This window comes from Melanostigma gelatinosum (genome assembly GCF_949748355.1).
Source record: "Melanostigma gelatinosum genome assembly, chromosome: 22".
NCBI classification, from domain to species: domain Eukaryota; kingdom Metazoa; phylum Chordata; class Actinopteri; order Perciformes; family Zoarcidae; genus Melanostigma; species Melanostigma gelatinosum.
In genome coordinates, this window is record NC_136655.1 from 18,453,669 (window position 1) to 18,514,849 (window position 61,181).

Below are 61,181 nucleotides of genomic sequence, written 5' to 3' on the forward strand. Positions count from 1 at the left end.
CGCATAGTAATCCTAATGCTCATGCTAATTATAGCGATTAGCTGGAATGTAGCACAAAATGGAAGTGAAAGCAGTGCTCTGTTGATTTAATTTTGGGTAAAAAGTGTTGATACTATTTTATTTATATTATCCTTTGACGAGATGCACTGTGATCAGGACCAGTCTGATGCAAAGAGGTGTACATTAGCCTGAATGTAGCACAACAATGGAAGTGGAAGTGTTCTTGTTCATTTAAACGTGAAAGTGCAATAAAAAGATGTCCCTAAAATTAATGAATAATCGTGAAATGATCGTGATCGCAATATTGATCAAAATAATCGCGATTATGATTTTGGCCATCATCGTGCAGCCCTACATATTACCACCTCTAAGTTGTATGACGACTTCATTAGCAGACACGGAACTACATTTGAGTTCATTTGCGTCCACCTGATTAACATAATTCCAATGCTTTATCTCTTTTAGCTCTGGTTTTGGTCGCCACCAACTACTGACAAAAGTATCTGCCTCTCTCTGCGAGTCGCAGACTTTGTCTCGTCGGCCGTTTGGTGCTCGACAGGTGGTGTAGAGGTAACGGCTTCCTGCTGCTGGGAATGAGATTGATGAGAATAGGTACAGCGAATGCGAGAATGTCCTCCCGAGAAAAACGAGAGGACACTTTTAGCTGCTTGCTCAATCAAATATTGATTCATGCAGCTTTAAGAAATTGTACTTGTTTCTCAAGTGACATTGGAACCTTTCTTGAAAGGTGTTTTACTTGGTCTAATTTTGGAGAGAGAAAAAACAACTAAATGTGATCAATCAAGAATGTAAGAAGATTAATTTAACTCAAAACCCATTGAACTAAGAATGAACTATGATTCTATTTTAGAATCAGACTAAACTCAACTGAACCAGTTGATCAAGTCCTTACAGGTTTGGGCTCAGATATTCCTTCTCCATATCTGAGGAAGACAACTGAGGGGCGAGTTTAGCACCCCGTGCCTCTGGATTGGCCTCTGGGTGCCAGGACTGCAGAGATACAATTCAGATTCAGCAACCACCTCATCTGTCTGACCTCAGCGGACCTCTATCAGCGACTGGTGGAAACAGGGGGTCGCTCATGATTGAGTAGACTGGTACTCAGTCACAGGACTGGAAAAAGGCAGGTAGTGCACTGAGGGCTTGTCAACAATACGTTTTGTTTTTTGGATTAAATCCAAAGTGGCAGAAACGAGAAAACGACTCGCGCCCTCGCCTCTTCCTTATGAGATACTGTTATTTCAACTGGCTCTCAGAGTTTCAGCAATTTGGCTGAATTTTGTGTATTTTACCCTGCTGTTAGTTAGGAGTTGGCTTTTTTCTCAAATGTTTGATGACTGTATATTTAGATTGTATGGACCCAGTCGAAAAGGTGAAGTACTGCCCTCTATTTGTTTGGAGCAGGTGGCTATTAATTACACATTGCACCTTTAACCAAGACAAGATAACTGACCATATCTAGTCTCTTATGACGATAGCGATATAACATTGATGTATCCTAAGTGAAGTATTGCTTAAATTCTATATTTATCATTATTGATGAATGCCTCTCTCAGATATATTAGACTTGTTTCGTGTAGGGAGGCAATAACGATCCACCTGTCACTAACTACCATCTAACTAGCTCAGGGGTCAGCAACCTTTACCTTCCAAAGAGCCATTGTGCTCTATTTTTCACCAAATAAAATGTGTCTGGAGCCGCAAAAGCTATTCGATATCACAGCTTATGTAAGTTGTATATATAGTTATATTATATATACAAAAACTATAGTTTGTTGTATTTATGAAATAATAGAACAAGAATAAAGACAATTATTGGCATTTTATTGCTATTTTAACTTTCATGAAGAGGAGAAAAAAAATACACTGGCATGTGTAGGCCTACATTGAGGTCACAGAACTAAACACAGAACTATGCAGGCCTTGAGTCCTCCCCATAGTTGTGGGAAATAACTTAGAAATAAATATAACATATAGCTGCAGAAGTGAATCAAACACAGAACAAGTCAAGTCTATTTGGGTCCTCATGTTTGTGGAAAATAAATAAAATAACTTTGAAATAAATATAACATATAGCTGCAGAAGTGAATCAAACACAGAACAAGTCAAGTCTATTTGGGTCCTCCCAATTCCCTAACATGCGTTTATAAACCCAATTTGAAGAAATAACACAAGTGTGATATCCTTTAAAGAGGCCTTCTGGCTAAATGATCACATCCCGATGGTGGTGTCAGGGATGCACCTTGTATACGCAAGAGGAATATAACTTTCATTCCCAAAGACCATCAATCAATGAGGAGAGGGGGGGTCAGGTTTCCATGTCACCACTGCATTTCCTGGCCACACATGAAGCGATTTCCATAAATGTAATCTGGGAATTAGTTGAAGGGTCTGCTGGCACTTCCATTTAGCTTGTAATGGAATACTCCACCGCAAACCCATCACTCCCCACATGGGCAGAATGAGACTTCAGCCGGGGAGAGCTCACGCAGACTCGCCCATTGTAGGGTGAGGTTAGCTATAGAGAGCGGTGTATCAATGTTGAGTTATCAAGCGCTCTGTGCAGCAGTAGTGAATGTGTGCGGAGCTGCTGGGATTGAAGAGACGGTGAGGGTTTTGACGGCGTCGTTTGTGTTCGACTTTCCGGAACGTGATGTACAAGAAGCAAGATCCTTGTGACCTGCATGTGTGTGCGTATATATATATATATATTCCTGTGTCTTGCATGCCAGCCACCTGCTGATTCAAGTGACGGGGTTTAGCCCCGAAGTTAGGAACAAGCTCAGGCGCACTTAAGGCGGGCGGACCTTTTAGGGTGGACCAGCTATTTTTTATTTTAAATGTTAAACTGATAGCACAGTTGTACGGTTAATAATTAACATCCTTATTACAAACTGTGCTTGTTTGGTATCAGGAAAACACAATGTCAGCAACAGCATCATTTAATTAGTTACAGTCAGAATAGATTATTCTCAGGTTTATAGTTATCGCAGTAATCACTTTGTCATGAGTGTTTCTTGAGAGGAAAATCACAGTTTTAAACCGTGTTATGTTTTCCGATGGAAGTGGTAGATGTCAGGCTCGTTTGAAGCACAGAACAGGCAGCCACACGTTCTTGCTTCCAAACTTTTTCCCTGCTCGCCTCCAGTTGTGCGTTTTGATGATAATTTATGCATTATGAATATGTTGATGTAAAACACTCAGTGCTCTTTGTGTGGAACGCTGAAAATATGTGGAGCGTGCAATGCAAACTACTGAGCCACAGGGAGATTTAAAAGGCACCCATGTGACCATAAAGAGGCACATCGTTGACTTTGGTTCGTTATTTGCATTATTTGGCATGAACCAAAAACATGATTCCACTTCAACAAAACTAGACTTCTTTACAAATGAAAAAACAGATTTTTGGGAAACAAGGATCATAATACTAAAGTGTAATCTTTCTTACCTGCATTCCTTCTCCATGTGACAACCCTTCGCCGCGACTAAACTGCAGCTGCACTGAAGCTGTGAGGATTTCCCCACATTACAGATATGGAGCGTATTAATCTCACACTGGTGTCAGCCTGGCACTGATTTAATGAGCCAATTAACAGGAGTTGCACAGATTAGGAGCAATTCAAATGAAAAATGATTCCTTAATCGGGTTGAACCTACTGCGCGAGCTCATCTCCCTCACTGGAATGAATGGGGAGCGGTTACTTTGGTGGAAGACCATTGGACTGCAGTGGCGGCTGGTGGAACATGTTCTAGGTAGGGCCATCTTATCAATTTCAGCAAACATCCCAGTATGATTTAATGCAAAAAACATGTAAGTATCAAACACGCATTATTACTTGGCAGTTAAATATTTAACATGTATTCCAACACGAAAACAATCAGTAAATAACACTTATATAATATAATATAACATGTTCATTTATTGAGATGCCCCTATGGACCTTGTTATAGGAGGTAAAGATCAGGAGAAGTAAACATGAAGTGTAATTATGAATACTGATGTTAAATTAAGCTATGATGAGTTTTCACTGTTAATTTAACATCTCTATTACATGTTGATGCCTCCATGACCAAGTTAAGCAGATGAGACTGAGGACAGCTATGTAGAAGAAAAGATGTTCACTTTGCCTAATATGTAGCTTGACAGAGTTCTCCATGCGTGTCCTGGTGTTCTCATGTTTCCTTAACTCCTCATCCCTCACTCCCTACCCTGGTGTTCTCATGTTTCCTTACCTCCTCATCCCTCACTCCCTACCCTGGTGTTCTCATGTTTCCTTACCTCCTCATCCCTCACTCCCTACCCTGGTGTTCTCATGTTTCCTTACCTCCTCATCCCTCACTCCCTACCCTGGTGTTCTCATGTTTCCTTACCTCCTCATCCCTCACTCCCGTAACTGTCCGTGCTGGATCCGTCCCCGTTGTTTTAAAAAGCTAAATAAATGATTAGCATGACGTCATCCAGCTAGCCAAACCTGTCTGGTGTACAGCTAGTACAGAAGCTTCGCATGTACTGCTTCCCTTTCCCGCGAGTCTGCTGTCTGATTGTGAGGTCAGGCTGATCTGATATCAGCTCTTTGGCTGCAGAATCTCCGCCAAAGTTCTCCTCTCAAACGGGTCTTGGAGGAGGAGTGCTCGCCTGTAGAGACTTCTCCTGACGAGAACACGCAGCGAGGGGGGCCTGATCGTTCTGGCCCCAAGCTGAATCTATTTGAGGGCGCTGATTGGCTCAATTGTATGTCACTCATTTATATCTTGAATCAGCAATTGGCTAAACTGCTTCATAGACCCGCCTCTTTTGGGCCAAAACGATTAGGCCCCCCAAGCTGCGCGTTCTCAGAGTGTCGTGCACACAGACAGAGAGCACGAGCAGAGAGCACACAGGCAGAGAGGACGAGCAGGAAAAGCATATATTTTGCGCAGATATCATATTTTACACACATTACTGGGTACATTCCATAGTTCAAAAACACAAATATTGACAATTTGTATAATTTATGATTATTATATATATATATATATATATATATATATATATATATATATATATATATATATATATATATATATATATATATATATATATTGTTTTTTGTGTGGCTCATGGTGGGGCCATGCCCCATGCCCCTCTATTGACCAGCCGCCACTGTTGGACTGTCTATACCAGGGGTGCCCAATGCGTCGATCGCGATTGACCGGTTGATCGGAGGTAGTGCGGGTAGATCGCATGCCATTCAAAAACAATTAAATGTCCTCATGGCATTTGCCACTTGATTTTCTAACACACGCGTCACCACGTATACGCGGTCAACCGCGCGAGCTACTGCAAAACTCCGGCGAGCTAATTAGTTAGCCTTCCAATGTATTTCTACTGAAGAAGCTAAAGCTGCAGCGCCATGATTTGGGAAACTTCCAAAACCTCGCGTCAGAACTGGAGACTCAACGGAAGGCTTGACTCATTTATGTGAGTCAGCCTTTTCCCACATGAAGAACATTAAGTCCATACACCGTTCCACCATGACTGATGATCATATGAAGTCTGCTTGAGGCGGCTACCAGCAGCTACTGTCCGAACTATGCAACTCTGGCCAATTCCATTCAGTGCAAGTCATCAGAGTAAGGTAATGACCACAAATGTACAGAATTGTATTGTGCCATAAGGGTTCATGCAGTTATGCAAGGTACGCCAACATATACTTTAAATATAAAGTATACTCAGTATATATCTATTTATATATATATATATATATATATATATATATATATATATATATATATATATATATATATATATATATATATATATATATATATATATATATATATATATATATATATATATATAAATAGATATTCAGCATTTTTGACTTGGTCATTTTTGACTTGGTCATTTTAAAAGTAGCTCGCAAGCCGAAAAAGTGTGGGCCCCCCTGGTCTATACAATCTGATACCAGATGATGCACATCCGAGTTGACACTTTTCGCTTGCTTTTTTTCTGGGCTTTCAACTACGGCACATCTAATAGTCTTCATTAGCATGCTGGCTAAAGTGTAACCTGATACCAAGTGGTCAACCACATAACATCCGCTGAAGGCCACATGATACGGTTAAAAGCACTGAAAACAGTAAGTGGACCCTTGATTGGTAGTTATTTAGTCATATTTAGTATTACCACTTTTAAAGCAACTCATTAGTAAACAAAACATGTGAAGTGTAGAATATAGTTAACAGACTGTCTTCATCATGATACAAGAGGGGACATCATGCCTTTCCCAGAGCTGCATTGTATTAAATAAAAACTCAAAATGAAAGTTTGAACTAAATATGAACTCAAAGACCATTTACTAGCTTTCTGACGCATCTCACATTCAGTTTTAACTTTAAGGAATTTAAATGTCTGGATTCTGACCGAAATGCCTTGAAAATAGGACAGCTGGTTGATTTGGGTTACTGTGTGTATGGAGTTGTTGGGTTATTGTTTTATTGTTGACGCAACAAAGCTAACCTTTTTGCCCTGATTCCACTCTGTGCTAAGCTATGCTATCTCTGCTGTCTTTAGGCTACATGAAAGGTAGAATGTAATGTTCCAATTAGTCGTGGGTGATGTATATCCCACAACTTTCTGTTGACATGGAAGTGGCTTTAGTGGCTGCTAGGAGTAGTTAAGTGTGTTGTGTCAGTGGAAGATATATGCATATTGAACAATTGTTTAAGATTTCTGTAAGACTTACAAAGAACTGTAGTGCGTTGGCCTCATCCACTTGTTTTTCCATTTTCTATCTAGTCCTACTGAGCTCTGATTGACTCAGTTGTTTTTCCAACCAGGGAAACAACTGTTAACTAGAAAATGCATTTCCTGCTGAAAATGCGTTGGAATGCTGAAAGCTGAAATGAATCTCAAAAACATTGCTGAAAACAGATATCCAATTAAAGAAAATTGCAAAAAGCTGAATAATTCAAAAAGTTGAAAGATTACAAATATGAAGTTATGTCACCCCTCTCCTGAAAGAGCTGAACATTTTGATATTCGAACGGTTTCTGTAGCTTAAAAGAATTCCAGCAGTAGTGATATTTGTTGTAGTAGTAGTAGAAGTATTATTCGCAGTATAAGTATGAGTAGCATTTGAATAAGTACTAGTTGTAGCAGTAGTGATATTTGTAGTAGCAGTAGAAGTTGTCGTCGAAGTATTTGTAATTAGAAGAAGTAGTAGAAGTAGTAGTATCAGCAGTCGTACTAATAGCTGTAGTAGTATTAGTACTGGTTATTAGTACTGGTAGTAGCAGGAATAGCAGTATTAGCAGTTGTGGTATCAGTAATAATAGTAGTGGTAGTGGTAGTAATAGCAGTAGTGGTAGTAATAATATTTATGGCAGCAGTAATAGCAGTAGCAGTAGTAGTAATAGTAGCAACAGCAAAAGTTGTAGTAATAGTGGTAATACTAGAAATATTAGCAGTAGTAGTAGTTGTCGCAGTATTAGTAAGAGCATTCATTATTTCAACAAAAAAGCCTAATTTTGAGCGAAACGTTTAAATACAGTTAATCCATGAGGCTTTTATTTTGAAAGGGTGGGACTGGGTGGGGGAGGGAGGGGGAGAGGAGACATAATCATCATGTTTGACACATAAACAGAGGTTATTAAATAACAGGCTTCATCACAAGCAGTTCAGTTAGAATTCACTCTCTGGGGCTTTTATTTTGAAATGGGGTGTGGGGGAGAAGGGGAGAGGAGACAGAATCATAATGTTAGATAAACACAAACCGGTTATTAAATGACAGGCTCATCACAAGCATTTCAGTTAGGATTCACTCTGTGGGGCTTTTATTTTAAAATGGCATGTGTGTGTGTGTGTGGGGGGGGGGGTGGGGGGAAAGACCTCTAAAGATCCTTAAGACCTGAATGACTGTATGAGAGACACAGAGAGAGAGAGAGAGAGAGAGAGAGAGGAGTGTATGTGCGTGTGTGTGTCTGTGAGTCTGTGTGTTTATCAACATCACTAATTGGCTCAATCGCAAACACCTGTGTGCCTGAAGCCATTTCATGGAGATAAAACAGGAAAACACCTCTCAAACAAATCATCAAAACTCCCAAAACCGTAGCTCCTATTGCTCCGATATTAATAATTGAGGGGAAGAATGAGTTGAAGAACAGATTCTGTAAAAATTGTGTCTGTAGTGTAAAAAATGTGGCTTAACTGGCGATCTAGAAATGGGGTACCGTGTTCTGTGGAAGATATTTTTGAAGCAAAATTTAACATTAGTCTCTATGGAGCAGAAAGTTGGTTTTCCTCTCAATTAACGGCTTCCGTGTCAAATGTGGAAATCTGTGGGATTGCACAGTAATTTTTCTACGACAAGGACAATATTAGCTACTTCTACATCCAGAAATTATGCATGAAGAGTGAAGATTGTGGACACAGTGGCAAAATACAAATGTTTTTTGTACAAGAATCTCAAGCTGCTCTTCACTCTAGCGGTGACATCACACACTCTAAGCTGCGCAATACACACCCATTATAAAGTCAGAAAAGGGCTGAAAAATCATAAAAGTTAAATTGCTGCAGTTCAAAAAGTTTAAAAGATATCAAAAAGCTGAATCATGTTGGCAATAGTTGAGGGTGTTCTCAACATTTGAAAGTTGAAATGGTGTCTGTAGCTGAAAGTATGAGGAAGTTGAAGGATTTGAAAGTTGAAGAAGTTTAAGAGGATTTGTAAATATTCTCCATAGAGATCCCATTCAAAACAAAGTTGCTAAAAGCTTAATAATTCAAAAAGTTTAAAGGTTAGAAATAGAAAAAGTCATAGCAGACATGAGCTGAAGGAGCTGAACATTTTGATAGTTGAACGGTTTCTGTAGCTTAAAAAATGAAGAAGAAGCGTTGCGACGAAACGGGGGACGGACGAAATAGTGGAATAAAGAAACAGGATAACAACAGTTGGAATGCTTAACAGCATTCCAACAATGAGCACAACTGCTGACCGACTTAAATCACTGAAAACATCTGAGCTGTGGGCAGCGCTACAGATGTCTGGAGCCATGCTAGGCTACAGAACGCATAGAAAGAATATAAATATTCTCATTGGCTGTGGGTTTAATTTCAAACTGTGATTGAAACATTAATTTACATGAACATTTTAAAAAGACAGGCACCATTGTACAGGTCAAAGTCAACTCCAGAGGAGAAACCCAGAACGTTTCTTTTCCGATGCCTTCTCACAGTATGAATTATCAGCGACCTATTTTCTCACTGATGTCGGAGAGAAATGGGAGACATGTGCAGTGCCTAAAGCGTTACAGGGCCGTGATGGGACCAAAGCAATCCAAGTGGTCTGAGAGTCTGGGCGATTACACACCGGACCACACAATAGAAGCCCATTATGTGAGGCCAGAGAGGAATGACAGGGTTGGCGATGTCTCCCGGCAGATTAATGAGTTCGAGGACACCGCCACTTGGCCAAGCCAAAACATTTACCAGAGAGTGACCTGTAAAGAGAGATGTCAATAGACTGGACACTTAAACATGCTGTTAGAATGTGGTGGTGCTTTTATCACATATCAAAACGAAAAATAGAAACACCATTTTGGATTGCTTTGCTTCCATTCTTATTCTTATGCACACACAAAGGGATGAGTAGAGGAGACTCAGCGCAGGCAGAGGCGTGTGTCCACTGCACACCGGTCCATGCTGCATACTAACCGGGAGGTGTTGCTGCACTTGTTGCAGGTTGACTCGCACCCTCCTCGCCCCTTTCCCTTCCTCACAGCTCTGAATACTTGTATTTGAGACAGCCCTGCAAATGTAGCTACTGTAGCTGTCTCTCTGTCACCCCTCATTTGTCATCTGTCAACTGCCGATCGGTCATCAGTAGGGTTGGGTACTGTTCACATTGGAACCAGTATCGATACCCAATGCTACCTTTGTCTAGTACTTTACACTCTTTGCAATACAGTTTACTCATGATGATAAGGAATTCATTATCCTACATGTTTATACACCCTATGAGTGCAATCACAATGAGGATGAATATCTAAATAGGCTTGCCTTCATCAATTCCTTCATTCAAGATAATACTTCTAGTGTATATGTCATCAAATCATGGGCTCTAGCTGGTAGACCCAGACAAGGGCCAGAGCTTGAGTACAAGAAGCTCACCAATGCAAGATATAAGTATGCCATTCGCTTCATTTGCAAGAATGATCAAGCCATGAGGGCTGACTCCATGGCCAAGAAGCTGCTAAGCAACAACGTAGTTGATTTTTGGAAAGAAGTGAGAGCTCTTAACTGTAAAACATCTTTACCATGCACTATAGATGGAATTTCAGGAACAGACAACATTGCTGAGTTATGGCGACAGCATTATAGCACCTTATTTAACTGCATCAAAAGTGATTTGTACAGCCTGGACAGTTCTGAGAGTAATGAGTGAATGGTAATTACATCATATGAGCTGCACCAAGCTATCAACAAACTGTCTGAAGGCAAAGCAAGTGGCTTAGACCATATTACTGCTGAACACCTTAAATATGCTAGTCCGAGGTTAGCTCCTCTCCTCGCTATTTGTTTTACTGGCTTCATGATTCACGGCTTGTTACCAGACTCAATGCTGTCTGTTCTCTTTGTGCCAGTCATTAAAAACAAAGCTGGTAAAGTATGTAGCCTAGAGAATTACAGGCCCATTGCTTTGGCCAGCGTCCTGTCAAAAGTCCTAGAAAGAATTCTGCTGGACAGAATACAGGACTTCATCACCTCCACAGATAACCAGTTGGGCTTCAAAGCCAAACATGGCACTGACTTGTGTATATATGCCTTAAAGGAAATTGTAAACAAATACAGAGGTCAAAACTCATCACTTGTTATGTGTTTTATTGATGCCTCCAATGCTTTTGATCGTGTTAATCATAGTAAATTATTTTTTAAACTGAGCCAAAGAGGTGTCCCCACATACACAGTGAGAATTCTGGCTTACTGGTATGCGCACCAGACTATGCAAGTAAAATGGGGTAAAAGTGTGTCAGCCCCATTTGGGGTTAGCAATGGTGTCAGACAAGTTCTGTTTAATCTGTATGTTGATGATCTGTCCAAGCAACTGAAAGCCTGTAATCCTGGTGCATGATTGGAAATACTCTGGTTAATCACATCATGTCTGCAGATGATCTGCTGATCTTTAGTCCTTCTAGCGCTGGTCTTCAGCAGCTCCTCACTATATGTACTGTGTATGGTGTGGAACATGACATCAAATACAACGCCAGTAAGAGTGCTATCCTGATCTGTCCAACTAAAGAGGACAAATGTCTAAACTTCCCTGACTTCAAATTGTCTGACAATAATCTTGGTGTCTGTAGTGAAGTAAAATATCTTGGTCATTTTTTAACAGAACACATGTCTGATGATAACGACATTTCCAGGCAATGTGGTATGATGTCTGCACAAGCAAACAGTCTCTCACGCAAGTTTGGTCTGTGTACAGATGGAGTGAAGATGTCTCTGTTCAGAGCATATTGTACTCCACTCTACACTGCACACTTGTGGTCAAACTACAGAACAAAGAGTCTACAGAGACTTCAAGTCGCGTACAATGACGCCATGAGAATACTGTTAAAGAGACCGAGATGGAGTAGTGCCAGTGAAATGTTTGTGGCTGCACGAGTCAACACTTTCCAAACAGTTTTAAGAAATCTCATGTACAAATTCATCTGTAGACTGAATGACTCTGTAAATGGGATCATACTTGTTTTAACCAACATAAGGTTTAGCACCACACGCTACCAGTCCCAGCTGTGGAGACATTGGTACAGCTGTCTCTTTGTAAGGCATTGCTAGGCCTCCGTACTTTTATTGTTTGTGTCTGTCTTTTTATGTATCTGCCTGTATGGACCCCGAGTCTGAAATAAAGTCTATCTATCTATCTGTCTATCTATCTTTGTAATAACACAAATGTAATTTCACTTACAATAACATAAGAAAATAAACCTCTCAATTTAAACATTATTGTTATGTTATTCATTTAGAGAATTGTACACGCACAAAGTAAAATGCCTTTCTACCTCCCTCTTCCCTCCATCATTTCTGCCTCAGAGAAACATTTATCAATCTGCCGTTTCCTTTTGACTCCATGAGACACTCCTGTGTCCTTCAAGTAGAAAGAAAGTGACACAGTGACTGAGCTCTGAAATGGACAGTTAATGGTATTCTCGGGCCAATCTGTCACTCTGTGTACTTGGCTGTCTCAATCATTGACACGTCTGACCTGAACTGGTGCATCGGCGTGTCGAGTCTTTCACAGAGAAGTGATCCGATGTGTTTTGCAGCACTGATCACGGTGAGTGGTCTTTAGATCACCGGGAGAAGCTCACGCGCACATTCATACCCATTCCCCACCACCTCAACACACACATTATAAGAGCGTACAAAAACAAAAACTACCAGATACACAATGGCTGATGTGCAGCAGATGCAACTGCAACTGTTTAGAAAGTTTTCATTCTTGTTCATGTAATCATAATTCACTGATAAAAGCACTATGAACATGTCTACGGATTATACAAAGGCCAGTTCACTTTTGAAGAGCAAAAGGAGGTCTTACAATCTACATTTGAGTAAATATTATGCAGCCAAATCAAATAGTTTACAGAACATTTAACCTTAGTTTCTTCATAATGCATTTAATACTTGACTTGTTTCTTTACTGGGCTTGTACAAAGGCAATAAAGTAGTCCATGAATTTGAGATATGAGTTTACAGGTGATTACAATCCCTCCTCGACATTGTGGAGGTTCATGGCTTTTTGGCGGTTACACCTACAGTCTCTGGGCTATCTCTGGGTTACACTCGTCTTCTTGATTCTGCACATTTCATTTAGTATTTGTTGGTTTTGGAGAATAATGCAGCTCACAGCACACAGAGTATAAACGCCTCCGTTCATGCTCTGAGCTTGTGCACCACCTGCGGAGGCTCGTGCTACGGTGCCAAGCGTGAGTTTAACCAAAGCATAATCCAATCCAACACAACATCAAACTACAACTTTAGAAATGACTCTGTATAGTTAAACCAATGCCTCTCTGACTGGCAGACCGGGGTGGTGGTTCCCATTTTTAAAAGGGGGGACCAAATGACCCATTAGCGGGGTGTCACACTGCTCAGTGTGACACCCCGCAGGACCCATGCACATTTTGATAGTTTGTTTATTGGATGAAATCCAAAGTGGCAGAAATGAGGAAAACAACTTCTCTTTCTTTGTTTCGTCTCTCCCACAACCAGGAGACTACTTGGCCTGCTCGGCCAGTGCAGAACTATAATTCAGATCACATTTGCTTCCTTTGATCTCCTTTAACATTTGCAATGAGAACCACCACCAACAGCAACAAGCACGTTGCAGCTAATGGCAAACGCTGATATTGAGTTGTGCATAAACAGGGTTCTCACGCATCCTGGAAAACCAGGAAAACAGTCGACCAATTTGTATTCAATGATTAAGACATGTACTTTAATGTAAATAAGGTGCAGAGTGCATTTATAAAAAAACATTCAAATAGAGGTTGTTGTTTTTTTAATTCCCACGCGAGGATCCCCACCGACCCCCCTACAAAGGTCAGAGCTAAGCCCAGAATGTCTCAAATACTAAAATGCCCACATTGTTTGCATTATTCCATGATCAATTTGTCATAACTTCTCAGCATGAAGAGAGGATTTCATAGCTAAGTTATAGCCATAGACTGCATGTCTTTGAAATCAGACTTCCACAGTAAGAAACATATGAGTATATGGCGCTATCCCTGTCTGTCATACCAGCTAGATCATCACTGGAATAATGATCTCCAGAAAAAGAATGGCAGCCCTGATAAGCCATGCGCAAAATGTTGCTCAACAACAATAGGAGTCTGAGGACTAAAGTGACATCATCCCCAGAGCTGACATATTTTATGAATGTGATCCGTCGTCTCTTTCCTCCTCCCAACTGGGTCACCTTTGTTCAGGTGAAAGTGATGAGTCACTGCCTGTTCTCAGTGGTCCTCTGATGATGTTATCTAACTCACCTTTACTGCTGTTCTTCTGGGCCACTTGCAGTAGCTCAGATGAGACATGTTACTGTGAGAGAAACATTGAAAGGTACATCCTCTTTCGGGCCGGAGCATGGATCTGTTGTCTAATTGCGGTGGTGGTGCGTTGTTGCCTCCCTGTCAACGTCTCCCAGATTAGCTGTGATGGGTCAGCAGGAGTGCACCGATACGTTGAGATTTACTTCTGCTTGTGTGATCGTCAGAGGGAGGGAAGTCTTTGAACAGCGTCCTCTGATTTCCTGATTTGTGATACAGAGCCGTTCATCCATGAAACAGCCCGATGATGGTGGACGGATCCCAGAGAGCAGATGCTCAGAAGCGGTGTCTGACAAAAATAATGCTTATCGTAACAACAACAACAACAACAAGACATTACCATTCTGTTTGTTGACAATCTTTCTAAATGCTGACATCATGCAGCACCTCCCTCCCCTGACCAAAGAAACAAGTCTTTCAACCCTGGTCCTGTTTGATCCAATGGAAATAAGAAACAGCATGTTGTATCCAGGCAACAGGTTTGTTGCCAGGTGACAGATACAGAGGTCCCGAGACCAGAGACTGCGTGCAACAATTCCACATGAATAAGACAAGACAGAGAGCTCAAATAAAAACTAATTTTGTAAAGCAAATATTGGGTGTTAAACCGTATGCTAGTTTAGTGTTCCTGGTGTGCATGGAACATGAAAACTGCACTTATCCATAACTTTTAACAAATCACATAACTCCACATAATTGTGTGCAATGGGAAAGATACCCAGTAGTGACAAAGCGCCAGAAAGCTCGTTCTTTTGGATTTTACTCGGCTTTCATTAAGCAAAAAGCAAGTTCTGACAAGCCCATTGTATGCTGTCTGCCCAGCACCAAAGAAAAGAAAGACAATGTTGGCAACTAGCTGGCGAAGAAAGTCTGATGTTTCGAAGCCTAAGTCCCAGTTCATTTTCTCAGGAGTTGGTTGAGACCAAACAAGAGTGAATGTTGGACAATATTTCATCAGGTCACCAGAAACACGACTCCAAATACGCAACTGTTTGCTAACACGTCAGCCGCAACAACTGTATCGGGTGTTATGTCACATGTTGTGTTTACATGTTTCTGTGCCCAAAAAAATGTATTGATGCAGCTTTAAATTTTTTTTATTTAGCCGCAAACAACGATCATCTATGTAAAGATATAGTGGAGTGATGTCTAGCCCAGCAGAGAACGAAGTCACTCTTCCTCTGTGTGTTGTTATCCGAGCTTCTCCTGGCTTTGTTGACGTAGCCGAACGTAGTTCTTTGTTAATATGTGCTTTTAGTGCATGTGAGCGTGCCCCACTGGTGCCGGTGGTTACAGCTGAAGCATAGTGCCCACCCTCCAGTTCTGTGTGGTGTAAACATTGTTAGCTCTGCAAGCGCTGTTAGCTGCGAGCCACCAGCTCAGCCGTCGCCATGCTGAGACGTTGAGGCACTAGAAATGCTGCCATTCTCGTATATTTTGATCTTTTTTCCGAGAACGTTTGATGGTAAGAACCGTGTTGCTAAGCTAACATAACTTAATGTAGTCTTTTTATCCATGCACAGTGAATTTCCCCAATTGCTCATGAACTTAACACAACCAACTAAAATAACTTGGTTTTAATTATCCTTATAATTAGTGCTAAATGACATAGTTCATGCCAGGAAAGTGTCATGTAATGATTCGAGAATAATGGCCTGTAAACAAAACGGTTATGAATAATTATTCCTGATATAAAGATGGCCATTTTTGTGTTTTTGTTGTTTTCAGCCGTCTCTAAATGGAACACTGAACATGGACACGTTTCAGAATACCATCAAGGACAAAAACATTCATCCATATTTGACAGCTTGTTTTATCAAAGAACACCACAGCCATGTGCACACACCATGCCCAGACATTTGCTGCCACCCATTTGTCAAGTCTGGTAAATGCAAGAATAAATACATTCAAACAGATGGAGACACTGCAAATCTGCCGTTTTCTGTCTCCCCGTAGAAAAGCCTGTTTCTTAAACCAGAACCACTGGTGGATGTTTAACGCATCTGATAACTGACTGGATTTGCACAAAATACTCGATGAGCGATTGGTACATTTGATCAATGCAAGTGTTTGAGTAGTGGACGGGGATATACCTACAGTATATGGATACATGACAAACCTCATCACCACCTGTTGGCCTTCAAAAGAAGCGTCTCTTTAGCCATAGCTTTTGGTTTCCTTGGCCCAGTTTTGCCTCCGTCCCAACACAGTAATTGGTTTGAATTGTATTCATGGTGCTCACAGTAACAGCATTAAAGGAATTTATGAAATATCTTCAACTGCACTTCATTTATAGTCCCAGTTTCTCTTGATAATCTACCAAACAGTGTTTGGTTTGTCCATTCTGGGCTACCATAGAAACAAAGCGGTGCGACACGGTGGACTCTGTGAAGACCCTCTCCTAGATACGAGGGGCTCATTCTAAACTAATGTATATAATAAGGTGAATATACTCCAAATGAAAACATAGTTATGAATAAAGTATTCCATTTCTGATAATACATCCTCCTAATTGTACCGAAAGGAACTTTAAGTGGTATTTTTGTAAGTTTATTTATCTCTCTTATGTGGCTTAATTTCTGAATTGATTTTAGTATCACAGTACATATTTGTATATACCGTTTGTATATTGTGTATAGTACCTTCCATCACCTGCTTCTTCTGGTATACAGTGTATTTACTCACAGATTAAACTACTTCTTGTATTGTATCAATACTTTATCTGAACATCAGGTCCTCGTGATAGTGTGTGTCTGCCATCTAGTGGACAAACGTCTGAGAAACCACCGTGATTCTCTGTGATACTCAGCCCAACCATCCTGGACTGCTGAAAAACACTTCAGGGACTGATTCTGTATCACAATGCTTCTGGAATTATTCTACAGTGAAAAAGCCCAGCGAGCAATCATTGGAATTTGAGGCAATTGTACTTGAGTCACCTTTATTTATGCTGCACACTAATTATTTTTAATAAATCCAGATCTCATTCTATCCTAATGAAACCTTGTAAAAAAAAAAAAACTATGTTTGAGGACAAACATCTGTTACGCCAATAAGCTTCAACAACATAGGTATATTTTTGATTGGTAAGAACTTGATTGAATGGCAAACAACATTTATATCTCAAATCACTGTTTCATGTGCTGAAATCTACAAATCCATGCTGTACCCAACAAAACCAAAATTACTTTCAACATAACTTAACATAATTGTATTGCTATGGGAAAAAAAGAAAAAATGACACTGCGGTGATATTCTGTAGTCGGTAGAGAATGTACTTATGCAGTGTGGTGTTGTACTTCTAATCCTAAATGTCCTTGTTCAAACCTCCCAGAGTTCAGACAGCAGGCATCCCTCAAAAGACCTCCAGGTCTGCAGAGTTGTAGACCACCGCTGCCGTCTCCTCAGTGCCCACAGCAGCTTCCTCCTGACCCTCCTCTTCCTCTTCAGCAGCGTCCTCTAATGACTCCATGGCCTCATTAGTGTCACTGGCGAAAGTCTCCCTGGAGACATCGTCGTGCTCCTGCAGGTTCAGTGTGCCGATGGCCTGCTTTATCTTCTTGGCCACCATGTGCCGCCTCCTCTTATGGGCGGCCTTCTTGCTCTTGTACTCTTTATGGTTTTCCTCAGAAAATATCTTCCGGACCTGGGACTTGCTGATGCTGGGTGTGTTCTTCAGCAGGTTGAGATACACCCCACCAGGCGTCCTTCGCCTGCTGCCGTCCATGGTGTATACACCGCCGCTTTCCTCCAGTGTGGCCGTCTCTCCGAGCAGCTCCATGGCTTTTTTCTTCCCGATGACTTTGACAATGCGCTCTATCAGGTCTTTTTTTGGCTCTTGCAGCCTGTGTGCTATCTCGTCCGTCACCTTATCTTCGGGGTCGTCCTCTGTGATCTCATACCGGCCCTTGATGTCCATCTCCGCCCGGGTGCCCAGTCTCTCTTTAGCTGGCCTCTTCCTCTTGGCATCAGCTCCTGCCCTCTCCTCCGAGTCCCGGCCCTTCATGTACTCCTCCAGCTGAGCGTCCAGCATGCTCACTTCTCCATCATTATTCGCCTGTCTCTCCTGCTCCCTCTCCTTCTCCATTATCTTACGTGCCAGAACAAAGTTATATGTCTCCACGTTTCTGCTGGACATGCTCACTTCACCTTCCATGCCAAATATGCCCAGCTCTGCAGCGACGGCATCCTGGCACTGCTCCTGGACCACAGAGCCCCAAATGTTGTTCACCTTGCGGCCTCCAGGCGCGCCACCGGGGACGGGCATGCGGGTCGGCTCCGACCGGGTGGTGCAGGCAGGCCGCTGGGGGACGTTGGATACTTTCTGCCGCTTCCGGCGCCAAACAGTCGCCTCCTCGTCCGACGAGTCTGGGTCACTGTCGCTGGACTCCACCGTCCTACCAGTGCTGCGGTAGGCAGCGGCAGAATGCTGGGCAGCGGCTCTGTCGTGGAAGGACTGCCCGCTGAAAGCTGGAGGAACCTGCGGTCGAGCTTGCGCTGCGGCGGCGGTTCCCATCTCAGTTTCCGAGCCGGACTCGGAAATCTCCCCATCTTCCAGATCACCTTCCATTCGATCTCCGCCACCAGCCATTTCTTTTCTGGAAGCCACACCACAGGTAATTGCTTTGACTGCTGGTTTAATGCATCAGCTAAAGTTTAGGCTACGAATTAGCAACAATAGCTAACACAACGTTAGTTAGAAGCTAGCGATGCTACGGAACTTAATATTAAACCCGGCAAAGAATCAAACTACTCTCGGTTAAAACAGAAATGCATTCACACATGTGGCACGTTAGGTGGTAACGTTAGCTGACTCTGTGCTTTGCATGAAATTGTACATCAGTCTTGCTTGGCGCTTCCACTCACTGTGAACAGCTATGATGAGGTTGACAATCTTGAGACCCGCTGGAGAGAATTCGCGCTAGACTAAAGCCACCCTTCCGCCTTCCAACTGTTCCACCCTTTCAAAATAAACCTGACCACTGGGTCACTTTCTTCAAACAACACAAACAAAGTCAAGTATATACATATATATATAGATATATATATGATTAAAAAAGTGGGAAATACATATTTTGACGACCTCTAATTGTGAATATAGATGTAAAAATAGAGAATAGAAGTCAAAGAGCATCTATCCATTGGTAGAATGTAAATGTGCACCGTAATTACAGGTTGTTGCTCCGCCATTAAAATGTTTATTATAACTTTTGTAGGACTACTTTTATCTATGGTATTTTGAATAGCCTTCTGGCTTTTATTTTCTTTATAAAACCACATCGCTATCTCCGGACGGAAGATCTTGAGTATGATTGCGTCATTGAAGACGACGCTTGCGCAGTGTGACAGATAAACAATATGGCGGCGTCCTTACAGCGCCTCACGGCTGCTGGGAAATATCTCCTTCAAAGACATTTACTGAAGACAAATTATTTAAGCAGGGTAAGAAGTACGTGGTAACGGGCTTGTTTGTGATACAGCACTTCCTCGACAGTTATCACTGCACAGTTAAACGGAGGAAAACCCCTCTGCATGGCCGGTCAGGCTCAGTGTTTGCTAACAAGTTAGCTAACAGCTGCTACATCCTGGGCTATTGCTTGATGAATTCTTAAAAGTAATATCCGAAGTTTGACTGGTGTAGCACAGTAAAACTACGACATAGGTTTTTAATAGGTTAGTTAAAATCATGTTCGCGGCATTTGGTCAGTGACAGCTGACGTCACTGTCCTACATTTGCAGTATCATGACTGTTAATTGCTGTGTCCTCCACCTGCAGCTCACAGCTGGACCGCACCGACTGTTTGCTACTCAGGCCGCTCAGCATGTGGCTCTCAATGTTCCTGAAACCAAAGTGACCACTTTGGAAAACGGACTCAGAGTGTCTTCTGAGGACGCTGGGCTTGCCACGTGCACGGTAAGACACCAGTTACCGTGATAAACACACACACACACACAGAGCATTGCTGTTTACGTGCTACCTTTATGTATTTATAATAATAATATCGAAAGATACAAATGCATAAGTCATATTAAATGCTGTTTTTACCCTCTCATGCCCAAACAATAATAACGAAATTCAAGACACAAGTATTTGTTTTTGTTTTTAGAAGAACAAATCAAAAGACTACACCTGGTCTTGCTTCCATACTGTAATGTAATGTAACGTTAAAGGACAACATTGTTTGCACCTTTTAGCTGGTGATTCCTCTTAAATTTATAATTAGTCACCAATGATGAGTTGCAATATTGTTACTCAACCAGAAATATAAAAGAGCTCATTGGTTTTGAGTCGGCTCATTTTAAGGGTTTATCCCAAAGCTAATAAAGAGTTGAGCGCCATCATTACAGAAGACGGCCTCATCTCAGATCTCAGTCTGAAGTTCTGGTACAGCAGCCGCAGAGAGTGTGTAGACATTAATCTGGATATTCATGACTGACTCTGTCCAGGTGGGCCTCTGGATAGACGCCGGCAGTCGCTACGAGAATGAGAGAAATAATGGCACCGCACACTTCCTGGAACACATGGCATTTAAGGTGAGATGGTAACAGCGCAGTGCAGTTTTTAACTGGACCTACTGGTTTGTCTTCTATTGAAGAAAGAAGAAACTAGTTTTATTGTCATATACATTTTTTACACATACATGAAATTTGATACTGCATTTGACCCATCCCTGTATATAGGGAGCATTTTGGAAGTTGTTTCTTATTTGCAACAATTATAAAGAAGAAATAATAATAAAAAAGACGCAGTGGAATTGTTTAGGTTGACATAACGCAAAAATAATTACATAAATGTAATGGTCATGATAAATGATATGTCTTGTTTTCCACACCCTCTGCATGTGTGTGACAGGGCACCAGGAAGCGCTCGCAGCTGGATCTGGAGTTGGAGATTGAGAACATGGGGGCTCACCTGAACGCCTACACGTCCCGAGAGCAAACTGTGTATTACGCCAAAGCTTTCTCTAAAGATCTTCCACGAGGTACAGAGCAGTGAGATTAAGGCCCCACTGACATGTAGTGATGCCCATAGGGATAGGTCATGTCCTGAAGAAATCACAAAATAACTTCAACTATGTCATCAAAGTCGATTCAGTTATTTATTGATAACTTAAAGGTACTTCAAGGAACTATAAACTAGTTATGAAACAATCTCTGATGCCTCGTTATGACCTACATAAGCATACGAGACCACCGGCTATTTCGATACAGTGATTGTTAGGTCGGATTCCCCGCAAAATCAGACGAAACTATTCATGGCATACAGGGTCACCAGAAATTACTTCATACCCAGGACTGAGGCGGCCTGTCGGAGTAAGACTACAGTAAGACTGCAGTAATATGAGAGGTTTTCTGAAGGGAGTCTGGCAGCTGCAGATCTCTACGACACAATGGTGCTCATGGAAACACTACCGTTGTTGTCCACTGGGGCCACCAGAAGCGACACAAAATGAAAGTTCCATGTATTTAAAGGTTCTTAAAAAGTCTAACAATTAAAATTGATTGCATTTTGCCAATATAGCAAAACACCGAACACAGACCGATTTGTTGGAGTAATGAAACAATTGACAGCTCCATTTATCCAGATAAAAAAGCTCCTGTTTTCTTTTCTCCCAAGCTGTGGAGATCCTGGCAGACATCATCCAGAACAGCACACTGGGTGAAGCAGAGATCGAGAGGGAGCGAGGGGTGATCCTCAGAGAGATGCAGGAAGTAGAGACCAATCTGCAGGAGGTCGTCTTTGACTACCTGCACGCTACTGCGTACCAGACCACAGCTCTGGGCAGGACCATCCTGGGCCCCACCGAGAACATCAAGTAAGAGCCAACGTTCATTTCAAATGCAGAACCGCCTTGCTCTCTAGAACACGAGATGTCTCAATATAACATGTTGTTTCCTGCTGTATTTGATTGCAGAACGATCAACAGAGGTGACCTGGTGGAGTACATCACTACTCACTACAAAGGCCCCAGAATCGTGCTGGCTGCTGCTGGAGGTCAGAGCTGTTTCTCTCCTCGCGTGTTTGGTTATAAGTTCACATTTTAGTTCCATATGAAACCACAAACCCCCATTGTTCCTGGGATATTATTAATGGCATCTGTCATTGGCGTCTTTATGTATTTCACACTACTGGGGAGGAGTAGGCTCATGTTGAATCAGAACCGTTGATTTTAAACAGTGCAAAAAGTAGAAAATATCAAATAAAGTGCACAGACGAACGGTGTCTGTAGTGTGTCATGGAGTCTTGGTCTTTGGGGTGTTTCCTTTATTAGACTAAAGTGAATTGATATGACTGCTGATTGTTCATAACTCACACCAGTGTAACATACACCGTGAGGTCTGATCTTAAAGACCTTGTGGTGTGTTTTGGATCAGGGGTTTCACACAATGAGCTCAATGATTTGGCCAAGCATCATTTTGGAAAACTTCCTGGCAGATATAAAGGTGAAGCCCCGGCACTTCCTCCGTGCCTCTTCACAGGAAGTGAGGTAAGGTTGAAGTCTTCAGATAATACTACGATTCATTGTCGTTTGAGTTTTCTCTTTCTTAAATGTATTTAATTTAGGCATGTAAATCGTAGAGTATTATTACATAGTACTAGAGAGAGATGACAGGGCCAAGGAGGAGCTATGCAAACAGAGCTTGAACCAGGGGTGTGGAGGTTCATGGTCAGTGCCTTATTAATAACTCTTAATATTTCGCATTATAAATAAAAAAACAAGAACACTGACAACTGTTTATTTCTAAGAAATGATGAGTTGGAATAGAACAGTGTTACCGACGGTGGAGCAAGGAGTTTGTGAGTGAATGTGTTGCTGTCTCTTCAGATCCGTGTGCGTGACGACAAGATGCCTCTGGCTCATATCGCCATTGCAGTGGAGGCGGTTGGATGGTCACACCCCGACACCATCCCCCTCATGGTGGCAAATACACTGATAGGAAACTGGGACCGCTCGTTTGGTGGAGGTGTGGTGAGTACTGATGAAACCTCAGTGAAGTTGACCCAACTCCAGTTCATTTAGTTTGCATTAATTACACCAAGCTGTACAAGACAACTTCAATACGGCTTGTTACATGATGTCGTGATAAACAAGATTTAGTGACGTGTGCAAATGTTTTAGGGTTTGATCCTTTTGCGGTTAGACTTGTGCCGGCCATAAAACACACCCATTTATTAGGGATGGGTCATTATTTCCACATAATAATATATTGAATAGTTTATGCGACTATTGGCTCGTCTTGAAGTAGTTTTTACCATCACAGGCCTGACTCACCAGAACCACCATTCCACTGTTCCAACAATTTGGTTGAAAGAACATGAGCTTCTTCATCGCTGCAGTAGTTCGGAGGCTCGACAGAAACGCAGTCGTGTGACTAGCAAAGATGTGTTGACCACTGGAATGTGAATGTTTTTTTCTTGAGGCGATAAAATGGTTAACACGATCACAATTTAAATTTCTCGCAACAATTTGTCATTTTGGCTCGTATCCTTTCTGGCTCTCTGGCCCAAACCCAATCTCCAGACGTTGGTGTGCTCCCGTAAAGTCAGAGGGTCAAATCGTCGTGTTTGAGGCTCTATGGCAGACATTTTGAGCCCTTTATGAACACTTTCTGGAAGTCAACATTAGATGCAGACTTTGCCCAAGGGAATTACCCACAATTCATTGCAATGTGACAACTAGTGGAAGCAAAGACGGTTCACGTGTTCAGCCTGTCATATTACATTTACTCAAACATTACGGGTTAAAGATGGAACAAAAAATAAACATGGAATCCGAGGATATTTATTCATTAACATTTAATTTAGTCAAAAACAAGTAAATCATTTGAAATGACCTCATCCTGTGAGGAAGGTGCCTGAAGACTTTCAAATCAGGGAGTAAAAAAATATTTTTTGCTGCTGTCCCACTCACCAGATGTCACTCTGTATCATTGTGTTGGTCACACTTAACTATAAAACCTGCCACACCGCTTTGCTTCTTTTAATGGCAAAGTGAAGAATATTTCTAACGGTGTATCCCGTATGTGGTTGGGCTTCCCACCTGCTTGTGTCCTTTGTGAACCTAGAATCTGTCCAGTAAATTGGCTCAGATGGCCTGTCAGGGGAATCTGTGCCACAGCTTCCAGTCCTTCAACACCTGCTACACAGACACAGGCCTGTGGGGGCTCTACATGGTGTGTGAGCCCGGCACCATCGACGACATGATGCATTTCACTCAGATGGAATGGTGAGTACACAGATATGGTACCGTTTTAAACAATGAACACTTGGATGTGTAGCTGCTGTTTACTCGCAGGTCTAAATATAAAACAGGATGAATCTTGTTGCTCCCCGTTAGGATGTCTCTTTGCACGAGTGTGACGGAGAGCGAGGTGGCACGGGCCAAAAACCTGCTCAAGACCAACATGCTCCTGCATCTGGATGGTAAACAAACATCCACTTGGGCTCAGTGAACAAAGGTCACTGCAACAAAACACCATTTTGTCCATAACTTGATAATTAAGACAATTCCACACAAATGATAGAAATTACATTTTGGAAAGACATGGATGCAACTGCAAGGTGGCAATTCTAGTTATGTCATGTGCAGGCAAAGGTTTTATGCCATAAACACATTTATTGACTCCAGGATCCACTCCAATCTGTGAGGACATTGGCAGACAGATGCTGTGCTACAGTCGTAGGATCCCTCTGCATGAGCTGGAGGCCAGAATTGATGTGAGTGGATACACTTCGAACATACAGAGGCTGTAATTTAAGGGCTTTCAAGGAGAACACCTGTAATGTTTCCAAATATTAGGCTTCTGAAATCATGTCAGATTAAGAGGCTGAGGGATGAAAATACTCATTTATGATAAATCACCTTGTTTCCTAACTGTTAAAAGATGTTATGGCCTATGACATGTTGATACATGTGTTTTTTCTTCCTACCTCAGGCCATTGATGCTACGACCATTAAGGACGTGTGTACAAAATATATCTACAACAAGGCTCCTGCCATCGCGGCAGTTGGTATGTCTGTTGCCATTTGTCCTAATTGGATTCACTGTAATGTTGCAGCACATGGATGTAAAACTGTAGATTCCTCAACTTTTCTTCTCAGGTCCAATTGAACAGCTGCCAGACTACAACCAGATCCGCAGTGGAATGTTCTGGATGAGAACATGAACAAACCAGCACCGAGGACAAATGACTCAAACTGTACAGAAATAAACAAATTTAATTGTCATTCGTAGTATTTTTCCTCCTTTAATTTTTATTATAAAATAAAGAACACAATAATGTTAAAATAACACGAATACCAATCTTTGAGGTTCTTGTCATTTTCTACTCTTTCCTCCAACTCCCTGTGCAGCTTTCTTGGCTTTAACCATCTCCACCAGTTCCTGTCAGGGAAACAGGGAAAGGTGTTAATTTAGCCTAAAGCAGCAGCCCAATAACATCCCTAAGGTTTAGAGCTGGCTGGAAACCTACCTTGTACCTCTTCATACAGTCTTTCTTACTCCGTCCTGGGACTGCAGCAGCAATCTTCTCCCACCTCTCCGCTGTGCTGACTGGGAACGTTTTCAGGGCTTGTTCCAGAAGCTTCTGTTCCTCAGTGGTCCAGGAGGCAGCGTTCCCATCACTACCAGAGCCTGAGACACACAGAGCGGGTTAATGCGGCACATTGTTACCGTAGACCTGTGAGTCTATCAGAGCTCCACTTACCATCAAATCTCTCTGAGGGAACAGCATTGTCTATGGTGGGTGCAACACAAGAATGCTCCTTCTTGAACTTCTCGAAGGCTTTTCGGTTGATCTCATCTTTCTGCACTGGATCTGTGGAGGTGACATGAACCCAAAAATAACACATTTCAAGATCCATTCAGACATACCCATCTACAGGCTTTATTAGCATTGAAACATGACTGTTGGCGTTTACTGTGAGCTCACCTAGCCGCTGTAGATTCTTGGCTTTGTTGATGACGTCTTTGGCGGTCCTCTTCATGCCACTGGTGGAGTGGAGGTTCATATAGTTTGCAATAACTTCCCATCTGAAAGGAAAAAAATCTATTTGACATCCATTGCACGAAGCATTTGTAAATTCTCCTTAGTTGTCACAATTCATTTTTAACTGCTTCTGAAATGGACTCAATTTGATACAGATGCCACTATATGACGGACTCAATGACATATTTTGTGGCTGATTATGAGACCGAATCAGCAAAGAGAAGAAGAAGCTTAGTCGGTCATTAAACAGATGGTTTTGACTAGGGGTGTAACGATACGCGTATTCGTATTGAACCGTTCGGTACGCATGACGAACCGAATACGTTTGAATAAAAAAAATTAAAAAAAATGTATTAAACCAGGTCGTCCCATTGAGATTAAAAATCTCTTTTGCAAGATGTAACAATACAAGATGTAAGTAACAATACTACATCACATTAAGGAGCAGTTTTTGTTTTTTATGCTTATGTGTTGCTAAGAAGACACCCCAGAAGATGAGTCACTCAGGTATAGTTCCATCATTGTTCAAAGTCAAAGAATAACTTTATGATGTTAGTTGTAATGAATGAATGCATTTTAAAATCAAGTACATTTCTGGCATTTATAGTTTTCTACTGTACCGAAACGTACCGAACCGTGGCTCCACTGTATCGTTGTGAACAGTTACACCCCTAGTTTTGACCTAATCCTGCAATACGTCTAATTTATTCATGATACAGATTTAAATCACTATGAAGAAGTCGTGAAATTGGTTTTTAAAAGTCATAAAATATGTAAGTTGTAGTCAGTACAGTCTGCCACAAAAGACGTAAATCGTTAAAGAAAACACCAATACTTCTGTTTTTATAGCTATGGAGGGAGAGAGAGAATAATGAGTTGGGTTTGGACGACGTTGGAGCAGATTCACACCACTACTGTGTCTACCTGGCATTGGTCCCAGCGGGGAACAGGTTGACCGCTTTGATGAGCAGCTGGAGGTCCTCCTCGTTCCAGCCCTTCCCCCCCGCTCCTCCTGCCCCGCTGGCCTGCTCAGCACTGCGGGCCGCCTGCCTCATCTGGACCTCGGCCTCCTTCTCCCTCTGCAGCTGGGCGTTCACCTCCTGCATCTGAGGGGAGGAGCGTCAACATGTTTCCATACATCAGCTGACACTCATTGGCATGTGGTGGTCTTCGCTGTGTATCTTATCAAATGAAAGTGCATTTTTACCTGCTTCTCCACGACTACCTTGCTGTCCTCTCTTGAGCCTGAGGCCAGGATGTCATTGAGCGACTGCAGGCTGGAAACAAGCGACATGAAATACGGTTACACGTCTCATATATCACATACATTAGTGGAGTATAGTTTAATTTAAAACATTGTACAGCAGAAACTAAATCATACAGATACAACAAATACCTGCAACAAGAAAAATACTAATACTATTTTATATCGAGTAAATTCATAGAATACAGAGCTACACAGGCAGAAAATAGTAATACATGTATATAGTAAATGTCCAAGAAAAAAAGATTGCAAACGGTATCCTTTTATATGAATCAGTAATAACTTTGCATTCACAATCCTCTAAGATATCAGAGAGGTCAGGATGAAGTTAGAACAGACAGATTCATATCTTTGGAGCTTTACAGATCTAAAAACGCTTTCGATACCACCGATCACAATCCATGAGATATTGTAAAGCTCAGGTATCAGAGGGATCGAGATGAGAAGCTTTCCAAGCGACCATATTGTAAACAAATTTGGAAAGATATGCGAGCATAAACTCAAATGCAGGGCTGTTACTAGCTGAGTCCACCAGGTGGCAGCATCAGGCCCAACATTGATCATTTTGTACATGAATGATAAAAACAATTTTCTGTTTTTTCGATACTATTATTATACTACACTAATATTTATTGTAGCAGATTTTTGTCGTGGTTGAAACGGAAATTTGTAAATTAAAGATGGTTTAATATAAACAACGCATCAATAAATTTGAACAAAACCAAGCTTATGCTGTTTGTTTATTTAATTTCTAGATTTAATTTACAAACATTCACTTAAAAAAAAAAGATGAAAGACACTGTTAGTGTAGAAAGATTTCATGATTATAAACTTCCGAGTGTGATATTAGACCATGAGATATGTGCATGTTGCATCACTACAAGGACAATAGCAACATGTTTAGATAGATAGATAGATGTAAACTTTATTTATCCCCAGGGGGAAATTCGTTTGTAGCAGCAGCAGTAAAATATAACATATGGAATGCACAATATCTACAGTACAATAAAATAACAGAGCAGATATTGAATTGAAGGAATAGATTAATAAAAAATAAGCTAGAATAGAGTAGAAAATAGAAATGCACAGTGTATACCATGAATATAGTGGTATTAATTAAATAAAATTAGCAACTAGTAAACTAAACTACACAACCTGGACAGTAGAGCCAGGATCACCAACAACAAGCAACAGCCTGTAGCGTTGTAGTCATGTGAAGGACGACGATCTGGCCCGAGGTGTTTCATTATGAAGTCTAATGGCAGAGGGCAGGAATGATTTTCTGAATTTATCTTTACACAGGAACGAGGAAGGGTTGACGGATGCTGCATATTTGGGTTGGGAGTTGTATTTATGATAAATGCTGTGAGATGTGCTGCATCATATACTTCGTCCTGTAATATATATTTACGTTGTTAGTTTATATTGTTTGAGAATTTGTAAATTAAAAGTTTACTTCTTTGTTACATGTTCAAAATAAATAATATATGTAATAAATGTGAGGACAAGAGGACGAGGGCCATCGTCATCAGTGGCCTTCATGAACTCATTGGTGCCGTGTCATGCTGTGCTCACAGGGCTTCTATGGGCACCAATGAGTCTCCCTTTACACAAATCAAACTTGATCATATTCACATTAAGTTTCTTGGCAATTCTAAAACGGTGTATTTGAATATTTCTGCAGACCTAAACAGTCATCTAAGTGCATGAATTGGGTACGACTGGAAAGATGACTCTTGTGGACTCCGTGAGTCCACTTAGCCATGTCACTGTATACAATGAGCTGTTGATGCTTTCCGGTCCTGGTTTATCAGAAATGTGTCCAAAACAAGTTTGCAAGCATTAAGCTTCATCCGAGTGGTGATCTTGTAGTCGACTGTACCTGGTCAGCTCCAGACGATCGCAGAGCTTCTCCACTTCCTCCATCATTTTCACATTATCAGCCTCATTGTCAGCAAAGTAGTTCCAGTTCTGTGGAGGGAGAAAAACAACTTTAACTTCAGCACTAAGACTGATGCAGGTCTCAACTGTCAGACAGCACTCCATCAGATCTGAAGGGCTCCTCTTAGAATCCACCTTGCAGGTGGTCCTGAGTTTCTGCCTCTCCTTCTTGAAAGCCTTCTTCTGGATCTCCTTCTCTTTCTTGACCTGCTGAGCGACCTGCTTGGCCTCCTCTTCCTCCTTCTCCTTTGCCAAACGAGCAGCATCCAGCTCTGCCTGCCGGGCCTGTAAAACACACAGGAAACCGACTGATGAGCTTCTGCAAAAAGGGACAAAATCATTTCAAAAGCAAAGCAAACCCTGAACACAAGAGAACTGGTCTACTGTGAGAAGTTGATAGTGGCTTAAGCAGTCCGTCTAGTCCAGGGGTGTCAAACTCATTTCCACTTCAGGCCACATCAGCATCACGGTCGCCCTCAAAGGGCCGGTTGTAACTGTAAGACTGTATAACTAACTTCTCCCTAACATATTGTTAAATAACTCTCTCTGCATTTGATTATTGTTTATTCAAGTGTACTGTGTAAATATTGTACTTGCAGTTATATAAATGTAAAATGATATTTAAACACATTTCTGTTATTATAACATAAATCATTTTAATTGAGGGTTAAGAAACCCACATGACTCTATCAAAGATCAAACTATTAAAGAAAATAACAAAGACAAATATCAAACACAAGTTATGACATTAACTTTGTTCAAAGCTGTTTGTGTCACCTCTCTGCATCACTAATGTTCCTCCCTGTCGTCGTCCTGTGCATGCAGCTACATCCAAGAGCTGCTCACTGAGAGTCAGGTCTGATGAACATGGATAGATGCTCTGTATCCGTGTTGTCTGTGCTTTCATCAACAGTTCATTACAAACACAAGTACCTGCTCGTCTCTCAGCTAGCTGTGTTGTTAGATTGCTGCTAGTTCATCAACTCGGTCTGCGATGGTGTTTCTTCACAAACTGACATTTGTAAAAGTCTGTATCTGGTCGGAGCTCTGCTCACATACCTTCAGCATGCACTGGGCTGTAGCTTGTGTGAATATATTCTGCTGTGATTGCAGTCTGCCTATTAATTCTCGGACAGTTTGATGTTTTCTTGGAGGCTAAATTTAGCTCCGTGTTTGGTGTCAAAATGCCGACGTGAATTGTATCCTTCATCACCGACACTCCTCATAACACAGAAGACAGACCCGTTGTTCTCCTTGAAGCACAAACATGTATTCACTTTCACATCTTTCATTACATTTTCTTCCCTCTGCATCAATTTTTCTCTTCGTGGACATTTTGGGATTATTTGTCGATCTTTTTCAATCGTTGGCTTTTCGGGCCTCTCCTGTCCACCTGTTGTGATAGTTTTAATGTCGGTACACAGACAACATGCTATCTCATCATTTCAACTTTCTATCTCATAATTTCGACCATGGGGATACTTTTATTTTCAAGTCTAACGTTTAATTATTTTTCCAAAAAAAATAAAAATAAAAAATCTTTATTTTTTATTTTTTGCTGGTGGATAAATGAACATTCCTGACCATTTTTACTGCCATTTCCTGATAATATCTTCAATAGGTGAACCAGCCATTTGAAGAGATTCATGTTTGATAAAAACATACGCGTTAAATACTTCATACATGAAACCAAATAAATGCATTAAAGCGGAGTCGACAGGCTTTCGTTTGTTCCCCTCATCGGTAAAACAAGCAGAATGAACTCTAACTTTTCATATTGGATTCAAAGTTACAAGCATCCTGCAATCATCAGAACAGCAGCAACACCCAGGCTCCCTCATGTGGCATCATAGTCAAATCTGCCATAGAGCACCAAACGTGGATTGATCCGCCGCTGAACCAGTGCACTCGTTGGAGACTATTTCCTCCTGTTTGAGTAACGTTTAAGAATGATAGTGACCAGCTGTTTTTTTTCAATGAGTATATATTGCTGAGCTGATTTACATCTTCAGTAGGACCAGTGGAGTTGGGACTGTGGTCACTGATGGGGAACTCAAAGTGTTGAGAAGCAGACTAACAGTGATTTGCCTCCTACAGACGGAGTGGTTTAGGATGACTGAATGAGACTTACTCGCTCCTTCTCCTCCTGCTCCCTCTTCTTGGCTTCCACTTTCGCCTTCTTCTCAGACTCCTTCCTGGCCTTTTCTTCTTCTTTGAATTTCTTTATTCTAGGGTCACCATTGTAGGCGGTATCTGCAGTGAGGCAATACAACTCATCAGTCTCAGTGATATTTTTAGATGCCGGTTATTTTACTTGACATTGAATGTAGCGTTATGATAATTTGAATGCGTTTCATTCATCTTGCAGTGTGCTGGCCGAGGGACTGTACCAACTAGTGTTCGCATTCTGTTCATCTCCTCCTTCTTCCTCTGCCCTCTGGAGGCTCGATTCTGCTTGTCGATCCATCGCCTCTCATCTCGACTGTATGACAAAGTGAAAACATGTCAGCCAGAGGCTAAAGCTATGAACACAGGCTCTTTAATGTGTTTCAGTGCAGCAGATAGAAGAAACACACTTACCATTCAGCCTTCTCCTTCTCCTCTTCGTCCAGGTATGAGAACTCCCTCCATGAATCAAAGTTGTACCTTTAACAAAAAATGACGAGCAAGTTAAAACGCTCTCTTCTCCAACTCCTTTTTCAGACACCAGCCAATCACTAAGATCCCTCTAATCAAATCAACTGTTCTTGCTTTTTACCAAAAAGAGTAAAAATTGTCGACATCTTCGAAGGAGGACTCCATAGTTCCGAGTTTGGGCACGTGCTTTTTGGAAGACCACCTGGCATTTCTCTCGAACACGGGAGAAAACACCTCCCAAAAGTTGTCTTTGCCTTCGTTCTTTGACGGCACGGCGTTGTCAAAGGTGGGGTCGACACTGTCGAAGGCTCTCCTCTTCACGGGGTCCGACAGGGTTTCTATAGCTGAGGTTCACACAACGACAGGAAGCTGCGACAGTGAGTTCAGGGCCCTCCAGTAATAACATTAGCGCTGAGAACAACGAGAGGCTGTGCTTTACCTTTAGTGATGCAGGTGAAGTAGTCGTTGTCTCCCTCTACGATCTGCTCTCCTGCAGCTTTTCTCTTGTCGGGATGGTGCTTCAACACGATCGCTTTGTCTGTTGAGAAACAGCAGCGAACGAGACCAGGATTAGTCATTTCCACCATCCTGAGAAATAAACCACACAAGCAGGAGAGAAATGTACTCACGGGCAGCTTTGATCTGCTTCTGTGTGGCTTTGTACCTCAAGTGTGGGACCCCGAGGACAGAGTAGTGATCTTGATTCTGACAAACAAGTCAAGAGAGGAAATAGTTCAAATGACAAGCAGTCTATAAAGGAACTCGACAGCATATGAAAGGTTCCTCACATACTAGTAGAATGAGTGTCCAGCTCAGGAATAGAACTATTCATCAAATATCACAGAAAGTGGTTCATGAGCTGCAGCTAGCAACTATTGTCATCATCCCCTACTTGGATTGTTTGGTCTTTAGAATGTCATGGACCGTATGTCTCGGAGCACACTGTGATGACTTCAGTCCAAAAGCCAAAGACATTCAGTTTACTCTCATGAAGACGAAAAGAATCCTCACATTTAAAAAGCTGGAATCACAGAATAACTGCCATTTATACATTTTTTTAAATGTTGAGGTCAGAATGATGTAATTTGATCATCTATGGCTGAAGTATAAACTACCTCAAACACGTTTCTATATGTAACCGAGCAAAGGTTGCTGCATCGCCACAACTCAGAAATGAGATGGACCCAAAGAGGTTGGCTCTGTGTTTTAAGTTCAGTCAGGAAGTAAGTAGTAAACCGTCTCTGGCTGACTCTGTAATCCAAAGAGTAGTCACAGTTTCATTCAGACGTCAAGGATTCCATTTCATAACTCAAATGGATCAGAACTTTATATTTGATTTGTGTATCACCACGAGTAGGTCTCCTTTTCACCACTTGGCTGCATCATATCTCGGCTCGAGTTACGAACACCGTTGTTACAAACTGAGTCGGATTAATTAAACTGACTTACTTTCTGCTAGTGCCGAAACAAACAGTTAAAGAATCCTTCGGTCAAATTAACAACCATTAGGATTTTTATTCCTGTTTGCCGTTTTATATTATTGTTGATTGAATATGTTTGGGTTTGCTATTGTGCAGACAGAATAAGCAGTTTGAGGATGCCACTTTATGCCCTGTGATGGACAACTTTCACTATTTTCTAATTTTACACAGTATTTGTTGAAGCTCCCCAATCAAACAACAGAGGGATTAGCAGTCACACATTTCTCTGCGCTACATTTTCAAGAGGACGGGAAGATTAAGTCGGAGAAAAGCTGACGTAAACCTGTGATTACCAGAGAACAAATAATTATCATTAAGACATTTCCTCAACAAATTAAAAATGCAGGCTGACATGAAAAATTGGATGTTTGATGAGTGTCTCCTACTGTGATACATCAGCACTAAAAAGAAAGCAGACGTCTCTCCCCGTGACGTAATATTCTTATTTCGACCGATACCTTCCAGTCTTTGGGGTCAAGTGTGCGGAGCATCGGGTACTCCTCCAGCTGGAACTCCTCATCCTCTGACTCCTCGGAGGACTCCTGTTCCTCCTCCAGCTCCTGGAAGGAGGCAGATGCAGTCCTGTTCCTCCTCTTCAGGTAGGCTTCGAACCATCGACCCACAGGTTCCACCTGGATCTGCACAGAGGCTGAGAAGGGGGACAGAGAGGCGAGAAGCCCCACTGGATATTAGATTTTCCTTTTTGGCCAATACCAATATTTGACAGTTTTTGTTATACAAACGCATAAAGAACCCGTACATTTTTATTTTAAAGATTTGAAATTGAAATATGTAAAATCGTTTAGCCATTATTAATAATGGTCACCTATCTGAAGGTACAACAGGTGTTCAGACATTATACAACCGTCCGGTAATTAATGGCTGGCATGCGGACATATAACGTTACAAGCCCAGTGAAATATCAACCAAAATGTATTAAATGTCAAGCTAGCAAGTGTTCAGCTTATTGAAGATTTCTAAATTAAAAAAAAATCACTGCAGCAAGTGCAACCATGGGTGGGCAGCAGCTCGGTAACATTATGAAACACAGGAAAAACACAGTTGGAATAAACCGAGAACATACATTATTAACAATAAAGGGACTCTTCCGAGCTCTGAATGGACCTAGCTGATAATATTAGCCTAGTCCTTACTGTATGCTTTCTAGCTGCGTGCTAACGAGTATAGCAATAGTCTACGTATATAACATTGGTAGGTTAGCTAGCTACTGCCTGGCCTCTTTTAGTGCTTACCGGCAGTGGTTGTAAAGACAGCCGTTTCATCACCGTCCACCGCTTTTAATAACATCTTAGAAAAATGGGCTACAAGAACATTCACGTGCCAAAATGATCAAGCGAAAGGTTTCTGAAAGTGCTTAAGTTTGTGGTTAGCTCATTTAACACACCACATGGGCCTCTCTCTCCAAGTGCCGCAAACGAGCTGCGTTGTTACACCGTTAACAACTCCGTGTTGCGACTGTGCCTCTTGGCCTTTGCAGTTCCGCATACGCGTTTTACGAAACAGCGCGTCTTCGATGGAAACACACTGATTGTGATATTAATTTGCAGCAATTAATTAATATTTACAATGTAGAATTGTAATTGTATGAGTGTTGCTTATTACACACAAAATAATTTTTAGTAATTTGTGGTACATCCTCAAAATAATTCCGACATGTATTTCCGGTGACTGGCGGAAACCCAAAGCTGCTGTGTAATTGTACCGTTTAGCTGCCGAAGCAGCTCGGTGTTTTTGTGAGAAACAGTTTACCTCCAGATTTAAAATGCCGGACTATTTGGGAGACGACCAAATGAAGACTAAGAAGGAAGAGGAGAAGGACGATGGACCGATCAGATGTATATCTAAACATTATATGAAATCAATGTTCTTTACTGAAAAGAAACATCGACATTAGCTAGCTACTTAGCTAACGTTAGCTCTGTTTGTTAGCTCTACTTTTTACCAATGGCCATGATAACCGTTGTGGTGTGGCAAATGTAACACTTGAGGTATTTGTAGTTAAATCAGTTAACGTTACTATACAATGTGTTATATCTTAAAACGTTAGGGAAGTTAATAAACTGCGTTCGACAACAGTGCTAGGGGCCCAATGACAATGTTAGAATGCAAACTCATTCATGTTTCCTTCTTCACAGCTTTGGATGAAGGGGACATTGCCCTGTTGAAAACCTATGTAAGTACGGCCTGAGCCGCCAGTAACCTGTGGAATCTGGCACATTTGGGTTATTAATTCTTACGTCTTAATATGGTGCTTGCTGTTTATCTCCAGGGTCAAAGCACCTACTCCAGACAGATCAAACAAGTGGAAGATGACATCCAGCAGCTGCTCAAAAAGATCAACGAGCTGACAGGTGGGTGATAAAACCATATATACGCTTTAATGACCACAAGGCTGTGTGCTTTATGTGAGTTGAAAATGTGTTGCCATTGCTCAAGTTTTCTCAGTAAATCCCTGACTTCAGATGTTGTGAGCGGATGGCTGCTGGGTTGTGTTTGAAGTTCCTGTTGTATTTCTTGGCTTTGACAGGCATTAAGGAGTCAGACACCGGCCTGGCTCCACCAGCTCTCTGGGATCTGGCTGCCGACAAACAGACTCTGCAGAGTGAACAGCCGCTGCAGGTTGCAAGGTAAAGCAAAGTTAGCAGACAGTATAAATAATACAAAAAACAATCACAGTGGGTGATGGCATTGTGGCTTAGTTCTTTGTATACCTTTAGTAGCTGCTAAATATTTGGTAGGATGTTGTCAGAGTTGGTTTTCGTAGCTTTTCTACTGCATTACACTGAAAAAGCATATGTCTTTTTCTTCCCGTCAAAATAATAGAATAAGATTTATTCTCCAATGATAGCTCGTAAACTATGTTTTACTTCTGTTTTACAATGTTCCCCTCCAGTACATAATATGTCTTTGTTTTCATGTTTGGATTTGTATAGCATATCCAATTTGTAGTCCTAAATGTGTCTGTGTATTATTCAAACAGATGCACAAAGATCATCAACGCAGACTCCGAGGACCCCAAATACATTATCAACGTCAAACAGTTTGCCAAGTTTGTGGTAGACCTGAGCGACCAGGTGGCCCCGACGGATATTGAGGAGGGCATGAGAGTCGGGTGAGGCAGAAGTGTTATTTGAATCTCTCGAAGATGATTTAAAAGACACATTTGTGAAACAATCTGCTCAGTTTGGTCTCTTTTTTTCTTTTTTCCCCAGCGTTGACAGAAACAAGTATCAGATCCATATTCCTCTGCCTCCTAAGATTGACCCAACTGTCACCATGATGCAGGTATGAATCTGCTCGGGGGCCCTTTTTAGAGAAATCTGTGAAAAGCTGAAGCATGAACAATCGCAATATAGGCTTCTGCAATTTCCAGAACAAGCTGCAGTAAAAGAAGTTTTGTGTTGTAGGTGGAGGAGAAGCCTGATGTGACCTACAGTGATGTGGGTGGGTGTAAGGAGCAGATTGAGAAGCTGAGAGAAGTGGTCGAGACCCCCCTGCTCCACGTGAGTGTTCACAAATGAAGAAAATCCCACAACGGAATCACTGCCAGATCTTTTCCTAGTCACAACAACCACCCCGACTCAAATGAACCGTCCATTCACCAGTTGTGGAGCGATTTTACAAACAGACAGAGCTGCCATCACTGTTCTGTAAATAATCTAGCTAAATTGCCAGGACGGATTAAAACTGCCGTTTGTCTGCAGTCATGTGAGAGGGACTTATCCATCATCCTGTTTGTCCTCTGCCCACCAGCCCGAGAGGTTTGTCAGTCTGGGTATCGAGCCACCAAAAGGCGTGCTGCTGTTCGGGCCGCCCGGCACAGGAAAGACTCTGTGCGCCCGCGCGGTGGCCAACCGGACAGACGCCTGCTTCATCAGAGTCATCGGCTCCGAGCTGGTGCAGAAGTACGTGGGAGAGGTGAGTGTGAGGAGAGTCGCACCAGCAGGAGAACAGCAGCTGTTAGATCTATGAATCCTGATGGATGTAAACATTCACGTTTGGATTTGTCTGTTTTGTTTGTAGGGAGCCAGGATGGTGCGTGAACTGTTTGAGATGGCCAGGACCAAGAAGGCTTGTCTGATCTTCTTTGATGAAATAGATGCCATTGGAGGTAAGGCTCGCCTCACAGTCTGTACTTTTAAACCACGCTCACATCAGGATAACATCAAGAGAGACATGTGTAAAAAAAATTATCTTTAATTGAAGGTGAAAATTCTGTCTTAAAATAACTCATAAAAATGTTTCAAAAAATAATTTTAGCCAGTTTTGGTGCAACATTAATTCTCTATGTACAATATTTTTTCCTTTTATGAAATACTGAATGTTGTTTTTTATAACCAGTGGTAAAGAAACTAAAATGAACATTCCTACATAACATTTAAGCAGATCAATCGTCCACATTAACACAAACGTATCCTTTTGTTTGAACCGCCAGGCGCTCGTTTTGATGACGGCGCCGGCGGAGACAACGAGGTCCAGAGGACTATGCTGGAGCTCATCAACCAGCTGGACGGCTTCGACCCCCGAGGCAACATCAAAGTACTGATGGCCACCAACCGACCGGACACCCTGGACCCGGCCCTGATGAGACCCGGACGTCTGGACAGGAAGATCGAGTTCAGCCTGCCTGACCTGGAGGTGAGTTCAGCGTTCACAAAACACGCAGCTAGATTCTCATAAATCGGCCATAAAAACATGCCGGTGGATTGTGTCTGCTCATCTCTACTTTGTGTAGCTGTTTTTTTTCTGTAATGAACCCCTAGCCTCACACCGGTTTGCGTTGTGTTTCAGGGTCGCACGCACATCTTCAAGATCCACGCCCGCTCTATGAGTGTGGAGAGAGACATTCGCTTTGAGCTGCTGGCTCGCCTCTGTCCCAACAGCACCGGTAAGACGGACACTGCAGAATTCAATCACTGTTCAGTCTTTGATTTTGAAAGACTCACATTCCTTCTAGATTTCTCCCGCATCATCCTGTAGCTCTAGCTTTCCCTCGCTTCCTGTTCTGAAAGCATCATTCCAGGGTCACCGTAACACTGAACTTTGTTCATCATCTCAGTTGTTTGTCGCCCGTTTTCAATTTTCGTAGTTACTCTCGGTCACAAATTTGCCCTAAAATATTTCTTTACTAGTGCAGCACTTGCGCGTCGCCACAAGGGGCACCAGCACATTTTGTCACTTCTTTGAATATTGAATATTCGTTCTTATGCTATTTTTACCGTTGATGTTTTAATAATTCTTTATTTTTATATAGCGCTTTTCTAAGTACTCAAAGACGCTTTACAAGGTGCCATGCACACCATTCGCCCAGTCATACCGGTGGTGGTAAGCTACGTCTGTAGCCACAGCTGCCCTGGGCAGCGATTTTGAAGGTACTGCATGGTTTTCACCACACAGACAATGATGAGGGAGGAGATATGTGAGATACAATCTGTTGGGTGACATAAGTATGAGACGCCGTCTGTCTAAATGCAGTTGAGCCTGTTTGCTTGTAATGAAGTCACGGTCTGAAGACTTTTTTTTTTTACTGTACTATATCGCAGAATAGAAACATCTCACAAACCAGAGGGTGTTTGCTACACGAATGATTGAACATGACATTTGGTGTGTTTCCTGCCAGGTGCCGAGATCCGCAGTGTGTGTACAGAGGCCGGCATGTTCGCCATCAGAGCTCGCAGAAAGATCGCCACAGAGAAAGACTTCCTGGAAGCCGTCAACAAGGTCATCAAGTCCTACGCCAAGTTCAGCGCCACTCCCAGATACATGACCTACAACTAAGTGTGTTTGTGTGTGAGGAGTTCCACCGACAAGAGAAGCAGAGTCGAGTCAAAAAATAGTCCTTTTTGTTGTCATTCTTGTTCACTTAAAAATAAAGTTTATTCCAGATTTGAGTCTCAGTGATTTTCTAAATGCTGTACAATTGTTACTATAACAAACATGACACTGCAAATTGACCGATGATGACGCTTTTGCTGGTTTAAATCCATAAATACATTCTCATGAATCCATCAAGACACAACTCAGTAACATTTGATACCAGCATTGTAAAGGGCTTCAAGTTTCCACCACGAACTGGAAATTGTTCTCACACGTCATTTTGATAACAGCAGCTTATTTATTAAATACAGTGATCATTCAAACACAACTACAAAAAGACGAGAGGAATGTCTGTTGGAAACTCAGTCCTGAATTTCTGATAGGATACAAGCCTCACAAAAGCGCCTTGTATTTCAGGTTGTAAGACTCCTCCGTGCTCCATGAGAGGGAACAGCTACCAATGAGCCAGCACCAAGTACAGACACTCCAGTCAAACCATCCCTGCATTTAATCCTCTTTAGACACACAACTAGAAAAAAAACTATTTGGTCTTAAACGCAGTCAAATCGCCGCAAGCGTTCTTAAATGTAATGCAACTTGTGATTGGCCCACTAAGCTACAGTCACCCATTGAGCGTGACGCATTTAACCGAGTTGGCAGTTCAGCGTTCCGAAATGCCACCAAAAAGTATAAAATGAAGTACTCTATTGGTGCCGGCGTTACTCTACTGGTATAATCTTTTAAATGCTACGAACCCTCTATTCAATATGAGTGATTGTTCAGGTCATCACACCTACAGTCCCAGATCTGCTGTCCTCGGTTAGAGGCGTCGCCTGTCGGATTGTTCCATCGGTCGGAGTGGCTGTTGGGCGGGGATTTGAGCACCGACAGCGCAGCACAGCATCGTGGACGGTGGGGAACACCATCGTCGGGGTCACGACCCCGTTGAAAAACTGTAAGGTGTCCAGCTCGGACAGCAGGCTTCCTTGTGGATCAAAGCAGAGATAAAGGATCAGTCAGACGCAGCTAGAAACTGTGTTCTGGTACCATGAAGGAACCTGATCAAATGAATAGATGAAGCATTACAAAATGATTCATCTTTATGGGCAGTTTTGAAGGCTGTAGTGGTGATGTAGATATATATATATATATATAAATCCTTTTTCTTTTGTATTAGTTTGAGCCATGTGTATCTAAAACTGTCTACTGAGTGTATTTGGACAATATTAGAGATTAAGATACGATGAAAGAATTAGGGATCATGGGAGTTGTTGTCTTTTCGGTCAGCTTCTCCCGAGTAGGATTCCTTTAGTGTTCATCGTTAGGGAGGTTTTTTACCAAGAGCCGAATTCTCCTCCTCTCCAAAACAAACATGTGGTTGCTCAGCTTGTTTCTCCGATAACCTCAGAACCAGATGACCAATGACCTCATCCGGTGAAAATATATGGTTCAAAACGACCAAAATCTAAAAAGTGTATCTTAAAAACGTGGCTTAAAACTGGATAAGAAGTCAATTAATGGCAGACAACCACAGCGCATGTGCTAAGGGGATTTGACTTCATTGACAGGCGACCAAATGAAACGCACTGTTACCTTCATTAAAACTACAGAATTCTCTAGATTTGAAAATTGCTCAACAACTCAACAGAATATATAAAACAGGGCGTTAATGTGAAAGAGTTATACATTCTACGTTCAAACAGACAGAGATGACTTACTGCTGCAGCCGGCTGTGACCACTTGAACGTCCACAGCTGCGTATTCCTTGATAACCTGCAGAGACAAATACTGACTTACTTCCTGAGGTTGAATCCTTCTGCAACACACATTTTCCTACAAGCAATCCTGAAGTGACGCTGCAGCAGCACAGGAGAGGAACTTCAGAGCATTAACGTCTCCACTTTCCTCCCCCGAACTTGCACAAGTCGTCCTGATACCACACTGTTAGAGGCCCTGTTGTTGGAGTGAACCTGGTACTGAAAATACCCTCAACTGGAAAAAATAAACAAATGGAAGAACCTGTTTGATGGCTTTGGCTCCCACGGAGTCGATGAAGGTGGCAGGCGTCCAGTCCAGGATGATGGAGTGGACGGCAGTCAGAGGAGGTCCAAGGAAGACGGACTCTTCTGAATGGGACTCCAACTGGCCGTTCCTCTCCTTGTCCGCCACGAGCTCATGGGACAAAACCTCATGGGTCATTTCCTGCTGCTTGTTCTGGAACCAATAAAATACAGTGATTTCATGACAGCAATTCAACAAGCCACATGGTATTTCAGACAGGGATGCACCGACTTATCGGCCAATCCGCAAACAAGATGGCATTCACCGATGGTGTTAGTTATTTGCTGTCGGACTCGAACAATAGCAGCCAGCATAATGCAGCTACTGCAGAAGTCTGGTTGTATAGAAGTCTATAGAAAATGACTCTACTTCTCTCTTGATTTATTCCCTCAGTAAACATTGTAAACATGAGTTTATGTCTCAATCTCCAGTTTCAAGTCTTCTTCAATACAGCATGATGTTCATTTAGTGCATTATGGTCCATTTAGAGTCACACAGACCATAAAGCAGGGGATGCTTTAGGGCGGGGCTACACGCTGATTGACAGGGTGCTACCACGGCGTTGTCCCGTCTGGGAGTTGTCTGTGTTTTCGTCTTACAGCTTTAACCCTTTCAAAGTGAGTTTTCAGTTCATTCAAGATAATAGTAACATTTTGCTCTCCTGAACATGTCTGATACAGTTCAGATCTACGTAACTCCGCCCTCTCGGTCACTTCTGGTTCTACAAAAAGGTTGCTGTGACGACGCCGACTTCCTTTATACACTCTATGCTTTAAAACAGTTATTTCTTTATGATGAAGATTTTTTTTTCCCTGGCACAAAAGGGGAATAAATAAACAACAACAACATCGTTATCGACCACACTATTATTTCAAGCATCGGGATCATCCCACCATTACACGATCGGTGCATCCCTAGTTTCAGGTTGTCATGTGTGTATTTTTCTGATACTACCACTGTGGGGAGCTAAAGTCAAAAATGTCCAAATTCTAGACTTTATCTTTAAATTGACTGCTACTACAAGTAAACAATGGTATTCTTGGGTTTGATCAAATCCAATTGACCGTTTTCTAGCGTCTCTTTCCAGAATCACACCTGACACGAGCTGCTATCACGCAGCAGCCTGCGAAACTGGTTTCTCAGATCTCACAAACCACCAACACGACAGACAAAGAGATGCAGTATGCATCATGCTGACTCAACAAATCTGACTGTGTACAACAGCAACAAGCAACCAGGGGGAGAAGAAAGGAGGACTCACCCTGCCACACGTCTTCAGTGAAGGGGTAGGGGTGCTGTTTGCCTTCTCCATCCGTTTCTTTTGGGTTTTCCGGGCAGCTTGCAAGGCCTCAGGGTCCACCCCCGTCTGTAGAGACATCATCAACAGCAGCAAGCAGTCAGTAAAACTGTTTGACTCTTCAAATAGAGCTGCCAAAAAGTCACATTTCTTCTTGCTTCTGGTTCAACATGTTAACTCACTCAGGAATATGTATACATTCATGTACCGTTCTGTTTTACGACGGTGCATTCTGTTAAAAACAATGAGTAAATCCAGAGAACTTTATTTGCTCAGCTGTACACTCGGCACAATGACCGCTGTCTCCAAGTAAATCTAATAACTCGTACATTTAGGGCAACATCCACCCTAAGAGAAAGGGCCTAATGTAATCATCCTTTAATCTAACTCATTCTAATGTCCTCCGTAACAAGAAACTGCTGCATTTGTGGAGGGAAAAAACTCCTCACGATGAGAGTGGAGCAGGCCAGCACACGTGGACTGATAGCTTTTCAGTCACACGGCGCTAAAAACGTAACCGAAACTGGTTTACCGTCAGAAAGGATTTTAATCCTGCCGTTGCAATTACAGTTATACAATGGTGTACATTAATCTCATGAAATATTACACTATTAACCCACTTTGGAAAAAACTCCTCCCAGTCCCAGGAGAACACGTCTTCCCCAGGACCCGAACTAACGGGAAGAGAAAAACGCTTTTCTATATCCCGCCCTCATATTCGTTCGCGACTCCTCCCCTTCCGTCTATCTCAATTTCTATTGGCTAACTTCTCTCACACCTCAGTAAACGCCTGTCTCCACATCTCTCTCTCCCTGAGCAGCTAACACATTCAAATCCTGTCAGTTATGACTTACTCCCTTCTATAATCCTACAGCACTTTATGTTTATCTTAATTATGCATTCCCAAAACCCTTATTATTATGACTAATTATGAATTCTTAATTATGAATTATTAAACACTTTTATTATATCTACTAACCACCCCGGTTTTTGCTCAAATTTCTTACACTTTCCTGCCCAGGCCAACGGCTGTTAGACCTCATTGAGCTCTTGGAAACCCGTCACCACAGACACTAGATCAAGCTTTTCAGGGGTTTTTATTCTCCCAGACTGCAGAGTCTTTTGGCATTCTATAACACTAAAAGTCATTTTAAATGTACCACTTGAATCACTTTTAGTCAATGTTCCCTCTAAGCTGCGCGCTTGAGCAATCGCGCACTGCTCGCACATTCTCAGCGCACAAGAAAATCTATGCAGCGCATAAAATAAAATTCAACATAAACGTATTAATTAATATCTAATATTAGTCCTAATCTTATCTAATCAATTAAACCAATAATAATAATAATAATAATTTTGTTTTCTGTACTATTTTGCAACGTAACTCAGTGAGTGACAGGTGTCCAGCCAATGATACGATTCGGTTCACTTACGCTACGCAGCCAATCATAGCATTGACACTATTGCCCTGCCCATTCGCGCCGTGCAGGTTAGCTAGCTATCAACAGTGCGGCGGAGTTACGAGACGCAAATGCTAACCCCTTATCATGGCGAAACGAACGGGCAGCGACATAAAGTCAAAGCAAGAAGCAGACGAAGCCATCAACCTGGACAAAGTGTACAACCATTGGAGAAGTGAGAAGGACAGACGTGAAAAATAAGGTAAAATTTAAGTCAGATTTGTGCATATTCTAGTGACATTTATTAAGATTTTTTACTTATGGATATTAATCATTAAATTATGTTACTACTAGATAATTTATGGGTAGTAGAAATGATAATAAAAAACTGAGTAATTACATATTTTACAGACAGAGTTACAGGAATTTACACTGTATCACACAAGCTACAGCACACGTCATTGTGCAACATGTGAATGTTTTAATGTGAACAAAATGTTACGTCTGAAAGGTGTATATGTATCATTTCTTCCACAACAGGACCCTCACACAGGCCACAACAGGACCTCACACAGGCCAAAGCAAGACTCTTCCCATGGCCAAGCAGGACTCTCACATAAAACATACTACACATCTCATGAACAACAAGATTTTTGTCTTTTTCCTTTAAAGTTTGTCAAATCACTTATATTAAAAGTAAACTAGTGAAAATTGCTGCTGTAATTTGATTCTTTTAATAAGCCATGTAACTTGCTATGATCCAAGGTTTTGAACAGGTGTGATACTGGTGTGTGGCCACAGCGTGCACATCTGATGTTGCTCACAGTGGTCCTCAGTGTGCTCAGGGAGCTTGTGTGTATGCCCAGACACATGAAAAATTAGAGGGAACATTGCTTTTAGTCTTTAACATTTTTTTTTGATTTTCACAAATAATCTGTGTTGCCATTCACTACTACTGTACTTTGGTGGAGGGAGACCGCTAGCCTGGCTGAAGGAAACCTCTGCAGCTCCAGCTTCATATCTGCCATCCAGACAGTTTCTCATCCAAATTCAGCAAGCATTCAGAGAATAACTACACAGCTATTGACAATCTTCTCGTTGATGTTTACTCATGTAGGGGCATCGGTATCACACTGAGACTGTTTCATGACCAGATAATCGTCCCTCACAGAAACAGACAGCATATTTCTGGACCCAAACAGATCGCAGTCTGGACTTACTCTCTACCCCTGGGCCCCATTCTTCAGACGTGGCCCTACCTATTGAGGCCAACATGCTGATATCAGCATAAAATAATCCTCTTAGTTTGAATCCTGGTCATTTGGTTCTCTGAAACCTGTTTGAGGAGTGATTTGTTGAACCTGGATGAAGTTATCGGGACTAACTCTTCATTATGAAAATGTAATAGTGATACTTACACAACATATATCCACAGTCTTTTATAATAAGTCTAAGAGAGCAAGCTATTTGAATATAAAATGAGTAGATGTATGGGTTTCACCCGAAAACGTCTTGGTCTTGATCCATTAACTGTCAATGAAGTGAACTTTAACGGGTTTGGATTTCGGGGATAGTCTGGATGTTCAGAAATGTGGTTGTGTGACGTTCTTCTCCATAGTCAGTGTTTTACTACAGTCGATGGAGTTTGGAGAAACAGACAGGAGCAAAGCACTGTACTTCTGTGGGCCTAAACACAATCATTATGAGTGGAAGTGTCTGATATATTTAGAATATGTTCACTGTCCTACCTTACCGTCTGAAAGCCTTTTCTCTTTGGGAACTCCAGCAGCTCCATTGCCAAACACATTTAGTTATTTTACCGTGCGTAACACGGGAGTTGCTGGTCCACCGCTGCCTTGACCGGTTATTTTGTGTTATTATGTGACTTTGGTGAATCTGAACAAACCCTTTAAAACACCAAAGTCTCGCAATAGCACTAACAAACTAACCAATGGAGGCAGCCGTACATCTGCAGCTCCTGTGTTCTGTCAGGTAAAATGACTGTTTTTGCCAAAGGAGTCTTTTGGCTTTGAAGCGGTGAAAATATTCTAAATATAGAGCGACACTTAAACTGATATATGTTTCGTGTCGAAAACACGTCCACAGCAGTACATCGCTTTGCTCTTGTGCTGGTACTCCTGCCTGCTCTTCTAATCTCCATCTACTGACTACGGAGAAGTAGCTCATACAACCAAACATCCAAATGATCCCTTTCAGGCGGGGCTCTCAAACTCATTTTCACTCCGGGCCACATCAGCATCACGGTCGCCCACAAAGAGCCGGTTGTAAATGTAACTACTCTTAACATATTGTTAAATAACTCTCTGCATTCACAGTTTAAAGTAGTCTTCAATGTGCTCACAATACACTTCCATGTTAAATGTACAGTAACCAGCCAAAGAGCTGCTTCTAACTGTTTCAGTATCTCATCTTTTTGACTTTCAATCTCATACTTTTGATTTTCTATCTCAGAATTATGACTTTCTATCATAGTTATGACTTTCTATCTAATAACTTCGACTTTCTATCTCATAATTTCGACTATGGAGATATTTTTATTATTATTAGTCTAATTTAAAAAAAAAAAAAAAAAATTGCTGGCGGATTCGCGGGCCACATGAAATGACGTGGGGGGGCCAGATTCGGCCCGCGGGCCGGGAGTTTGAGACCCCTGCTTTAAGGACTTGTTGCTCTGACAACAGTCCCGGATACTTTTTAATATCCACACTCATGTCAGTATTCTTATGCAGATAACTTCATTGGTCATCCACATACTAAGAACAGCACCCTGATGTCAGAGGCTCTCTAGAAGCATGTTGTCTTCCTCCTTCCACCTCTCTTTGTGTTGTCATGTTACAACTGTTTGCTCATATCTTTAAACAGGCAATCTGCCAGCCACGGAATTGTTTTCACACATTAACATATCTCTGGGTAGCAGCAGGAGTGATGATATTATCCTGTTTGTCAGTTCCAGACTTCATTGCACCTTAAACAGCCTGATAGAAACAGCTCACTTCCACAGTTCCTCTGTTCAACAGAAGTAAAGGGGACAGGGTTTATTTTACCTTCTGCGCAGTACTTCATGAACACACAGCTTGGATTACCTTCTCCTTGAGGGCGTTCACATAAAGGTCACTGTTGGCAAAGTAGATTGAGGAGTTGAAGTGGAAAATCTTAATCCCGTCATACTCAGCCGCCTGGGAACCAAACACAGATCACAGGCGTTAGAGTTCTGACCAACACACTTGATGTGAAATGTTTCGCCTGGGTTCAGACTTTGGTGTTTTCTCTTGTGACAGACTCACCTCTTCATACTCATCCACATCACAGTACAGCCCTGTTCCGGGAACATGGCCCAGAATGGCACTTTTCGGGCTGGAAGACACGGAGAAAGGTGAAAAACACAACCTTTGCATTAAGTATTGTGTTGTAACCCTTGGAGCACCACCCAAAGCAGTTTACACACATGTATTGACACGCTGTGATGTGTGGCATTAAGTGTATTCAGTGAATGTAGGTAATGAAATAAACACACGTTCGGACTAAAGACAAGCAGCGGTAGAATCAGTACCTCTGTGTTCTGTAGATGACTGTAAGTATGGCGAATGCGATGGCCACCAGCAGGCCATAGTCCAGTCCCAACAGCACAGACGCCACGAAGGCCACCAGCCAGATGGCCTGAGAGAGAAGAAGAAAGACACAGAATTAAACATTATTTCATCATCTAAACAAGGGAACAAAATATTTAAAAAACTCAACGCGAGAAGGAAAGATTACAAATCTACAATCACATTGTGGTTGACTCTACGTGGCTCTCTGTCCCAGGTTGACCATGACAGTGAAAGAAAACAGGTTATCCTGTTTTACAAGATATTTTCAGATGCCACGCGGCTCTGGAGAGCAAAACCATATTTTTTGGACTTATACCGCAAGAATGGCAGAAAAGAGACAAATGTGTTTTCGGGGAAGAACTCTACTGCACAGCAACATTTTCATTGTGTTGAGCTCGATTTGACAGACTGACCAGTTCGATCTTGCTGGTCCTCCACAGCGCAGGAATGTCTCTGCACTGTTTGAACATGCCCAGCAGGTTCACCATGATGATGGCAGCCAGTGCAGTCTGGGAAACCGAACCGACGGGAGAACAAAACAATACAAGAAGACATTAGAAAAGACTTTACGAGGTGAAACGTGGCCCATTAACTCGTGTTTGTGACTTGAATTCTGTATCAGTGGAGCCATCAGCCACTGTTTGTTTAACAGACTGGGAAGAAGATAAAAGTGTCTGCAGCTCCACTTGTGGCGCTGAGCTGCCAGACAGGAAGCTGGAAGCTGTGTGGCATCAGCGGCAGCGTCACCCACCTGAGGGAGCGGCTGGAAGACGAAACCAATGGCCAACACCACCAGCAGCACCATGAGGGAGGCCAGCAGCCCCGCGATCTGAATACACAAAGACTGCGTCAACATTGTCTCACTCTAACTGTTGTTTTACAACCCAATTCAGTCAGGCCAGATAGCATAACCACTGCTGTCTAAGTGCTACCTGTGTTTTTCCACCAGTGCTCTCCTGCACCAGGCTCCTCGACATGGAGCAAGTGATGGCGAAGGTTTGAAAGAAAGAGCTGATGAAGTTACACAGGCCAAGGGCGATCAGCTCCTGGAAGCAGAACACAAAGGTTTTATCCCAGAACATTCAAATAAATGCAACGGAATAAAAATGTGAAAGTGTTCTGCAGCTCCTTCGGGCACTGATGAGAGGACACACACAAAATCAGTGGACGTATGTGAAGACGACGGATCCTATTCGTCTTCTATGGAGAGCAAACCGAGAGCAAACCGCACCCTTTTGGGTTCCACCAGGTTTCCGTTTGTTGGCCGGATTTGGTGCATGTCCACCATACGTGCGTGTAAGCGCACAGATTGTCAGGTAAGCGTCCGTGGCCCAAGATGTCCAGACTCACCTGGTTGCCATCCACGCTGTAGCCGTGCTTCAGGGCGAAGGTCTTGGCAAGTGAGATGCCCATTGAGAATCCCACAATTGCGACGGCAAAGGAGTCTGTGACCAAACTGGGGAGCAGAGAGAACTCCGGCACGGCAGGAGGGAGAAGCCTGAGAACACACAAGATAACACTTCTTATCCCGGTGTGTAAATGTTTTTTTGGGCTGCGATGTTACGATGGCTCCTTTACGGCTTGAAAAAGAGCCTAAAACTACAAAATCAATGCATTTAAGATATGACATGTATCTACTGAAGTTCTTTGGTTAGATCCGGATCTCCCAGTTGTAAAGTCCCACGACTGAAATACACTCTCTAAATTCCAGAAATGAGAATGCATCAACCTACCCGGTTGGTATCTTCCCAACCACGTCCACTTTGTAGTCGCCCGATAAGGACAGTCCATACGAGACGCCGGTTGCCACGATGACCACAATGATCTCTCCGGGGATGGGGATGGGCAGCTTCTTCTTGAAGCGCTCGTTGAGGTCTTTGACCGTGTACAGGAAGACCATGCACGCCAGGCCCAGGATGACGGTGGAGACGTTGGTGCTGGTGATGTCACTGAGTACCGCCTTGACACTCTGGGGCAAGAGTGTAACCATTCATGATGCATACAATCATCGCAAACGCACAACAAAACCACACCTAGAAAAAAGGCAGTAAAAAAACCAAATCTCCCAAATCCCCAATTGAGGAGGCACCTCTTGCGCTCTTTCCACTTACAAACCGTTAAAAAAGCGATTGAAACGTACATAAATGACAGAGAGGGGCCCACTGAAGCGCTGTGTTTTCACCCCCAGCAGGTACTTCAGCTGAGAGACCACCACGTGCACTGCAGCAGCTGTAGTGAAGCCTCGCACCAGGGGCTCTGTAAGGTAGATCGCCACAAAGCCAAACCTGAGAAGACCGAAAGTAAACTAAAAGAGAGAAAGAGGTAAGGGGATAAGACCAAGCCACATCGTTCTGTTTCAAATAAAAACATGAAATCACGGCGTTGATACGCCAACAGTGATTCACACAGGCTGCCGCTTTGGGTAAACAGGGATTTCTGAGCGTGAGAAGATTTCAGCAAGCTGTATCACTTTACTGGGATGAAGAGACGCCATGTGGGGGGGTTGAAATCAACAGCAGCTTTCAGTTGCAGACTGAGTGCGGCGGATTGTTTTTCGAGGCTCACCTGGATGATTCCCACCAGCGTCGTGAGCACGACGGCCACCTGCACCCTCCTGGCATCACGAGCCTCCACGTCCAGGACGGCGGACGCGTTGGATCCGTTGGTGGGCAGGACGTAAAACATGGAGTCTGGGACCTCCCTCACTGCAACGGCCCCGATCATGAGACTTATCACTGCAAAGGTGCCTGCAGATCACACAAGCAGAGCACTCATCTGTCACAACGCCTTGTGGCTCAATCGTTGTTCTGAACAGTATCAAGCTGTCCACTGTAACTGTGGGTTCGGGCAGTATCCCTTTGATTGAAAAGGCCATCTTGCCCAGCACTTGAACAGCAGTCCAGTTAATCAGTCTCGCTCTCTGCCAGAAGTTAAGGGTCATCATTTTCACAGCCAACTGCTTTCTGTTGTTCACTTCAAATCATGTCTTTTGTTTAAAGGTTGAGGCTGACATTTGAGATGGCTTGGAGCCCTTTCTTGGAAACAAAGAAGTCAAGCGGGTGAATTTCTCAATCCTGCTGCTCCGATCGAACACCTCCTAAAGCCTCGATTATACTTTCCACAACGACGGACACACGGACGTGAGCCGACGTGGAATCGCGCCGAGGAAACGTTTGGATCTTTTATACTCCTCAAAGTTCGCCATTTTCTCCGCCCATCCAAGTCTGTCAGTCGCCCAGGTACACGGCCTCTTATCAGCATTGGCCCTCACTGCAGGAAACAGGGGAAGAGCAGCACCTAACCAAACCGTTAAACTAGGTTGCATAAGCCGGCAGAGAATACAGGCAATGGTAATGGTACACCGCCTCTGAAGAGAAAACATCCTCACAGCCGGATGTTAGGAGCTCCCTCACAACAGAGAAGGTGGTACACGTTTGCAATGGAACATTAAGAAAAAGCATTTTATAGCTACATGCAACACTACAATAACTGCATAAAATAGTAGACACTAAATCGTTACATTTAATATATTCTGCTCCATCAGCATAGCAACATATCGTGCAGCGTGTTCGGTTTTCTCGTCCTGCCGTTCAGTAAGATAATCCAGTTCAGTGCGACTGTGGGGTCATGCACTGTGTGTGTGTGTGTGTGTGTGTATATATATATATATATATATATAAAGGCCATCTTGCCCAGCACTTGAACAGCAGCCCAGTTATTCCCTCTCACTCTCTGCCAGAAGTTAAGGGGTCATCATTTCCACAGCAACTTGCCATCAGGCTCATTTTTGGGCAGAGGCAGCGTTTGACAGTGCACCCACCTGCTTCCTGTTGTTCACTTCACATCAGACCTTTTGTTTCAAAACGGTGGAGCAGGTTTAGCTTATTGTGCCCATTCGTCAGATGGACTCATAGCAATGAGCTTGACATTCGAGATGACTTTCTTTTCCAAGTAGCCCGACAGGTGGGCTGTCAGGAGACGGGTGGGCTGTCAGGAGACGGGTGGGATGTCAGGAGACGGGTGGGCTGTCAGGACACGGGTGGGCTGTCAGGACACGGGTGGGCTGTCAGGACACGGGTGGGATGTCAGGAGACGGGTGGGATGTCAGGACACGGGTGGGCTGTCAGGACACGGGTGGGATGTCAGGACACGGGTGGGATGTCAGGACACGGGTGGGCTGTCAGGAGACGGGTGGGCTGTCAGGAGACGGGTGGGCTGTCAGGAGACGGGTGGGATGTCAGGAGACGGGTGGGATGTCAGGAGACGGGTGGGCTGTCAGGAGACGGGTGGGATGTCAGGACACGGGTGGGATGTCAGGAGACGGGTGGGCTGTCAGGAGACGGGTGGGATGTCAGGAGACGGGTGGGATGTCAGGAGACGGGTGGGATGTCAGGAGACGGGTGGGCTGTCAGGACACGGGTGGGATGTCAGGACACGGGTGGGATGTCAGGACACGGGTGGGCTGTCAGGAGACGGGTGGGATGTCAGGACACGGGTGGGCTGTCAGGACACGGGTGGGATGTCAGGACACGGGTGGGATGTCAGGACACGGGTGGGCTGTCAGGACACGGGTGGGATGTCAGGACACGGGTGGGATGTCAGGACACGGGTGGGCTGTCAGGAGACGGGTGGGCTGTCAGGAGACGGGTGGGATGTCAGGAGACGGGTGGGATGTCAGGAGACGGGTGGGATGTCAGGAGACGGGTGGGCTGTCAGGAGACGGGTGGGATGTCAGGACACGGGTGGGCTGTCAGGAGACGGGTGGGCTGTCAGGAGACGGGTGGGATGTCAGGACACGGGTGGGCTGTCAGGAGACGGGTGGGCTGTCAGGAGACGGGTGGGATGTCAGGAGACGGGTGGGATGTCAGGAGACGGGTGGGATGTCAGGAGACGGGTGGGCTGTCAGGAGACGGGTGGGCTGTCAGGACACGGGTGGGATGTCAGGACACGGGTGGGCTGTCAGGACACGGGTGGGCTGTCAGGAGACGGGTGGGATGTCAGGAGACGGGTGGGATGTCAGGACACGGGTGGGATGTCAGGACACGGGTGGGCTGTCAGGACACGGGTGGGCTGTCAGGAGACGGGTGGGATGTCAGGAGACGGGTGGGATGTCAGGACACGGGTGGGATGTCAGGAGACGGGTGGGCTGTCAGGACACGGGTGGGATGTCAGGACACGGGTGGGCTGTCAGGACACGGGTGGGCTGTCAGGAGACGGGTGGGATGTCAGGAGACGGGTGGGATGTCAGGACACGGGTGGGATGTCAGGACACGGGTGGGATGTCAGGACACGGGTGGGATGTCAGGACACGGGTGGGATGTCAGGAGACGGGTGGGATGTCAGGAGACGGGTGGGATGTCAGGACACGGGTGGGATGTCAGGACACGGGTGGGCTGTCAGGAGACGGGTGGGCTGTCAGGAGACGGGTGGGATGTCAGGAGTGGCGTCAGGAATGTGACACTGAAATGTCACATTCCTGCTGCTCGTGTCAGCTGAGGACACGGTTATCACAACTTAGTGAAAACATTTCCTCCACATGCCATCTCGTAATTCTGATCGGAGTGTTACTTGTGAATCTTCAGATAGTTGATTGAGCCGATACCCAGAGCAGTGATGTAGCCCGTTGGTGTGGGACAGAGCAACAGGCAGCTTCAGCTGATCATAGTGTTGCAAGCAACCTGGCCTGGTGAAAAGCCCACTGACTGACTACAGCTTAACAGCATCCACCATTCATTTACAACACAAAACAGCAACAAACAGGATTAGCATTGTGGTAAAGTGCACTAACAAAACCTTTTGACACACATTGTATATAATGTAGAACACACACACAGAGACAAAAGATAGAACGGGATCTGTCACATGTCTCTTTTGTTTTTTTGCTCCATATTAGCACCAACCACAGCAGGTGGCACCAGACACCAGCTACGAGGAGATTCATGACCCAAAAGTAAGAGGCTTTCAGTTGATTTCTCACCTACGGATATGTGCCTGGACGTGCCAAAGAAGGTGTAGAGCAGGACGGGGTAGAATGACGAGTACAGACCATAAACTGGAGGCACAGCAGCCAGCATGGCGTAGGCTAGGCCTGTGGAGCAGAGCACAGGGAGAGATAAATAAAGTCAACCGTCCCAGAAGCCAAGTGCTTGCACCACAACCTCAGAGCTACAGAGATACCAAAACAAAGACAGTGGGGAGCCTCACACATTAACCCCCATGTCATTGCACACGTAGCTTGTGGCTACTGTACAAAACCTTGGAAGACATAACATTTCTGGCTTCATTAATCAGTGAAAGTCGTGTCTTTTTAGGGCTTTCTCTTCCAAATGGTTTCCCCTCGTCTGATGTTTTAAATGATTTGCATGTCTGGAAAGGACTGCCGGTCACTGACCTTGAGGGAGCTGCACGACTCCCGTGCTGAGACCCGAGACCACGTCTGAAAACAGGTACTGCTTGACCGGATATGATGGCAGCCATGTTAGAATAGGCAGAAAGCTCAAAGCTGCCGCCTTGGCCTTCTGTGATGAACACCTATAAAAACGGAGACAAGCGGATTCAGTCTGTAATTAAAAGATAATAATAAATCAGACTTCTCAAGGCCCATTCCAGAAAAGGCATATTTTTAACTACAGAAAGTCTTCCTGGACTCCATGATGGGTTTATTACTTTAGTTTCTGGACTCCATAAAGGGCATACTGGGTCAGGTAACGTGTGATACACAATCACCTTCTTCATCACTGACGGGAATAGTTGCTCCACTCACCAGACTTTTAATCACCTTTACAGCGATAAGTTAGCACATCTTTCTCAGGGATGCATCGATCTGACTTTTCCGGTCCTGATAGCGATACCTGTGCTGTGAGTATCGGCTGATATCGAGCACCACTCTGATACCAGTGGGTCATTAATAAACTCTTTACATGCACTTACATGACAAATTGGTCAGAAATGAACGAGGAATTCAAATTCAAGTATATAATGGGTGTAGTACATAAACATAGAATTTAATTGATTAGTTCGCCCCTGTTGTCACAGATATTGAAACCGGCAATATACTTGCTGAGTCATCGTTAGTCACTCACTGTGGTAGAGAGCAATAGCATAGCAGCATAGCTTTCATAGAGATATTTCTGTATTATAATTAACGACTTGCTCTTTATTCCTCACTGCAGCTATTGGAAAACATGTTGTGCATCTGTGTTCACATGTCCATGGAAATGTTTCTGTAATATCTCCGATCAGACACCGAATGTTACGAGGTCTGAGCTGCTGTAGCTTAGATGGAGACGTCACAAAACAGCACGGGAGTTCAGAGGTTGTGTGTTTGTACACCGGGAGGGCAGAAATACAAATGATTTAAAAAGCATTCTGAATGCATTTCTCAAAAGAAAACCGTATTAACAGTGTTTCACACATAACAGAAGCACAGGCCAGAGGCCAGGTAATCACAGGCAGAGGGGGGGGGATGTTAAATAACATCAAACGTGTGAATATCCATCTGAGAACCACACTGGACTGCCTTTTGTATGTCTTTATGTTAAAGAAATGTCTTAAAAATAAAATGAATTATCAGTCGGCTGACTCCTCTTCAACAAGTAATCGACTACTTTGACATTTAGGTCAATCATAAAGTCAACTCTCCCTGCTCTGTATCATTGTTCATCAAATATCAAATCATATTTTGTGACATTTTAAAAGACGAAACCATAAGTCAATTAAACAAAAGAAATTACTTGGGAGATTCAATGAAAAATAATCATTAATTACAGCCTCCCCCCCCCCTTTTCATTTTTCTTTTATTTCTCTTCCTTTCTCTCCAGCTCTTTTTTATTTGACATTATTTTGGGAAATAGTGTAAAAAAATGCAGCAGTTTCCTAGTCAGCATAAATGTCAAGATTTGTGAGCAAATTAAATCAATAAAAGTATTTGAACAACACAGTAACGTGTGAATGTGAGCCGTACATGATGGTACTCGTCCTTTGGGCTGTGAGCCTGTATGCTCGATATTCTCTTTGTACAAATAAATACATTTAAAATCTTGAATGCCAAAAAGAAAAGACTGGATACCAGACATTTAGATTACATTTCATAAAGCCGTGCAGACTTCTCTGCTGCACCCACACTTTGCTCTATGGTTCCATTTTTTCATCAACAATTATAATGTCTTTTTTTTGTTTTATTGCATCTACATTGCTTATCAGATGCAATATGTTTTACCGTCTTTAGCACCCAATATGACGAGTTACATAAACAGAAATACACAGACTTGATTGAGCCCTGTAGGAGTATTTCCTTTTTGACTTGTGCGGATGTACCTCCACTGAATCAATGATTTGCTTCACAGCACTTCAGCAGGACGAATCCAGAGGCAGGTGCTCAGTATAAACTCACCGGAACTGGTGTGCCAGCCTCTGTCGGAGGGTGGTGGAGCTTTCTTTGTGGGTGAGAAGATGCGCCCTGATGAAGGCTTCATCGTAGACCGGGCGCTCTATCCTGTACGTCGTCTGTGAGTCGGCCTCTTCTCCAGCTGCGGCTTCTTCCTGCTCCATCACTGAGGATCCGTCTCTCCGCTGTCGTTCATCATCGGTCTGTCTGCACTTGCTGTCTGCTAAGAAGCAAAAGAAAAGATGTGATCATTGTTCCAACACAAACCGGTTTGCCTTTAGGTTCACCACTCATATATATGTATATATACATATATATATATATATATATATGTATATATATACATATATATATATATATATGTATATATATATATGTATATATATACATATATATATATATATATATATATATATACATATATATATATATGTATATATATACATATATATATACATATATATACATACATATATATATATACATATATATATATACATATATATATATATATATATATATACATATACATATATATATACGTTATGTATATATATATATATATACATATATACTCTTGTTATCACGTATATATATATGTATATGTATATATATATATATATATATATATATATATATATACGTGATAACAAGAGTGGGAGGGATGATAACCACCCAGGCATGTGCGTTTGTGGATCGTTGTGCTGATAAGAGAGGCTTCGGTTGGATCTGCAAGGCTACCACCTTTGAGTCAATGGTTTAACAGATTTCTAGCAAATATCTGTTTTGTTATGCCAGTTCACGGTAAGATCCGGTGGGTGGAGAACATTTCTCTCCAAAGTCCCGGTGTGCGAGTGTAACTGGTTTTGAATTAACCGTTTACTTTCGAGTGTGTGAGGCAGACGTGTCATAAGAGTGGCCTTTCAGGACCCACGTCGAATGAACAAGAAATAAACATGTCGATCGCCTCTCCTCTCTCTTTCATGTAGTTTCTACGGTTTATTTTGAAAGAATATAAATGGAACAGTTTGCTGGAACATCTACTACTCGTTGGTGAGGCTGTGGTTGAGATAACGAGGACACATCACGAGGACCAGAGTGAATGACAGAGTTGGTGGTAGGTGTCGATGCCTGTTCAAAATACTTACGTCAATAAATCCTTTAAGAAATGCTCTGTTGTCCGTCTTATATTTGTATCATATATCGTTATTAATCAGATGTGGAGTCGATCTGAGACCTGTCTGTGCATCCATGCAGCCTGTGAGTTAAACGTATGAGCTCAAACACCGCGTACAGATGACTGTCAGCTGTGGGAAGCTGTGATCCACACAGATTAACTTGTGATTCAACTTCTGTAGGTTATCCCACATTGCTTATGTTTTATATGAAAGACTACGGACATGCATCTTATGTTAACGATACTCTACACTGTGCAGCTCACATCATCCAGATTAGAGATGACTAACTCTCGTTTTGTTACTAGAGGGACCAAAAGTGAATAACTACACGCAGGGGTTAGTGTCTGTTGAAACATTACGATGCAGAGGCTTGTTGGAACATTCATTTAGGATTTCAACAGCATTACCACGATCGATTATCCATCTTCATTACGGAAATAAGATTTGTTGTCTGGTGACATAAAAATAGTAGAAATATGGACCTTACTGGAGTGGAACCGCTGATCATGACCAACGCATGAACTTACAATAACCAGTTAAACTCGCACGTCCTCATCCACATCTATGGAGTAAAGTCTGTGCTTTATGTAGAAAGAGTGCAGTTGGACTCGGATGTTGACTGCTGCCCAGAATGAATGAATGTTTTACAAGAGAAATGGATGACGACAATGTTTTCTTAGGTTGTGCAAGTCTGTCAGATTTGATGTAATACCATGTAATATACATACATACATACACACACACACACACACACACACACACACACACACACACACACACACACACACACACACACACACACACACAGTATATTTGTAATGTGGGGGCCTGTTTCACTGAGCAGGTTTAGTGAGTTACTTAACCCTGACATGAGTGAAACTCTGGGTTTTCAGTTCCAGAAGTAGAAGTAACTTGAACTCTTTTTTAAGTGTTTCCCGATTCAGTCTCTGACTCACAAACGTTGAGAGCCTCGCGCTTCTTCCCTTTTCCGTCACGTTAGCTAGCACGATGATGATGGACAAACGGTGACTTCATATTTTTGAAATGTGAGAAAACAAGAAAAGAAAATGAACAGCAGTGTTCGGGTTACAGGTATTAGCCAGTGACCAACTGTACTATCCTCGCTGTGACAGGAGAGCTTTTTGATTTTGGGGGTTCTCCACAGTTCAGCATTTAAGCTAACATAAAGATGCTAGTAAAGCCGGGACTCATACCTCCGTACTCCAGCTCCTGTGGGGATGCTGCTGGCTGAAGGAGAATATGAAGTTACAGTTTAACTGGCTTCTGGAGTTGGTTAAAGTTTAACAAGAGCAACGTCCTTCGAGGAGGACAGCAGTCGGAGGCAACCTGTAATGATACACAGATAGGCTATGCTGAAAGGATGAGTTACTCTGCACTGAATTTTCTTTTCGTCTTCCGGTCTGCAAATTTGAGCGTTGATCCTAACGCATGCGCTCTTCTCTTGCACTCAGGCCAGTTTGTAGTCCTAAAAACCGTGGGCCGTAGCTGTCCTTCCCAGATTACCAATGCTTTGATGTCACATGACTTTCAGTTTAACATGTGTGTTTGTTTGTTATTTAGCTGGGAATTTGGCAGTTATTAGCTTTCCGGTAATAATCATATGGAAGATTTATGTTAAAGTTAAGTCAAAATGTATGGTTGTTGAGCAAGTGTCCGCATATCATAAGTTAATTTTCTTTATTCATCAAAATGTTCCCCTGGTAATCCCCTTATTTTCAAAAGGACATGATCTTTCATGTTAAATTAATTGTAGGGGTCTCGTCTGTTCAATTACAATTTCTTACATCGGCAAAGCCTTTTTAAAACTGATGGATTGGGCAGAAAACAATGGCACAAATGTTGACACCCAGCCCATGTCCTTTATTTATTTTATTCAGTTATGTAGGAGCATAATGAAAGGCAATGTAATACATTCCATTCTATTCCATTATCCAAACCGCTTATACCATTCAGGGCGCTGGAGCCGATCCCAGCTGACATTGGGCGAAGGCAGGGTACACCCTGTACAGGTCGCCAGTTTATCGCAGGGCACATTTAACTTAATAATAATAATAATAATAAGGACTTGTGAACAGAAAAACATGGTTAGGTCATAACTACCTTTTACTAAACCACTTGACTGTCAAAACAGTGACCATTTGTGGTTATCTGGCCCTCTTAGGTTCTCGTACTTAATAGGGCCGCTAATGAAAGCGAAGTCTGATTACATTGAACTCAAAAATAGTCCGAGTGAGAGGTCGCCGTCTCTTGTGGATCTCTGTCTGTTTGGGGGCAGGGAGCTGGGTGATGAAAGCAGGACCGCCGGGTCATGTCCTGTCGTGTGGTCACGGGGCTCCCTTATGAAGGTCATATTATGAAGGTGTATTTGTGTCTTTATAACACAAACAAAAATGAGACGGCCTATGCTACAGAGGACTTCCTGTTTGCGTCACCAGCTGCTGCCCCCCCCCCTTTGCTGCTCCCGTGCCTAGAATGCCTGCCCAGAAGGATTATACTGTATATACAGATACTGTAAAGGTTTTAGTTTTAATCCGTTTTTCAATCATATATTCTATCATTCATTCATAGTTCTTTTTCATAATATAGTTTTTCTAAATTAATAATCAGTTAATAATTAAATCAGTTGCTATGTTAAATAATTCATTTTCAATCATGTATCCTTGTAAATAAAATAATGTATTTATCAATAACTTTTTTATGTCATTCACACATATATATATATATATTCATAAATGTATGTACACATGTACCGATATATATATATATATATATATATATATTCATAAATGTATGTACACATGTACCGATATATATACATTTATATTTATTTATTTCTCAATGAATCTTTCTAGTAGAGAACAGAGCCTGAAAACCTCTGTGTCTCTAGGTAAGAACAGAGGCAGAGGCCTGCAGAGTCTCAGGTGTATCCAGTGCAGTTTAAGTGAATGGGGACGATATTGTTGATTGTCATAGTGTTCAACCAATCAGATCTTTAGTTTCACATGTTGGGTGTATTCTTTGACGTGTCAGCGCCTGCGAGCCGGCCTATCAGGGTAGGAAATTTACATATTGTTTTGGGAGCAATTTTTGCCCCCACTGACTGAAATCCAGGGGCATTTTCAAAAAATTGGGGGCACTTTTTGAAACTTGTGAAATAACATTTAACCTTTGTTCAAAATAATAAATATACTTATTTAGGCTTACAGTATATGAGCAATTGTCATCAAATGGCAATAAGACTATTAGGCAGTCGTCTACAGATTCAAAGTGTTTTCTAAGATTTTTTAAACAAAAAACAAACATAAATCAGACAATCATATTGATTTTCTTTTTTTTATTGCGCTAATTGCATTGTCATCCCTGCTAAGTAAAACAGCAGACATGGTCAAACATGTGCTGCCAGAAATAACAACGGTCAATGAGTCCAGTGCTTTGAATTTAACTAACATCAAATGTACATGTACAACAGCCTCTGTACAGACATTTGGTGTAAAAGTCATGAAGCTTTTGGCCCCTGTCACTGTTATTGTATTTTATATTTTAAAAAATGTATTACAATGTTACCCTATAAACAGTATTTTCATGTAGCAGCTAAAATATGAACTGCTTAATACTGGGTTTTATTTAATGCAATTCATAGTGATGCATCTTACTTTTGATCTTACAGTAGGTTCTGTATGTCAAATCCGAATTTGCAAATTAACTATAATTACTAACTACTATTGTCAAATGTTTCTCTTTAGAATATAGTGGAGTTTAAAGCTACTACGGGGTTCTTTCATACTGTGTCTTTTTTGGTCGGCCCCCGTGGACAAAGAAGAAAAGAATGCGTCTCATTTTACTCTAGCTGACTGACTTCAGCACCACTGCAGATTTCCCATTTGTACACACTCCACACGTGTTATGTCCCTGTGGAGGAAAGAAAACCTCAAGGGGGAGATATAGGACAGATCAGTGTAGAC

General features: G+C 42.5%; 5 protein-coding genes across 7 annotated transcripts; 2 read left to right on the forward strand and 3 right to left on the reverse strand.

Moving 5' to 3' along the window:
- The first annotated feature begins 2,679 nt into the window (after nt 1-2,679).
- On the forward strand, nt 2,680-25,343 carry pmpcb (peptidase, mitochondrial processing subunit beta). 2 transcript variants are annotated; one of them, XM_079294729.1, is made up of 13 exons: nt 2,680-2,711; nt 19,889-20,026; nt 20,560-20,646; nt 20,966-21,095; nt 21,731-21,929; nt 22,029-22,108; nt 22,489-22,601; nt 22,941-23,084; nt 24,181-24,341; nt 24,453-24,538; nt 24,744-24,832; nt 25,051-25,126; nt 25,218-25,343. In XM_079294729.1, the coding sequence occupies exons 1-13, from the start codon at nt 2,706-2,708 to the stop codon at nt 25,280-25,282; spliced, it is 1,374 nt and encodes a 457-aa protein (XP_079150855.1). In that variant the 5' UTR covers nt 2,680-2,705; the 3' UTR covers nt 25,283-25,343. The 2 variants fall into 2 exon arrangements, with proteins under 2 accessions (XP_079150855.1, XP_079150854.1); XM_079294728.1 differs by lacking the exon at nt 2,680-2,711 and adding an exon at nt 19,449-19,554.
- phax (phosphorylated adaptor for RNA export) lies at nt 17,047-19,025 on the reverse strand. Its single transcript, XM_079294730.1, has 2 exons — nt 18,979-19,025; nt 17,047-18,710 (listed from the first exon to the last, which is right to left on the reverse strand). The coding sequence occupies exon 2, from the start codon at nt 18,701-18,703 to the stop codon at nt 17,468-17,470; it is 1,236 nt and encodes a 411-aa protein (XP_079150856.1). The 5' UTR covers nt 18,704-18,710; nt 18,979-19,025; the 3' UTR covers nt 17,047-17,467.
- dnajc2 (DnaJ (Hsp40) homolog, subfamily C, member 2) lies at nt 25,317-34,871 on the reverse strand. The gene is made up of 16 exons (XM_079294727.1): nt 34,681-34,871; nt 33,886-34,076; nt 32,576-32,651; nt 32,386-32,484; nt 32,068-32,290; nt 31,890-31,955; nt 31,700-31,791; nt 31,441-31,562; nt 29,445-29,594; nt 29,251-29,339; nt 27,312-27,381; nt 27,029-27,210; nt 26,048-26,148; nt 25,823-25,933; nt 25,589-25,749; nt 25,317-25,500 (listed from the first exon to the last, which is right to left on the reverse strand). Exons 1-16 carry the CDS (start codon nt 34,733-34,735, stop codon nt 25,435-25,437), a joined length of 1,854 nt encoding a protein of 617 aa, XP_079150853.1. The 5' UTR covers nt 34,736-34,871; the 3' UTR covers nt 25,317-25,434.
- Nucleotides 34,872-35,128: 257 nt separating this feature from the next.
- psmc2 (proteasome 26S subunit, ATPase 2) lies at nt 35,129-39,334 on the forward strand. The gene is made up of 12 exons (XM_079294513.1): nt 35,129-35,283; nt 35,584-35,621; nt 35,718-35,799; nt 35,976-36,075; nt 36,429-36,560; nt 36,661-36,733; nt 36,856-36,951; nt 37,202-37,366; nt 37,472-37,559; nt 37,884-38,086; nt 38,240-38,336; nt 39,069-39,334. Exons 1-12 carry the CDS (start codon nt 35,211-35,213, stop codon nt 39,224-39,226), a joined length of 1,305 nt encoding a protein of 434 aa, XP_079150639.1. The 5' UTR covers nt 35,129-35,210; the 3' UTR covers nt 39,227-39,334.
- Nucleotides 39,335-39,489: 155 nt separating this feature from the next.
- Nucleotides 39,490-58,538, reverse strand: slc26a5 (solute carrier family 26 member 5). Of its 2 annotated transcripts, none has more exons than XM_079294512.1 (18): nt 58,413-58,538; nt 56,027-56,240; nt 54,026-54,165; nt 53,612-53,722; nt 50,200-50,381; nt 49,775-49,939; nt 49,368-49,603; nt 48,985-49,132; nt 48,567-48,680; nt 48,386-48,463; nt 48,048-48,143; nt 47,595-47,701; nt 47,329-47,398; nt 47,128-47,220; nt 42,588-42,692; nt 41,285-41,479; nt 40,984-41,038; nt 39,490-40,250 (listed from the first exon to the last, which is right to left on the reverse strand). In XM_079294512.1, exons 2-18 carry the CDS (start codon nt 56,182-56,184, stop codon nt 40,045-40,047), a joined length of 2,259 nt encoding a protein of 752 aa, XP_079150638.1. In that variant the 5' UTR covers nt 56,185-56,240; nt 58,413-58,538; the 3' UTR covers nt 39,490-40,044. The 2 variants fall into 2 exon arrangements, with proteins under 2 accessions (XP_079150638.1, XP_079150637.1); XM_079294511.1 differs by having other exon boundaries at nt 56,027-56,243.
- Between the last annotated feature and the right edge of the window lie 2,643 nt (nt 58,539-61,181).

Bases quoted from the DNA above. Each gene is read 5' to 3' on its own strand.
- slc26a5 (XM_079294512.1), bottom strand. From the start codon at position 56,184: ATGGAGCAGGAAGAAGCCGCAGCTGGAGAAGAGGCCGACTCACAGACG. The intron at 47,399-47,594 runs GTACTGATTCTA...CGTGTCTTCCAG, and splicing joins GTCATCTACAGAACACAGAG to CCCGAAAAGTGCCATTCTGG. The intron at 40,251-40,983 runs GTAAGTCATCTC...TTGATCCACAAG, and splicing joins GGTCACAGCCGGCTGCAGCA to GAAGCCTGCTGTCCGAGCTG.
- dnajc2 (XM_079294727.1), bottom strand. From the start codon at position 34,735: ATGTTATTAAAAGCGGTGGACGGTGATGAAACGGCTGTCTTTACAACC. The intron at 31,792-31,889 runs GTAAGTGTGTTT...TTTGTCATACAG, and splicing joins GAGAAGGAGAAGGCTGAATG to TCGAGATGAGAGGCGATGGA. The intron at 25,750-25,822 runs GTAAGTGGAGCT...TGTGTGTCTCAG, and splicing joins TCCCTCAGAGAGATTTGATG to GCTCTGGTAGTGATGGGAAC.
- psmc2 (XM_079294513.1), top strand. From the start codon at position 35,211: ATGCCGGACTATTTGGGAGACGACCAAATGAAGACTAAGAAGGAAGAG. The intron at 36,952-37,201 runs GTGAGTGTTCAC...TCTGCCCACCAG, and splicing joins TCGAGACCCCCCTGCTCCAC to CCCGAGAGGTTTGTCAGTCT. The intron at 38,337-39,068 runs GTAAGACGGACA...GTTTCCTGCCAG, and splicing joins CCTCTGTCCCAACAGCACCG to GTGCCGAGATCCGCAGTGTG.
- phax (XM_079294730.1), bottom strand. From the start codon at position 18,703: ATGGCTGGTGGCGGAGATCGAATGGAAGGTGATCTGGAAGATGGGGAG.
- pmpcb (XM_079294728.1), top strand. From the start codon at position 19,471: ATGGCGGCGTCCTTACAGCGCCTCACGGCTGCTGGGAAATATCTCCTT. The intron at 19,555-19,888 runs GTAAGAAGTACG...CTCCACCTGCAG, and splicing joins AGACAAATTATTTAAGCAGG to CTCACAGCTGGACCGCACCG. The intron at 24,342-24,452 runs GTGAGTACACAG...GCTCCCCGTTAG, and splicing joins CATTTCACTCAGATGGAATG to GATGTCTCTTTGCACGAGTG.